A 72089-nucleotide genomic window follows, 5' to 3' on the forward strand; every position below is an offset into this window, starting at 1 on the left:
CTTAAACCATTCATCATTCCACTTGAATTCATCTTAAGAATAAATTAATATTTTTTATCAAGAGAGTCAAGACAATATCACTGCCACCCTTGTGGCTCTGATACCATTTAGAGAAAGACGAATTCCACAATACCGAAACAATCCGCTTCTCAATTAGTGTGACAACGCCACACTAGCTCAATACTCACAAGCAAATAGAAAAAAGAAGAAGAACCAAGATGAAATGGAGGAAAAACTTCATTAAAAAAAAACATGGAGTACACAAAGGCATTACAATCTCAACAATCAAGATTAACCTTAACACATATGACCCAATGTTCCTACCACAAACCTATTTTTTAAATAGAGGTTTTTACAACTATATTTCCTACAATAACTAAACACTTACAACTATAACTACTAATATACAACAATAACTACTAACCATTTAGTAGTTTCATAATTTCTTATTACACAAACTTACACGTACAATCTCACTACATCACTCATAACAAAATAAAATAAAAACTATTATGGTTTCTAAAAAATACACTTTAACAAATTTAACATTGCCTACCATTGCCCTTGGGCTATGGTGACCCAATTCAAGCCTCACTCGGGCCATATTTTGTGGCCTAATCCTAGTTTTCCAGTGAAGGGTTGGCTAGGCCAAGCCAAGCCTCCTAGCCCATTGCCAGCCCAACACGAGTCACGAGTCTAACCAATTGGATTGTCTTATCCATACCAGGATAAAGCACAAAGCATCTAACTCTCTTAAAAATCAGTGTCATTCAACCTAGCATCCTTCGCGTCTGTCATAAAGAAGCAAATGTGCATTTATTGGATAATGGGCAGTGTACAGTAGAAACCAGTTGTTACAAGTGCTGTTCATTTTTTTTTCTTCTTTTCCTCGACTAACAATCTTGTTTCCGTTTATCGGAAATTGATTTTAAAGTATATACTTTTATTCAGTTGTTCAAAAAATCCAAAACTGGTACTCAACATGTGGAAAAAGAAACACAAGTTTTATCGATCACATGTGTGAGTTCCTGTCGTGGTTACCTTTTTCACAAAAATTGTCTACAAAAGCGAATTTTGTCGAACATCTATCTTACGTATTGACTACTGTATTGACATTATTTGGATTGCCTTCTGTCGATAGCCAAAAGTTTGTTGTTAAACGTGCCGTATATTTGTTTCCTTGGGTAATTTTCAAGCTTGGGCTAGTTTTTGGAGCTCAATTTTTTGGAGATGTGATGTCTAGAACATAATGATAGAGCCGAATGGCAGACCATGATCGTGTAGCTGACTCTAAAAAATTAGAAAAAGGCTATGATGATGACAATAACGAAGGTCTAGAACCTAGCGACCAAACTAAATATCAAATGAATAAATCTTTATCTTTAAAGTGCCTCAATAATGTCCCAAGATTAGTAAGAAATTGTCCAATTTGCGGAGAGCGAGATCGATGTGTTGGGGGAGCTCAAACTCCTTTTTTTTTTTAATTAAAATAATAATAGGGTGGTATTTAGGCTGCTCCTGAAAATCTAGATAAAAGAAATCCTCCCATGTAGCTCTCTTTCCCGAGTGAGAATAATTGATCATTAGGACTGGACGATTTTTGCTTTATTTAGCATGCATGAGCCATATTGGACTTTCATGAATCCCCAGGTATGGAGACTCGATCTACAAGTATGTGGAGATGTAACAATCAACATCATCATTATTTTAGTTTTTTTTTCAATTAATTGGGTTTGGCTACAAAAATCATGGTTTACTCAAAAATAAATAAATAAATGTCGCATGTTCATGTATGCCCCAACGGAACTAATTTCGACTAAGAAATAATTAAATAAAAAATATTGTATATAGCAAGAATTACCTTTCATGCACAAAACACGAAGTTGGATGTAAAAATAGACAGCTAGAACATATCGTTCCTCGGCATAATGACCGAGGAAAGCTTTTTGGTCTTTAAGCATTGGTAATGGTACTTCCCCAATCTCTTAAATTCACAAGCTTTATTATACCAGATGTAAATGGTGTTATCGTATACTTTCTCGAAATAAAAAGCATATTATTTTGTGCACACATATTGGTTTTCTTTATGCTTGACGCCTATCGGAGATGACAACACCTGGGTAATGATCATATATGTTTTTCTAACTGCAAATCCAAGGGAAGTATACGCACACCACATGTATGAAACGTTGCAGAAAACATTTGTATAGCCATGTTGCTTAGATATGATATGAATGTTTATACAGGCACCGTACGTACGGAGCATCACATCAAACATTTGTTTGAGAGCTTGTTACTCTAGCTTAGAAATTTAGAACGACAAAACATGTCTATATATTCATTAGTTTATGAAAATATATGTAGTGAAACAATTTGTTTTTGATACAAGAAGGTTACAATTATTATCGACACGTAGGTTTGAATTTGGGTGATTGAGGATATATCTTTGTTTAAAAACAAAGTTCAAAATGCACAGAGTGTTGAGACACACTTTCATCTATTCGAATTTTATATCCAATACCTAAAAGCAATTGTGACCTCATTGTATCCAAAATAAATGGTTTCATAATATACAATCATTTATTTTATAATTGATAGTGAATCGACAACATCCTCGTACTTATATCCAACACTTCGGGTGGGAGACACAATGTGACATTGTTAAACCCAAATGAAGCACTGATCTTTTATCTCCAAAATCAAATGAAGCCTTGATCTTCAATGTGAATTATAAATTGAAGATTTTACCTTATACTATTGACATAAATATGACGTACTACACATTATGCACCGTGGATGCATGTACGATACTTACGACACGTTCGATAACAAAGACTTTCAGCTTTAGAAGTCTGAAATTCCAAATTAGTGTGACAATTAAAGTATTACAAAAAATTGGCTCTAAAAGATTTCGGGTTCTATGAAACGAAATTAGGAACCTCCAACATCAAATGGAAGTTTGCTCATCCGTCTTTTTTAGTACATTTGTCTCTCGCATGTCCCCTATTATCTTCCATCTCTCTCTCATTCTGCAATCCTAGCCTCTCCCTTTTCTCACCGTTTGTCATCGCCACCGCCATCACCCTCTCATCTCTCTACTCACCATTGATTTCCTCTCTCTCCATCTCCTGCATGAATATTGCCATTCTCTCTTGACCTCATTCTTCTCTCTTTTCAAGCTCTCTCCCGGCAACGGAAGCCGCTACATTATCTTTTATCTCTCCCCACCATCGCCCTCTCTTCCCTCATCCCAAACCAAATACGCCGACTCTCTATTATCGAGCGTTGTCCTCTCTATCTATGAAGCTGTAAATCTTGATCTTTATGAAGCTTTATCAGATTAGTGAAGCTGTACATCCTGATATTTATGAAGTTTTATTAGATCAATGTAAAGTACGATATATGCATTCAGGAAATTTCAACTTCCAAACATTTCTCACGCAAGCATTTTAGAACTTTCAAATACCAAAATCTGAACTTTAGGTTGGGCACTGATTTTATGCAACGGTTGCACAGCAATATAATGCAACAACCTTCAAAAACCATATTTAGGTACTTTGTTTGATTCAAATTTTAAAATATACACTCTTTTCATTCTAATGAACAATCACAAAAAAGAAAAAATTAAAAAACGCAACTTCGAATGTATGTTTTTAGCCCAATTAACATAGATCGTCTATTTTGATAAGATGCTTAGATCGATGCCTTAGAAAGATTTTTTTATTTCTAAATTTTTTAAATGGCTTTATTATCATTAGATGAATAATATTAAAAAAAAATGTAATGATTTAAATTTGTAAAAGCTAAGATCTTGAAATTCACTAAATGAATGGTCTAAATTCGTTGTTAGAGGGATCTCATTTCGACCAAATCTAGAGTTCAAATCAAACTTTTTTTTTGGGATTGATTATTGAGATGAAGAGAGTATGTGTACAAAATTTTGAGTCACACAAATACCACAAACATGGTTTTCTGAAAGTGTGGTTGAATTTTACCAGGTAGATATCCGGTCTTAGTTTTGAACGATGGACGATGGAGATTAGCATTATCAGAAGAATGCCCATAGTTAAAAACTATGATTATCCACCATCATTCATACGGAACTGGCGGTGGATTTCCCCATGTATCATACACTATAAACCTGCGGAATATGGTACACTCCCCCATAGACCATAGTAGAACATACTCAACATGACTCTTTCGTCATTCAGAAAAAGCTGCGGCCTCGTATAGATATTTAAAGTAAAAGTTTGGGCCTTTTCGGTCATTTTTCCAGTACTAAATATCTACTTGCGAGACAGAACTCTAGGGTTTTTACTTCTTCACCCAAAAACCAGAGGTCCCGAGTTGTGTTGCAGAGAAGCCATGGTGAGCGGCATGGTTTATCTCTCCTCAAAACGTCCTAACTATCTCTCTAGCTCGACATAGTTCTCTTTCTCTCTATATCATTTTCCCTACTCGTGACCTTTTCTGCAACTCTTATATTTCAATCCTCCATTAATATTGCTCCATGCTTCTATGTTACACTAGGTATTTGAATTTTACCAGGTATTTATTTCGATATTTTTGTTGGATTTCTTAGGCTTCAGAGAAGAAGCTCACAAACCCAATGAGGGAGATCAAGGTCCAGAAGTTGGTACTGAACATTTCTGTTGGAGAGAGCGGAGATAGACTCACCAGGGCCGCTAAAGTAATCTCACTTTTCTGTACTTTATTTCTTTTGTTCTCTAGTAAATATTATGAGCTGTACTTTCGTAGTTTAGTATTTTATATGGATCTTGTAGTGTTCGGAAACTCAAATTTCATTGACATTGTTTGGTAAATAAACAAAAAAAAAAAGAAGTGTGCATTTATTCATTGAATCACTATTTGCTTGTAAATTATTCTGTAATATGGATCTGTTATTTATTGGCAATATGGGTTGACGAGAATTTTTGAAAATGATCATGGTCTTGATTTATATCTTTTGGAGTAGTGATTTGTTTCTTGTGCATGATAAAGTCTAGAAAAATGATAAATCATAGAAAATAGTTTGACAACAGAAAAAAAGATCGGGCTATTCTTCTTTGCATTGATTATGTTTTAAATGTGTCTTATATGATTTCACAATTGACATTTTCTAACATGTTGTATAAGATTGACATCTTTGTCTTGACTAGCAATTTTATTTCAGTTTGTTTTACCCATTTCCCCCCCAAAATAAAGGTTTTTTTTTCCTTATATGCTTTTTAACCAATCACTGTGTTTTTAGTATGTGCATGAAGTGTCTCGTTATATTGTGCATGAGGTGGGTGTTGTAACATTGTCTGAAATCAAGGTTGAAATGCAAAAGGATTATATAGTCATTTTAATATGGTAATTTTATGGTTTCAATCATTGGCCACAGTTATATCGGAAGCTCTATTTTAACTGCTCTGTTGAGTTGTTTTGTTTCATTAAGTTTTCAATCTTCAATAATTTAGTTGTTTTGCTCTCTTCTGCTATATGGGTTCTTGTTAGCATGGAATTTTCATTTCTAAGAACATATTCTCTCCTTTGGTGGGCTGCATGAGCTTAAGATCCTAGCAATAAATTAGATTAAGAGGTGGTTTATATGCTAGTAATATCAGTTCAATGCTTTTACCATTTATTTACAATGCAGAGTTTTTCAGATAGAAATTAATTGTTTACTGGATTGTATGACCTCATTTAGCTCATGTACTGCAAACTTCATCTTCACTGAAGCTGGCCTCATATGAGGCTGATGATCTTATTATATAAAGGAATGGGGAGACACAATGAGGGCCTATTGTTTGAGCACATCTGGATTTTTGCAGGAGAAAGAATCCCAATGGTTGACAAGTTGTGGTGCCTCGTCATTAGCCCCTTCTTTGTCATGATTTGATTGGTTTTTTCTCACTATTTTGATTGAACTATGAGAGAAGAACATCTTCATGGGAATTTATTGAACTGTGCTCTGATCCTTTTAACAATTTTTAGTTCTGGTCCATTTTGTCATGAAAATGAATCTCTTTTGGATAAGAGAATATGCTTTTTTTCAATCTATGTAAAATATAGGGCATAAAAAGGACTATGTTTCTCTAGAAAGCAACCCCTTTTATATAGTTTGGCAGGGGGGGACTATGCTCAATAACCATGTGAACCATGGAACTTAAAAAAAAAAGTGATGTAAACCACCAATTAAATAGACAGAATAGTTTCTACATGTCCTTACACTGCTTTATTTCCTTTCCTAAGGGTGTGGCCCTAGAAAGAATCAGAAAATGGGGGAAATGAAGGGTTTTCTCTTAAAACGGGCGTGGGACCCCAATTCCTTGATTCCTCGTAGTGATGGGACATGTTTGCTAGAGAGAAAATGTGGCGTGTGAGGCCCAATGGATAAAAAAAATGTAAGGGGAGTGTAGTAGTTAATAGAGCGGTTCTCTTGAGCCCAAAATTGCCCGCTCTTGACAATATCGTGGTGGGGTCTGCCAGCAAACCACTTTAGAGACTGGAGATAGCCTTTGTTGTTAAGATCTTATTCTTTGGTAACCCCAATTCCTTGATTCGTCGTAGTGGGGCATGGGACATGTTTGCTAGAGAGAAAATGTGGCGTGTGAGGCCCAATGGATAAAAAAAATGTAAGAGGAGTGTAGTAGTTAATAGAGCGGTTCTCTTGAGCCCAAAATTGCCCGCTCTTGACAATATCGTGGTGGGGTCTGCCAGCAAACCACTTTAGAGACTGGAGATAGCCTTTGTTGTTAAGATCTTATTCTTTGGTAACAGATTTTGTTGGGGCCTTGTTTTGCGTGGTGCAATGTATCACCTAGGTGGTCAACGATAATCTTCTTCTTTCTAGAATTCCCTTGGGAAAGGATTCATAGATTCCAAAGCAATCACCCTTCCTACCGATCTACCATTGGATTTTTGGGTGGGGAGGGGTGAGGCACAGATTGTCCAAGTAGATTGGTCACCCAATTTAAAAATGATACTTATAAAATAGGGAAAATATCCTCTTATCCCCTATTTTCAACTTCTATATCTCATGAGATCCAAGAATTGAAAATATTATTTGTAAGCAAAATGTCTCAATCTTTTCCATCTTACAACCCCTTAAACTCATTTGACCATGTATTATTGACCTCAACAACTTATGAAATGACTCCCGTCCCTCAAAACCTAACCTCCATCTGACCCGTTAACCTACGCCCTCTCTCTCTCTCTCTCTCTCTCTAAACCCGTTAACCTACATCCTCCATTTATCTCTCTATCGGATAACCAATTTAATGGCTCAATCCCAAAAGAAATCGGCAAACTAAGACAAATTTTTGGGACTTTAAATCTCTCCTACAGTAGATTTTCAGGTAGAATCCCTGAAACTTTAGGAAATCTCCCCATTTTTGTTGGGCTGGATCTGACCCACAATGACCTGAGTGGCTGAATTCCGCCTTTGGAAACTTGGTAAACCAAGGACCAACTACTTTTTCCGGGAACCGTAAATAAGCCATGTGAAGTTTTAGAGGTCGCGATTTTGGTCGGAAATTTGGTGCTGATTTTGGCTGGAAATTTCAGAGTTCCCTTTAAATAAGCCAGAAAAGGTGACACCAAAGCGAAGGCAAGGCCCAATGGTGCTGATTTTGGCCGGAAATTTAGCTGGAGCCATTGCTCTCGTCATCTTGGCAGCGTTTTTTTGCCGTAAAAGTAGAGGGGGTTGCTGGAAAAGTGAGAAGGGGGGAGAAAGCGGGGGCTAAGGGTTATGGATGAAGGGGTTGTGTATGGTTTGGAGAGGGAAAACGGGGGTTTGTGTATAGAGTGGTGGTGGCGGGACGGGGTGACGCTCGCGGTTCGAGAGTGGCGGATGGTGGTGGCTAAGTTTAGAGAGAGTGAGGGAGAGACTAAGTGCTCGCGGTTCAAAGAGTGGCGGATGGTGGTGCTAAGTTTAGAGAGAGGGAGAGATTGAGTTTAGAGAGAGAGGGCATAGGTTAGAAGTTAGGTTTTGAGGGAAGGGAGTCATTTCATAAATTGTTGAGGTCAATAATACATGGTCAAATGGGTTTAGGGGGTTGTAAGATAGAAAAGATGGAGACTTTTTGCTTACAAGTAATATTTTCAATTCTTGGGTCTCATGAGATATATAAGTTAAAAATAGGGGATAAGGGGATATTTTCCTTATAAAATAAACCTTGTCAATTTTTGGCTCATAATTTTAGGTTCCTTTTTCTTTTTCTCCTTAGTCTCTAGATGGGTGAGGTCAGTCTTCTCCGTCTTTGTTTGAACAAGCCAGGTGCCTGCCTTGTCCTTTGTCTGGCTCGCCCACTTATGCGCTAGCCCACCCTCTTTATCTCTCCTTCATGTTCTTTTTTCTCAGGGAACCTTCCTCAACCTTGTTTTCTCTATCTCTTTAAGGATTTTTCCATTATCTTTATTATTACCGACATTTTTCCTTGCTTCTTTATGCTCCGGGAGCCATTTATCTCCCATGTTTTGTCTTGAAAAATGACTGTCGCCAGCCTCAACTCATTCATTTGGTGCACTTATTTACATCTCTCATTCAGAAGGATTTATACCAGATGCTCATAAACTGCATGGAGAAGAAATTACTATTCCTTTATCTCTCGGCCCTATATTTTCCAAGGTCCAAATTCTCCATTTCTACACACAACTATCGCTCCACCTTTCTATCCTTCTCTACTCCTTACGCACTGCTCATCTATGCTCATCTCTGAATTTTCTTCGCCATTTATTTATTCGTATCTCATAAGAAACCATTGCAAGTTGTCTTTAATTCTAATGTCCTGCAACTCAAAGTTTGATTTGTAAAATGGGGTGCCTTTCATTTCTTCTTTCCCTATTTAGACATGGAGGGACCTGTATTATCATTCTCTTATATATCCCATGATTTTATGTCCTATGGTTTCTCGAACAAAACAATTTATGGTAAGGAGATAGATAAAGCCCTTGCATTTGTGGTGGATCTTCTAAGGTTATGGATCTTCTAGGGTTATGAGGTTATGTTCGAAGAGAATTGGGTGATAGAGGGAGAAGAGGTGCCCCATCAGAATATCTAGATTTTCCATTCTTATCAAGGTCCCAAGTTTTTTTTTTTTTTTAAAGGAAAATGATTGAGTTATTAGGGTACTAGGCTGCTTGGTTGCCCATCTTGGCCCCTCCCATCTAATGGGTGGGATGGGTCTGGATAGCGCTTAACCCTACTTATGGCGTGCATTGGATCCTTTCTCAATTGCATTTCTCTTTCTGATTTTTCCAATTTTCGGTATCTTGACCTCTCTATAGTTGTTCCATGTATTCTGTCATTTATAGTTTTTTGTTATTTGGTTGTATGATCTTCTACTATTTGATGGCAAAGGGTTAGAGAGCAAGAAAGTAAGAGATGGGTTGCGCCTTTTTGACCTATGGGAGAAATTGGGGGAGAGTTGAGGAATTGGAACAAACAACAATAGATAAACTAAATAAGAGAGAGCAATTAAGAGAGAGCGCATGTGGGAGTAAGAGAATATGAAAGATTCCTTGGAGGGGGTAGGAACAATTGACATGCTTGCTGTTTTCAATCCATCCTTCTTTCTCAGTTTCCTCCTCCATCCTCCATGGCGCCTTGTTTTTCATTTTTTCTTTCATTCTCTTGCGCACTCTCTCTTCAAATGCAACTCTTACTCTCTATGGGCAAAAATACTTTCACCCCTCTATATTTCTTCTCTCCAAATGAGTTTTCCTCAGTAGCACAAAGTCACATATCAAATGACAAAAAAGACTACGAAGAGAAAGATTGTTCAAATCTATGGTTGGAAATGTCTTGGAGCAACTTCGCTTGAGTTGTGAAGGGGCATTTTGAATGCATTCAAAATTTTTGAAGTGTGGGTCTGAGGATTCTAACATGAGCAATGGTGATTAGCATATATGCACACTAACCAATAAGGATCCACCTCTCTAGTTGTATGCTATTTTTTAAAATGTATAATAGATATGATGTTCCATACATATATGCATAACACTTGATTTATCTATCTTTGTCTCTCTATTTGGATGCTCAATCAATATTACACATCGCTAGCTCTCTCTTTCTTTTTTTCTAATCCACAAAGCTCTCTAAACGCCCCCAACAAACAAACAAAAAAAAAAAACTATAAGAACTTGGCTCTCTTTCTCTTTACACAAAGTGAACCCTACTAGTAAGTCACTTTCTACACGAAGCCATTTTTGCTATCCCCTCCCCCCAACCAAAAAAAAAAACCCCACCCACCCGCAAGTCTAACCCATAAATCGGCCATTCCAGGCTTGTGTTTGGTACTTTGCATCTATAGAGAAACAACTGATGGATAGAAATACTTGGTTTTCTTCTAGGTGTGGTAGTGAGATTGGGTTTTATGTGTGAGAGAGAGAGAGAGAGAGAGAGAGAGAGAGAGAGAGAGAGAGAGTATAACTCATATATGTATGGAATATTATATGTATTACGTAATTTACAAGTAAAAACAATATGCAACTAACATGGGGGGGGGGGGGGGAGGGGACTTAATAGTTAGTGTGTATGCATGCTAGTGACCATTACTCATGTTCGAATTACATCTAACCCAATTTTAAAATGCCAAAAAAAACTGTCTCACTAGGTTGTGCAATAGTGCTGGACTTGGTCCACTTATCTATCATTGGGGCTGGGACTTTAGGGTCATGTTTTGGGCCCTCGACAACAAGGGATTGGTAATTTGGAAGCAGAGGATTATCCTTGGTCACCCAGGCAGGTTTTCTTAGGTGGTAAAATGCGTCATGCCACCAAGGGATGATATTTAAAGTCCTACTACTGTTGCTGTCTTTTGAATTGTCTTCAGTGGACCCTGGTGGCATGTTTGTTGATGGGGGCATTTATGGGTATGAGAAAAGTGTTCTTTTAAATTACAATCTTCCCCTAAAGTCTGGGTTCTTGTGAGGCCCATGCTGTATATTCTATCTCTAGAAGATGGTGTTCGCACTCCCTTTTCTGTCCCTTAGGAGCCCACTTTCCGTCTTGAGAAGATGGGGGCAACACCCCACTTTTTCGCTTTGCGGTGTCATGCTTTGTCCCCACATTCTTTCCAGACAATTAGGTGTCCCTGCCCCAAAAGAAAGAGTTCCTTTTCTCTCCTCAATTCTATTGCTTTGTGGGGTCCTTGTGCCTTTTAAGAAGAGAGTGGGTCGCCTTCTGAGGCCATGTGTGGATCATTCCCCTCCTAGTTGGGATGTCCTTATAACTATGAAGCATTTTCATCCTATGATCCTTAAAGGGCTACATAATGGGGGATACTTCTTTGTAAGCATAGAGCATTCTCCTTCTATCAACCTTATGAGACATTATAAATGAGGTGCATTCTTTAGGCCTATCCCCTACAAGTGAAGAGAGGGAATTATGTACATTGTCTTGATAAGGGCTATTTCTTATGGATCCATCAAAATCATGAGAGTGAAAATGGTCACTTCACAATAATAAGAAGACGAAAGGTATAGTGTCCACATCATGTAGACACTTGAAGAGTACTTAGGAACCCTTTCAAAGATCCAAGTGAATCTTGGCCAATCCTAGGGCCTGAGATTAATGTGGTTTTTTATTTTCATTTATGAATTCAATTCATGTGAAAGTAATCGGGTATGTCCATACATGCATATTTGTAAGGCGCACTCAATAAAGGAAAAACATGGAAGTAATTCAAATAAGAAATTGATCGAAATACCCGTGAAACATTTAGGGGTACCCTTGACAAATTTTTAATTGATGTATTTTACTTCATTGCTTATTGGGTCCATGCTATAAAGATGTAGGAATGCCTTAATTTTTACGTACAAATAATTTGTAAAAAATAAAAAAGCAAAACAAATTTTTGGCCCTCGGACCCGTTCAATCTGAGCCGTCAAGTGGTGCTTGTGCACTCATAAACGCTATACCATCTCTAAAATAAATGATCGATAAGGAAACACCAAATCTCAAAAAAGGGCACATTGACAACCAAGGGGTGCCCATCCACCTGTGAGTGGCCACTTAACTACTGGGAGCCTGTTGTCTATTCCCCTTCTTTAAAATGGGGGTCTCACCCTTATTCGAGGTTAATTTTTGATAAGTGCGTGGAGTACATATCAGAGAGAGAAAGGAAGGAGAAGAGAGACGTCGTGAGAGAGGAGTGTTAGAGGGGGGGAGGAGCTTTAACTTTAAAGCTCCATTGAAAGAAAAGATCGAGTTGAAGCTTTGCAAGTTCACTGATTTCAAGGGGTGGCGATATACGTGAAGCGCTTTCGATCTCGGCAAGAGAAGCTTGCTTGGAAAAAGTGGTGCCCTGGGACTCCCGACAGGACGTGAGGAATACTATATGAGGGATTTGTTATCAATAAGATGACTGTATGCAGATAGTAAAGTTGTTGTTTCTTGTGAATCTTTCCAACCCATGGAGATTGTCACCAAGGGTGGCAATGGGCCTGGAAAGGACCTATCTGGACCTGGCCAATGGGGCAATGGCCTAGGCCCGGGTCAGCCCGACCTTGTTTTTTTGTTGGGCCAGGTGAAAGGGCTTGTACCAGGCCCGGCCTGGTCGTCCTGCCCTTGGGACAAAATTTGTGGACCAGGCGATATTCAGGTAGGGATGGGCTGGGCTGGCCCTTCTCGTCTATCTATTTCTCGCTGCTCTTCTTTTTCTACCTCTTTTCCATCTTATCTTTTTTGCACCTTTCCGTTGTCTCTTTTGGTTTCTAGTCCTTAGAAAAGCCTCTTCAATAGAGCTGGCTATTGATGGTTTTCCCTCACATGGAGATATAATTGATGGTTGAATCCTCTGATCCAGCTGGAAACAGTTCTGCAGCAGTACAACTTCACTGCCCTATATAACAGAAGATGCTCCTTTTCGTGGAACAAATTAGTTTTAATTTCTTAGTTGTTCTGCAGAATCTGCTCTTGGACCTGGGATAAAAAATTTATCGCAAGCAAAAAATAATGGTGAAAACAACATAAAAATTGACTATTACTTGCAAAAACTGATTGAGGTCTAGATGTCCTTTTTTCATGTTGTGAGATTGTGAGTTCCACTAGTGAATTGCAATCCTTAAAACTTAAAGAATGCATGCCCCATTTCTATGAGTCTCTTCCAAAGTGATTTAATTTTACAGCCTGGATATGGTTTGCCAAAATGGGTTTTGATTCTCTGAGTATTGATTGTATTGGCTTTGATCAGGCTGTCTCTCAAGTTTAAGTTTTAAATATTTCATTTCAGGCTTGTTGAGAATATAATTAATTCAGAGGTGCAAATACTTTCATGAATTAGTTTGGTTTTCTTTCAGATATTAAAAGAGTAAAAAAGGGAAATTTCTGAGATTACCTAAGACAAAGTTCTAACAAAATGGATGATTTTTTTTCTATAAAAATGTAAGAATCTATTCATTTTAAGTACATTATTAATCACTTATTTATGGGCATTTGCTAGAGGAAAAAGTTTATATAAGGTGCCAACCTTGTACTGTAGAAAGTAAGTACACCTAAAAAACCCACCGGAAAAAGCTGTTCTGACTCTTGAAACCCTTCGATTGATCATCTTGACCTCGATTCATGAATATGAAAAAAAAGGATTTATTGTCCTCAAATTGCTCATCTTCTAATATATTATCTGGACCGTCCATTTTCTAGATTTTTAAGTGTTTATAGATATGTTTGATCCTCACCATTTTTGGATCTTTATATTTCACAACTAGGGAATTTTCATGCCATCGCAAGGCTTTCCAGCACCAAAACTGCATCTTTCAGTATTGTCTTGTGCTGCGCCTGACTTCAATACTATAATGTTGGCACCTTATGCAAACCTCACCCTTTACACATTTATTATCAAACAGTAAAAGTCATTTACCAAACCTTGTTGCAAGAGCCTATTTTGGTGAGCATGATTGTATCATTACCATTGGCAAATATTCAGTGACATGCTTTTGTATTCTATAGACTGATTTTTGTTTATTTAGCTGGTTCTAAGAAGAAAAATGGTTTATTGTAATCCGCTGCGTATATTATTATGTCAATTTATTAAATAGTAAAGCTGAGTTCCAACATCAAAAGACTTCAAACCCTAAAGTTTGATGATGCATTTTGGAGTTGAAATGGCTTCAAAAGTTGAGTTTTGTTGCTAGATTCAGGCAGGAGGATTTGACTAATTTAATGATTTGAAGATGGCATAAAGACTTATATCAGAAAGTATTAGAAGTATTATGCTAAGTCGCCTTGACAACACCTACACTTTGTGAAAATGCATGTCGATAGCAAGTTAAATATTATGGATTTTCGACTTGAGAATACCATGGATAGGGGTAGCCACTGGAAGTTTCCAAGAATTGATAGTTTCTTCCTTTGGGTCCCCTACTGGATTTGACCTTCGTGTTAATTTATTGTGGTAAAAATAAGAGGACCAGACTTGCATTCATGAAATCTATAATGTCAAAGTTTTCGAAAGTGCATCTCTGGTGCTGCACTTGTCCATACCTTAATTAATTCTGTGCGCATCCCCCACTATACTTTGCTCTTTTATGAGGAGAAATACTGATCATGGTTCAAGGTTTTGCAGTCGGTCATTTGGATAGGATGCGAGTAGTCATTGTTTTTTCTTATCTAAAGAATTCTTTATCATCTAAAGAATTACTGAATACTGATTGAACACAATGACATGCATAGGAATATGAGAGGTATTGGTCTTTTTTTTTTGGGCTTCTTCTGGTTAGTTAACATGATTCAAGGCTCTCCTTTTTGTCTAAATCTCAGATTATCATTGTAAGATGTTGTCATCTTTGTTTAGCATTGCGATTGTTTAACTGTGCCAGATTAAATTCTATTTTTGATAGGTCTTGGAACAGTTGAGTGGGCAGACTCCAGTGTTCTCGAAGGGTACGCTTTGCTATTTAAGTCGAAGTTGTAGCCAATGCTTTTTTGGTTGGAAAGAATTTTGTATGATTTGATCTTTTTCGTGTTGCAGCAAGGTACACTGTTAGATCTTTCGGGATCAGGCGTAATGAGAAGATTGCTTGCTATGTCACTGTTAGGGGCGAGAAAGCCATGCAGCTTTTGGAGAGCGGGTTGAAAGTGAAGGAGTATGAATTGTTGAGGAGGAATTTCAGTGACACTGGCTGCTTTGGCTTTGGTATCCAAGAGCATATCGATCTTGGAATCAAGTAATATTTTCTTTCCTATCGGCTTTTGGTGATCCCTTCCCTTTCCTTGTTTATGTACAACTTTTCTTTTTATTGCTTGGAAATGAATTGATCAGTCTCTACCAAGTATATGGAATCACACCTCTATTCCTCTCTTCCCTTTGAAACAATTTATATCATGGGGCTTTGCATCCATGGAAACTGTATGGTCAAAGAGGTATTTTCCTCAGATTGTGGAAGCCTATATGCTTCAAATTCTGGAAAATCCTAGAGTTTTTTTACTGAAAAGTGGCTGTGATTTTTTACGAAGTCCCGACCAGCCTGTTTGGTGTTAAATCTCTGATGGTTTCAGTAACTTCCAACTTTGTTATGATAGTTGTATTCACTTTTCTTAGTCATCCTATTCATACATCCGACCTTTTATATTTTTCCTGTTCCCTGGGTTCAGTTCTCTTCCAAAACTTGGCTGGAATTCACCTAAAATTTGCGTTATTTTTTGAGTTGAAATGAACTTCCCCTTGGTGCAATGCCGTCTAAAGCGGCATGCTACGTTTCAGAACTACAAGAGTGAAAAGCACAAAGAACTATTGGGGATCTATTGAGCTTTGTGAGGATGAGGTGTCCTCTGCTTTTTCAGTGATTGATAGTTAATCGATTAAATGGTTTTTTGGACAGGTATGACCCATCTACTGGCATCTATGGTATGGACTTTTACGTGGTCCTAGAAAGGCCCGGTTATCGTGTGGGCCGTCGCCGTAGGTGCAAGTCGCGAGTTGGCATACAACACAGGGTCACAAAGGACGATGCCATGAAATGGTTCCAAGTCAAGTATGAGGGTGTTATCCTGAACAAGTCCCAAAATATTGGTGCTTCCTAGGCGTTTTGCAGCAACAATCTTCCTTTTTGTAGCAACATTCTCTTCCTTATTGTTAAGATTTGTTTCTGTAATTCGAGTTCAGTTTACTGTTCTTTGCGGATTGTGATTACAACCCTTTTTTTTTTTGTTTTTCTTTGACAAGGTTTTTTTGAGCCGTGGTGGAGAACTATGTGATATGATGAATGCTAGTTTGATTTGCTTTGGTCTCTCTGTCTCTCTCTCTTGCACACTTGCGAGCGCGCGCACACATGCAGATGTGCATTCTAGACTATTAAATTTATGTTTTATAATTGCTTGTATTTACTTTTGGAAAAGGTTTTTATGTTCCCCTACAACATAGAAATTCAATGTTCTCCCTACCATCAGAGTGGCTCAATGGTTGATCTTAGATCCGATGTTTGAAAGTATTTTATTTTTAGTTTTTTTAATACAATTTTTTTGAATATGAAATCTGGCAAGTGCCAGCACTTATAAAAAATATTAACAATAAAATTTTGATAAAAAATGATGATCAAAATACCCTTTGAAACTTTTAGGGGTATTTTGTTTATATTATTGAAAATATTTGTTTTATATTTTTTCTGTTAGTGGAGTTTAATATAGGAATGGACATCCAAAATTTGGTGTGAAAACAATTTATAGAAAAAAATTAAAAATAAAATAGTGTAGAGATGTGATGGGGCAATTTTAACCTTTCATTAAAAAAAATAGACAGTTGGATAAAGGGGATGTAGAACTCCTATGTTGTAGGGAAATATGGAAAGAATATAGAAAGCTTTCCCTTCATAGAACTTGTAGGGGAAATATGTAAAGCTTTCCCTTTGTCCATAGTAACTAGATGCCCTGCGAATCTCTTTTATGTAGTTTTTAAAGTTGTGTATTCCTCGCCTGGACTTGGGTGAGTAAAAAATCAGGCCTACAATTCCTTTTTTTCTCATTAAGAAAAGGAAAAAGTTTATATGAGGATGCAACCTTATAATATAGAACTACGGATGCATCTAAAAAATTCATCGGAAAAAGTAGTTTTAATGTTGAAAAACCTTTTGATTGATCATCTCGACATCGAGATGTATGATCATGAAAAATAAAAAAATTTTAAGGTTTAGAAATAGTGTATTTGACAACATATTATTTACCCCGTCCATTTTCAAGATTTTCATATGTTTATAGATTTATTTAATTTTAACCATTTTTTGAAATTTAAAATTTTATAATTAGATATAAAAAAAGATTTTGAGATAATCTTAAGAACATTTTTACGTCAAAATTATATACCATAATAAAATTTGAAGGTGTCCTTTACCTCTACAGCTATGGATGCATCCATATGCCAATTTGAAGGTGCCCTTTACCTCTACAGCTATGGATGCATCCGTATGCCAACTGCACCCTTGAGAAAATGCAAAAAATACTTTTAAGCTTTTTATTTTTTTACAAAACCCCTTTGGATCGAATGTTGAATCTCATTTATAACCAAGCGTCAAGTAATTGATACAAGACACATCGATTTTACATGCACATAATTGATACTTCATCAAGGTGTTTACTGATGCAATTACTCATTAACTTTTGAGTATAAATTGACACTGTTTATAGAAGTCATTTTTTTAACAAAGTCATACTGGCCATCATGTTGCACAAGCGTTCTTGTTCCAATTCGTTGGTGTTGTTTACCACTCAAAGGTATGGTAATATTTATTATGTCTTTTACAGTAAACAATTTGTGCTCGAATGTATGTAATAATATGGATCCAGTTTCTATGCGGTCAAGGCTACATTTTGGACTTAATTTTTAAGTACATGTAATCTCTAACATGGAGATCATGAATATGAAAAAATAAGTAAATTTTTAAAACTAAAAATAATAATTTTAATAAGAAAATATTCGGACTGTTAGTTTTCATTGGTCTTTAGGTAGAGCACTTACTTGCATCCATCTTTAAGATGAATGTTTTACACTTTTTGGACTTCATATGCTATCATTCGGTTCAGCCCGTATGAAACAATTTTCCTAATTATATTTTATAGACTATAAATGTATACTAATAGACTATTTATTTTTGATGCAAGGTCACAATTATTTATGGAAAAATATACAATAAGATCATTTATTTTTAACACATGATGGTCACAATCAATCTTAACTATTAGATGTGAAATTAGATGGTTGCATTTATTTCAGTGACTAAGGTCAAACTTCAAAAGAATTTTTCTCGAATTTTGACACTCGAGATATTAGATTTCACATCAAATGGTTGTGACTGTGACCTCTTTATTTCAAAGGTAAATACTTTTATTTTATAAAATCTTTTTATATGTATAGTTATTTACGTGAAATCTAACATATTGAAGTGCATCACAACTTTCGAGAAATTTATGTTGGACTTTGTGCTCAACGAGTGATATATCTCCAACCAAGTGATTTCACATCCAAAGGTCAATAACATTTGTGACCTTCTTATATCAAAAACTAATGGTCTTATCATATATATTTCTTAAATTACAAGGGCGCAATTTAAATAATGTTGTAATATTACTTATGGAAATAAAATTGTAACATTCTAAATCATTTATTTTATTTTAATAGTGTAGATTTGATAAGTTTTTTAAAACGATATAAAAAAATAGGAAAAATTACATACATAGCCGTTATATTTTACGTTATTACGGATGTACCAAATAGTTTTTGTTATTACATGTATGTTTGTTTTTTATCTTTTATAAGGCAATTTTTTTAAAAAGATAAATTTACCTTTTTTCGCATGTTGAACATTTGAAAATTACATACATACCCTTTTCCGATGTTGAACATCCAAAAATCACATATATACCCTTTTTTAAAACTTTTTCGGATGTTGAACATTAGAAAATAGGCCAAAAGTTCATATTCCCATTTTTGGGTGTTGAGCATCCGAAAATATGACATTTTTGGATGTTTAACGTCCGAAAATGGCTTTGAATGCTGGACATCCGAAAATATCATTGTGAAATGTGAAAAATAGGAATGTAAACACTTTCGGGCTATTTTTGGATATTGAACATCCGAAAAACCCTTCAATTCGGATGTTCAACACCAAAAAATGGGAATGTGAAGATTACACTTTCGGCCTATTTTCGGATGTTCAACATCCGAAAAGAGTTAAAATCATCTTTTTAAAAAAATTAAGTTATAAATGGTAAAAAACGGACATACATATAATAATGAAAAACTATTTGGTACATCCATAATAACGTAAAGTATAACGGATATGTATATAATTTTCTCAAAAAAATAACACATTTTCAAAGAAAATATAATATTTTATACTATCCAAATTAACTAAAAAGTACATATTATTACAACTTTTCTTCTAGAAATAAAGTTACTTATATATTTCAAGTTATAAACTTATTTGCTATATAAACATATCGGATAAGCACTAACTTTTCAGTCCCACATATTAGACACCAAAATTGTGAACATATATGAAATACTATATTGCGGAAATATATACAATACGATTATTCTTTTTAGTACGTAGAAATCACAGCCATTATCAGTCCTCAGATGCGAAAAGGGGTTTGCTGAGGATTTGCCATTGTACATAATATTCAGAAGTATAATTATTTAAACTGTACGAGATTTTAAGCTGTCATATTTACCAGAAGCTACCCAAAAGTATAATTATTTGAAGTTTTAAACTATATGAGATTTTAAGCTGTCATATTTACAGGTAGCAGTTAAAAATTGTGACCTGGCTATGCTATACAATCCCAAATGTTGTCGAACTTTCCACATTTGACACGTTTATACCATGGACATTTTCCGGCTTACAAGTGTCTTTTCCGGCATGTTCTAACGTCCCGAATTTGACCTTTTTATCTTTCTTGTTCTGCTTTCTGAAACATCCCATGACCTCTCTCTCTCTTACATGAAAGTTCTCTCTCTCTAGTAAAGCAAAGCAGGGAAGTCGTTTGGTTGGAGACGCGAAAGGAAATGGGACAAGGAGAAGAATACAAGACTAGGCCCCATGCCTCACAAATCCAGATTCTGGTTACTCCTAACCTCTGTCGTTTTGTGTGTGTGTGTGAGAGAGAGAGAGAGAGAGAGAGAGAGAGATTATTGAACTTTTTTGTGTGTTTGTATAGGAAAGAGGAGAGATATTCTTCTTTTACAGGCCCAAGGTAAACAAGGAAGAGGCACACAGCGTGGACGACGTGCAGAGGTTATATGTGGTTTTGAGGCCAGAATCAGCAGAGAGAAATGTCGAAGAGAAACAAGCCTCTCATTCCGGCAAAGAAGGGGCCAAGAAAATTAAACGTGAAAGAAGAGGCTCAACTTCAACTGGAGGTGGACATGGCAGTGAGGTTAGCACTAATACCTCTTTTTTTTCCAAAGGAAAAATTCTCTAGTCTGATTTTGAAAAACCTTCCAATTTAAAAATAAGCTCGATGTGCGCTGTTTGAGAACTTAAATTTTATGGAAAGATGACTTTCGAACAGCGAGGTTTTTGATATCGGAATTACATCTCACCAAAAATTGAATTTAGGAGGGTCTTAATTCAATCAAACGAGAGGCACCTTATTCAAACCACACCATAATCGCTTGCCCGGTTCAAAATGACTATGAACCCCGTTTTGTTGAAGTTAGGGTAGGTGGGCATCGGGTCGGGCGAGGTCAACCTCGGCTTAAGGACAGTACAGGTCGCTGTAAGTTAGCCATATTTGGTCCTAATGGATGAAAAAACCAGAAATGAAAAGGAAACGCCCGCCGCATGAAATTGACTTTGGCCCATCGTGAAGTCACAATTAACTTTTACCTGTTCGACGGCTACGGGTTTCTATAATTGGGCCCCAAAAAAAAGAGAGAAAAAAAAGAAAAAAAGAAAAAAATTTGAAAGCTGTGTCACCCTCGAGCTGTCAGATTTCAATTGGTGTAGGTGATCCTTAAGGTTGACGGCCTTGGTGTAGCATACAATCCTATTTCTTATTTTGGAATTTTGTATCTGCATTTCTAGTTTAATTGTGGGGATCCAATATTAAAAAAGTTATTTTGAATTTTATTTTATTTATAGGACTTTTTTATTTTTTGGTTTGGGAACTTATATTGGTGACTTCTGGTTGTATTATTGAACTTTCTTGGAATTTAGTTGGGTTGCTTGCGGTTGTATTATTTTGGTGATTCCATACTAAAAATGTGATATTTTCTTTGTGTAAAGAAAGTGAATATCGAGCAGCAACCATTGTTCCGATTCATTGTTCTGGGTCGGAAAAGACTTCCGGATCCTAGGAAGGTGGGCCGGGGCCAGCCTAATTGGGGATTTGTAGAGATGGTGACCACAAACTTGAAGATGTTAAGAATGCTCTAAGTGGAGGTACTATAACGGTTATAAGCACGCTCCTATTTCACTCCTCTCTCTATAGAGAGGAGGAGAGGTTTTTTGTTTTTTGTTTTTTGAAGATGAGAGGAGAGGTTTTTTGTTTTTTGTTTTTTGAAGATGAGAGACGTCTCTCTTTCGGAGAGAGAGGTCTCTCTGAAAAAACATGCATATATGCGTACATGCCGAATCAAATGCATCTCTCTCGTAGACACGACTGCCTGCCCACACAAAGAATCATGCAAGTATGCACGCATTCCGTGTTTCTCCACATCCACATCCACATGAAGTACACACACATTGTCCATGAACAACCTTTTTTTATTTGTATTGCAAAGAGGAACATGAGACAGCAACGAGGGGGCGGCGCCACAAACCCGCAGCACGAGCCGTTGGTGAAGGCATATACCGCATAGTCTGGCACAAATCGAAGAACAAGGTCCACACCCACTTGATATACAAGCTCGAGATGCCTTCTCAAAGTGACAAACGCGAGGCTGAAGAGTCACTCAACATAGCGAGTGAGGCTTCATTTGTGATCCAAATAAAGAACCCAGAGCAGCCATCACCACCATCAGTCGGACTGCAGAGTGAGAGGAAACCCATGTTCCCTGCACACCTCCAAGAAAACTTCGGTAATCGGCGCTACGCACCGGCAGACCCACCCGACTTCCTCAACTATGAACGATGTGAATTTCTCTTAATTGGGGCTTCTGATGACATAGAAGAAGAGCTTGGTCTAGAGCTTAAGCCTGAGGTTCCACAAAATACTGCTTTTTCTGATATCATAAAGATGTTTGGTGACAGTGTGTCTGTTAAGCCCCTTTTGGAAGGCACTTGGGCTTGATGAATCCGTGATGTCTATCCCCAGGAAAACGAAAAACCATAGTTTTGTAATTATAGTCATGTGTGTAGGTAGTTGTTTAGTCAGGTGTGCAGCCGGGTTTATAGGAGTGCATGGTGTCTTTTGGGGTGCTTGTGAGAATGGGCTTACTTAAGGCTTCGTGTTTTTTTTGGAAGTGAAAAGGCCATTTTTGTACCTCTACTCTTGAGTTATGACTTATGTAGCCATGGCTATGGCTTAGTTATACTTTTTGACTTCCCTTGGGTTGAGATTGAAAGGCCACTTTTAATCTAGTCCTTATCTTATTCAACATATATTTTATTTGAAATTGAAAATTTTCTCACCCATTTCAAAGTCTCTTATAATGTTTACTTTTATTGATAAATATTTGGGGATATGAGAAAAAATTTGCTCAGGACGCACTTCATTTATATATAATTATTTATTTTCTGAAGTGCTCTCTCTTTTTTCGAAGCAGAATAGGAACGTTGGACTCTCAACTTTCCTTATAAAAAGGATGTTGGGAGACTTCATGCATGAAAAAACACGGATTTCTAAGCTTTCTGATAACGTGATCTTTCTTCAAGTGTTCTTGAATTTGTTCCAGGCTTTACATCACTAACCCCGTGGCAATCTCTCTAGGACCCGTGTTTTTTTTTTTATTATCATCTTATTTGTGACCCATTCACTAGCTTAGATTAATATAAATATTGAAATCTTCTCTTTTGTAATCCATGTGAATTCAATTTGAGCTCTATGTGCGCCTCAAATTTTGGAAAATCCTGGTGCCTTTGTTGGAAAATTGGCTGTGATTTTGTACGAGGTCTCTACCCGCTGTTTTTTGTCTTAATCTCTTATGAATAACTTCCGACTTTGTTTGATACTCGAGACATCGATTTTACAGACGATTGATATTTGATCGAGGTGTTTACAGGTGTCAATGCTCGTTACCTTTGACCTTTCTGAGTTTGCCACTCAGTGTGTGTGTCAATACTTATTGGGTGTGGTCAAAGTAAAACGCAGATAAATGTGGTTTCAATATTGTATATATTTGTCATAGTTTTAAAATGTATTTTTGTTTTTAATTATAAAATTTAAAGAAAAAAAAATAATATAGATCGAGCGGATCAATGAAAATTTGAAAATCTTGAAAATTAAGGATTCAAAAGTACATTACAAGATGTACTATTATGTAAACATGAAATTTATTTGTTTTTTTTTATGTCCATGTATCTTGATGTGATGTGTAGATGATCAATTTGAGGATATTTGGGCATTTAATTGATATTTTCTAGTGAAATTTTGGAGGTGGGTGCTTTGGTTTTATATAATTTTTTTTTTGGTATTTATCATGTTTTTTAAAATGTTATTCAAAATATAAATCAGGAAATACAATTTGTAAGTAATTATATTTAATAGACTATAAATGTATGTGCAATGTATGTGAAATTGAGTGCATCGCAATTTTTGAGAACTTTATGTTGGGACTTTGTTCTCAACTAGTGATGTATCACCAACCAAAGTGATCTAAGGTCAATTATATTCGTGACCTTGTATAAAAAATAAAATTTTACTATATACATTTCTTTTCCTGGTATAAAAAATAAAATTTTACTATATACATTTCTTAAAAGGCAAAGGATTATATAAGGTTGTAAGGTTGTTTTAATGTTGAAAAATATTTTAATTGATCGACATCGAGATGTATGCATATGAAAAAAAAAAAGATTTTGAATATAAAAAATAACACATCTTGCAACGCATTATCTATATCCATTATGAAGATTTTTGTATGTTTATAGATCTATTTGATTTTAACTATTTTTAAAGTTTAAAATTATATAATTGGAAACAAATATATATTATATGATAATCTTAAGAAATTTTTACATCAAAATTATATATGATAAAATTTGGAGGTACGCTTTAATTGGATTGTTTAAGCTTGCAACTTTATAGAAACCACACCGTTTCTTAAATTATAAGGGTTTTTTACATTATAAAGGTGCAGTTTAAATAACATTGTAATTTTACTTGTAGAAATAAAATTGCAACATTTTAAATAATCTATTTTACCTGAACGGTTTAGAATTGACATACTTTTTAAGACTACATATAAAAGTGATTTTCTAAAACAATGTGAAATTTTATACTATCTAAATTACATTATTAAATTAGAGTTAAAGGGTGGACACATGTAGTAAAAGTAACATGGGTCTTCAGAGAAACATAGGGTAAATACCGTAAAATTAGAAAAACTTATAATAATCTGTATGGGGTACTTTTCTATGCTTTAAACCATGTTTTTAGGATAGTCTTATGTACAGATACACCCATATATTTGATAGTGAGGGAGATTTTTGGGAAGGGAGAGAGGAAAGAGGTGTGGATAGAGTCTACATTAGAGGAGATTTTTGAGGAGTCTCTCTCACAATAGAAAGACAAATATTTGTGCAGTGGCATGAAGATAGATGCTCCCATATTGAAAGAGATGTTATACTAAGTTTCTAAAAATATTGAAAAGCAATGTATTAAAAACTAGAAAGGACTTCATGCAAAATTCCACAAATAAATGCCATGTAAAAATATTTACTCAAAATAGTAACCGATACCGCTCCATGTAAAAATATTTACGTTGAATTAGTAAATGCATAGAAGCTTTTACCTAACATTTTATAATGTTAAAAGGAAAAGAAAGTGTGGTTTGTATAAGGTTGCAACTTTAAATAATCTAATTAAGAGGCACCTCCAAATTTTATCATACACATAATTTTGGTGTTCAAAAATCTTAGGAATGCTTGAAAATCTATTTTCATTTCTAAATAGAAAATCTTAAACTTAAAAAATGGCTCAAATCAAGTAGATCTATAAACACTTGAAAATTTTGAAAATAGACGGTCTAGATAATTTGTTGTAGAGAAAAATGTAATATCTCATCATTTATGATAAAAAATAATAAAAAATCATGGGCGACCCACTGGGTGATAAAAGAAAATAAAAAAAATTCTTAGGAGGCCTAATATGTAAGATATGGATGCTAACATCTATGCAAGATGATCTTATTAAGGTAATACTTAAAAATTAGGGTATTTAAAAATTATGACAAACAAGTTGCTAGCGGCAAATAAAGAAATACAGGCAAATAAAGAAACACAGGAAAGGGGATAGGTCATGGCGGTAACATTACCACGTTGTTTTCAATTCTGCTGCTGCTATCACTCACTAACACATTAAAAAAAAGTTAATTCCATAACCTATATGAAAAAAATAAGTAAGGGTCTGTATTCCTTATTGAATTACCAAAAAAAAATAAAAAATAAAAAATAAAAAATAAAAAAATAAAAAAATAAAAAAAAATAAAAAAATAATGCAATATAAAAGACTCACCATCAATTTATTTGCGTGCAAAACAACTCCTTTAAAATGGAGGGTGATAATGTGAACCATGTAAACAAATTGCTCAATACAGCTAAGGACATAGCCAATGTTGGGAATGAACTTCTTAAGTATATGTAAAGAAGTTTTTAAGTATATGTAAATTTTTATCATTTTAAACAATCTTTTACTTTTATGGAGGATGGTAATCATAGCGTTCAGGTTAAATGCAAAATTTCTTGGTCAAGGAGACCTATCCATGTAATGAGCCTTAGAGAAAGAACATATGAATAAAGATAAAAAAAAGGTGAGTTTATGCTTGCTTAAGGTCTTAAATTTAAGCGATCCAAATTTAACAACAAAAAATTTAAGAAAAAACTAAAGGAACCAAGCTTTACAACTAAGAGACTAAATGAGCACCGCTACAATACTTCACATGTGGCAGCCATGGCACATTAAAAGCTATTTGTCCACAAAAATAGAAGCCGTAAAATGTTAAAGTATTGTAGACAAGGGAACAAAAGAGGCGTTTGTGTAGTCTTAGAATGCTTACTTGTAGACCATGATATGAAATGATGATAGGCTATTGGGTTGCAAATAATCATATTACAAGCTCCAAGAGTCTTTTGAAGACTTAAAAAAAATTCATTCATAGGCTATTGGGGTGCAAATAATCATATTACAAGCTCCAAGAGTCTTTTGAAGACCTAAAAAAAATTCAAAGCTGGGAGAAGCGCATCTACATGGGAGCAATACGCACCTCTATATATTAAGCACAAGAACATATAGATTGCATATGGGATAGACGCATTATGCTGATTGATGTATACTTTGTCCGCCGTATTTGGAGAAATGATGTATTTGTCTCGGTGATCTGGATAAGAAATTACGAATTTAAAGCAATAGATGAGACTATTATTTTGGACTTTGAGATGGACTAGGGTCTCAAACATATCCTTAATCTCTTACGGTCCATTATTGTTTAGATCCGTAATTTTGCAGCTCAAATGGTAGTGCAAATCAGGTGTGCGCAAAGAAAAATCGAAATCCAAAAGACAAAATTTAAAATAGTTTTTTCTTGAGCTTTATATTTTTTTTGTTTCTTCCACATATATGATCGTAGTACTACCCAGTACTCAAGATTAATTTATGATCGTAGCATTCAAGATTATTGACCTGTTAAATTTTCATATCCAAATTACAACTGTTTCAAAAGAAGAATATAAATCACTGCACTTTTTATTTCTTTGTCTTATCAAAAGGATTTACACCTTTCCACATATCAAATAAGTCTGAAAATAAATAAATAAGGGAACCTCAACATGAAACAGAGACAATGGGAGATGCAAATGCAAAGAATTCACGGGCAACAAACTCTACTACTTCCTTATAATTTGTGATCGGACTCGGCCGAGTTTCAGAGTACTGGTTCAGGCCTCCAGAGGTCGAAACACTACGGTGGAGTGGTTCGCAATGTGGAGGCTGAATTGGCCCCCCTTCTCGCTAACATCCACCTTCTCGGCTCCGGGAGGTGGAAGCAACTCAAATTCACTCACTAGCCTTCCAACAACCAGACCAAGAATTGGCAAAGCCAGTATGATTCCAGGACAACTTCTTCTGCCCATTCCAAAAGGCAAAAACCTGAAGTCCACTTTGCCCCCCACCAATGCCTCAGTCTTCTTCTCTTCCTCTAAGAACCTCTCGGGCCTGAATTCTTGGGGATTTTGCCACCAAGCTGGATTATTGGCTAGCCACCAAGCATTAACCACCACCTTGCTCTCTTTTGGGACTGTGTACCCTCCAAGTTTTGCTTCCTCAAGGTTCATGTGGGGGACCAAGAGGGGGATTGGGGTATGGAGCCTGAGGCTCTCTTTTACCACAGCTTGCAAGTAAGGGAGGTTGTCGAGATCGGACTCGGTGACGGGTTTTCCGGCAAGGACAGTCGAGAGCTCGTGGCGGAGCTTGGCTTGGACCCGGGGGTGGTTCACGAGCTCGGCCAGCGCCCACTCCATGGACCACAGGGTGGTCTCAATGGCTGCAAAGAGGAACAAATAGTTAGCCATGAGTGAGAGAGGGATTCTTCTTCATTGAAAAAGACCACTAGGATTAAACAGAGAGAGAGAGAGAGAGAGAGAGAGAGAGAGATTTGTCGTGCTCACCGGCCACATTGATGTTCTCCACAATGTAAAGAACATTGTCACTAGTGATTTCCCCTTTCCTCTCAGCTTCAATTATGTGGTCGATAGCGCACTTTATCTGATGCCTTTCACCATTCTTAGCCATTACTTTCCTGCACACACACAAACAAATGTTGAATGAATATAATTTTTTTAAAAAGGAAGAATATGGAAATTTACCTAAAAGTTGAATAATTTAATATTTGTCCTGGGTGTAATGTGATAAATTTCAAAGCCCACTTTGATGTGTCGAGCGACGATTGGAAATTGGAAATTGGAAATTGATCAAAATGTACCTAAAAGATGCCCTATTCAGCATTTGTCAATATCTTTTCATTTAGTTTCAAAATACAATCAAAATTGACATGATCACAAGTTGGAATATTTGAAAACGAGTAAATTGTTGAGTAGTTGATGAGTTTGGCGTATTTTGATAAAACCTTCCCTAAACTTTAATCAAAAGAATGATGAGCTATTTGAAATTAGATTAAAAAACAGGTTCAAAATAGTTCAAATCTGAAGTATAGACTAATAAATTTCTCAAGAAAACAACAAAATAAAGAAAGCTGATGAATAAATAGGAAGGACACACTCAAATTGAGATCCCACAAAGGCTCATCCCCATGTAAATAAAAATAAGGCCACATTTAAAACTGACCGCCTTTTGGATATTACTTTCAAAATTAGCAACATGTTAAACACTTACATCCAAAAGGTTAGAATAAGTTCAAAAGGTTTTTTTTTTTTTTTTCAATTTCATATACCATTTATTATAATGAAACTAATGATGGCTTACCTTCTATTTTCAACAAAGTAATTGTTGAAAAACGCCAGCCTCTTGCTCTGCAAATCTTTGCACCTGTTGAGATAACTCCTAAGGAATGGCCTAAGCAAGGGGATGAAATCTCCATAATTGTAATCAAAGCTCTGTGCCAAACGGCTCCTCTCAGCATTGAACTTTGTGGCTTGCAAAAACAAAGGATCATCCATGGCCTCAAACCTATAATCAAACATCATCCTATACATAATGTTATACAACATCAATTGCAACCTCTTTCTAATCACTATCCCTTCCTCTCTCACCCTAGAATCCTTTTCCAAATCTCTTGCTACCAAATCAATCTCATTCTCCCACTCTTCCTTGTGGTTTTGAACCACTTTGGCTGTGAAGAAAGGCAAGGTCATTATACGACGCATCTTTCTCCAGTGGTCACCATAGACTGTGAAAACCATGTCCTGGCCTTTGCCAGTGAAGATGTCGAAGACCACGTTCCTCGGCCGGGACCCGAACTCGACGCCTTGTGTGTGCAAGACATGGGTCGCGAGCTGGGGGTCGGAGACCACTACGAGGTTCCGACAGCCGAGCTTTAGGAGGAGGACGTTGCCGTACTTTTGGGCCAAGGACGCAAGGAAGCGGTGGTTGAGGTCGTCCCCGACTTGGAGCCAGTTGCCGAAGAGGGGGAGGGCGAGCGGGCCGGGTGGAAGGTTGGAGTCCCTAGCGCTGGACTTGAAGATAGAGAAGAGGAGTAGAGAGAGGGAGAGTGCAATTGAGAGGTTCAGAGGTAGGAATTGGGACAAGAGGAGGAAGATGAGGGGAATGAAGAATGTGGGCTTCATTCTGAGAGGAAGAGGGCTTCAAGGATTGTGGGTTGAGGGGGAATCCAAGTATGTTTTGAGGGCTTTGTGTAGTAGAGGTGGTTTATATAGGAGAGAAAGAGAGGAGGGGTAGTTGGGTTGTGCATCCTGGAAAGATGGTTTTAGTGAAATCTGGGTGCTGGGAAACAGGATTTGGTGGGGTTTCCTCAGCCTAAAGGACAAGGTTGGTGGACCTCTGACTTTGTCCACCTTATTTGACCCAACAACTTCCATCCTTTTATTTCAAAGCTTATATCCCAAATTTCTTCTAAAGTTTAATCAGCCAAATCTATATGCCAAAAGAGGATGTGCTCCCCTGGAGCAGTTCCGACATTCACTGTTTTTGGGTAGAACTTGAAGGACCTCAAATTTTGGAGACTAGGGGTGGCAATCAGGTAGGTACGACCCGCCGACCTGAACCATATCAGGGTCCATGTTTTGGACTTGGTGGGTCGGGTCTGGGTCTAAACGACTTGGGACAAACCCAAATTGGGTATGGGTCCTTCTTGGACCCTATCAGGTTGAATTGGGTTAGACCTGACCTAGTATAAAATATATACATTATCTAAAATAAATTTTTTTTTTTTTTTCAATTGCTATACTTGGATCCTGGTCCAAACGGTATGGACCCAACCCGGCTCTTGGTCCAAGTCACTTGTGCCTAGGTCGGGCTTGACCTGAACCTAACCTGACCCATAGTCACCACTAATGTGGACATAACTTCTTTTAGCAACTAACTTTAAAAAAAAAAAAAAAAAAGAGAAAAAGGAAGACAATCATGTGTGCCAAACCATCCAATTTTTTAAGTGTGAGAGTTAATAGATTGATGGACCAAAATAGCATAACGTGATTCATATAATAGTTAAGATAAAGCACTCGTGATGACGATGGAACTCAAAATCCAATTTTTTATTATTGGTATTTTGAAAACATACTCATCAGTAACTCTAAGATGGATTCCAAGATTTCAAAATGAGAAAAGCTTCTCATATTTGTGCATGAGGAAGTAACCATATAATATACACACACACCACCTCACTATCGAAAAGTAAAGTCAATGTTGGCGACCTTTTAAAGATAAAAATTTAGCTCTACTGGGTGCTACTAGGTGAGAGTGGATAGGATGTAGTCATATTTTTTCAAAGAACCTTTAGTAGATTGAGAATATTTCAGATTTTGTGATATTTCATGAGATAAACTTTTGAGAGTTTGGTGAGAAGTAACTACAATTTGAATTTTAACAATATTTAATAATGTCACTCACAATTACCACGAGATGAAAGTCCAAGCCCTAATGGGATTCAACTGAATCTTATACTAATATGAACTCACATTATTTAATTGAACATCATTTGAGTTTGATTTAGCCCACACCTTTTTTTGTCTCGATTCTCTTACGCCCCCTTTATTCTAATGATTCCATTTTTTTCTCAGTAAAGATGCACCTCAAAAATCTATTTAAAAAAGTTGTTTTAATATTGAAAAACTCTCTAATTGATCATTTTGACATCGAGATAGATGAATATGAAAAAAAAATTATTTTGAGTCTAAAAAATAATGCATCTTACAACACATTATTTAAACCGTCCACTTTTGAGATTTTCATATGTTTATAGATCTACTTGATTTAAACCATTTTTTTAGTTTAAAATTTTATAATTAAATATAAAAATAGATTTTCATATAATCTTAAGAATTTATTACACCAAAAATACATATTATGATACAATTTAGAGGTGCGCCGTATGAGTCAGCAACGGCAACTTGTTCAGATCAATTCCTGCACGTAAAGCAATGTTCGAAAGTCAGGAGAGAAGATAAAGGGCCAAGAATTATAGCCAAAAAGATATTAGGCTCCGGAGGGAGTATACGGCCTTCACTTCCATTGGTAAAACCTCTTCTATGATTAATTTTAAGACGTTAATTTTGGGAATGTAATCTTTTCAACCTATATATTAACCTCAATAAATTATTTTTTTCCCAATTACCCTATCTATATACTTGAAATTTTTTTTTTTGCCTTGAGCCTGAATACAGCATCTAATATTTAGATGGTGGGATTAGGGTTAAAAAACTCAACATTCAAATTTTTTATTTTAATAACAATCATCTAATTATGCTTAGGTGGTTAAATACCTCCCAAGTAGATCTTCTAACTAAGGGAGTAGATATACACTATATTCTTGTGGGAGCATATTATATGCTATTACAGTAATATTATCTATCTAACCGTCGAACAAAACTCCTATGAATATTTTTTTAGATCCGATATTAAGGGGATGTTTAGCGATTTGCTTCAATGAAAGAAAATTAACTGGTAGTCCCTATGTAGCTAAAAAAAATGACGTCCGAAGATTGCAATGAACCATCTAATTTGAGGGGTCAAAAACTCAAGTTCCAAATTTTTTTCCCTTAAAAATCATTGTTTAGTGGTATTTAGATCACATCATTATCATCGAAGCCTTATTCTAATTAATTGGAGTTGGCTATATGAATTTTGTTCTTACGTTTTTTTTCTATCAAGGGCCATACCTTAAGTAAGGTAAAAAAATCCCATATTTTTTCTTACTACTTCTATCCAAGTTCTTTTAAGAATTCCTTTTGACATTTTAGAGTTTTCTATTTGAACCAAATCGTACCTCCTAATATATGCTTAATTAGGTATACGTTATACATGGCTAGCTCACCTAAATCTATTTTCCTTCATCTTATCGTCTATTAAAGCCATACCTCGGTTCCCTCTTCAATCTGAATTCTAAGCTTTCTTGTCTTGTCTCTCGTCCATTTCAACATCCTCATCTAAGCTATGTTCATGCTATGGATATGTTGTTTCTTGGCCACCAACATTCTGCCTTATAAAGCATAGCCGGTATTAGATCCATCCTATAGAATTTTCGCTTCACTCTCAATGGAAACGGTGATCACATAAAACTTCAATGCACATCTCCATTTTTCCTACGAAACTCTAATTTTATAGGCAGCATCTTACTTAATTTCTATGTTCTCCTGGATTATTGATCCTAAATATATAAAATAATCTATTTTAAGTATTTCATGATTGTCAATATCTTTTAGGTATTTGAAATATCACTTGGTATTCAGTGATATTTAGAAATGAAGGGAATGTTACTTTTGATACAAGGCGATTACAATCATCATTGGCAATTAGATTTCATATCGGGTGGTTAAAATTTGTCATTATTTAAGTACAAAGTCCAAAATAAAATTTCTCAAAAGTTATGACATATTTTCTTCTATTGGATTTCACATCATTGTGACCTCCTTATACCAAATATAGATGGTTACATAGTATACAATCCCTTATATGAATACTAAGTTTTTGAAGCAATGAAATCCTATTGATTAGCTGTTTTACCCGAGGGTGTTATTATACATTGTGCTCTTGAGGGAGCATGCTATTCACGCTCATCACAATTTGTAGGTCTATCCTCTGAACTCCCACAATTTTTAATTACAGGTCTTAAAAGTGGCTAATATTGTATTCTTCAAAGATCATCAAATCTGCACCGTTTCATTGCTCCTAGGCGAAATCAGACAGACAATGGCATTAGATTAACCTGTGAGACCACCGTTTGTTTCCCTATCTCAATTATGTACATGATAAATGTGCTTCAACTATCAAAATTCTAATCATTTTGGACAGACTAAATGGCTCTGGTTTGCAATTTAAACTGATAAACAGACCAAATGGCTCTGGTTTGCAATTTGAACCGGTATAAATTTGGTTGGGTGGAAAATTTTCAAAGTAATAATCCAAACGCATGTAAAATAGGAGCAAATTTTCTTCCTTGCATGTGAAAAGGAGAGAGAGATGGGCTATACCAGAATCAACAACTTACACACACACATGATCTATATCAGAATCAACAACTTAGTTAGAGAGCGAGAGAGAGAGCCAATATCTAGAGAAAGAGAGAGCCAATATCTAGAAAGAGAGAGAGGATTTGTCTCCGAATCGACAACTTAGAGACAGGGATGGTCAATATCTTGAGAGAGAGAGAGAATATATCAGAATCAACAACTTTCACACTGTTAAAAATTAAAGGCAGGTACCCATTGAAAGAAATGCTCAACAAAAAGAAAATGGATTATATATAATAGAAGAGCACACTTCGGATACGTCACAATCTTTTAGTATACAACAACTTAAAAATATATCCCAATATTCGATAAATTTATTTTGGACATCTTGTCCGGTAAATAACATATGGGAAAGCTGTCTATATCTTGTCTGGTAAATAACATATGGGAAAGCTGTCAATATTCCTCTTAGTCCATTTTTTAATAGAGGGTTAAGATTGCCCCAATCACAACGTCACGTCTCTACACTATTTTATTTTTAATTTTTTTTCTATAAACTATTTTGACTCCAAATTTTGAACGTCCATTCTTCTATTAAACTCGCACTAACAAAAAATAAAAAAAAAAATATTTTCAATTAAATAAAATTACCAAAATACCCCCAAAAATTTCAAAAGGTATTTTGATCATTATTTTTTATCGAAAATTTATTGTTAATATTTTTTTATAAATGCGCCCCAATGAGAAGATGACACATACCAAATTTCATATTCAGAAAAATTGGATTAAAAAAAATTAAAAATAAAATACTTTTGAGACATTGGATCTAAGATCATACTGTGAGTGACTCTCTTGATAAAAATGGGACGGTTGGATGGTAAAAGAAAGATAGAACTTCTATGTTGTAGGGAAAACATAAAAAGCTTTCCCATGACACATTTCTAATCACCTTCCAACCATTCATTTTATGCATACAATAGTGATGCCATCTCTGGTTTTAATTATGAAGAAAACAGAAACTGTGCCAGAAAACTGATGTCCTCTAGTTTTAGGTGAAAGAAAGTAGGAAAAGAAAAATCAGAACAATCCTAATGATAAATAATTGAAAAGCTCAAACTGAATATATTTAATCCAGAAAAAAGATCACTCCAGTTTTTTGAGTGAACATTGGCAAAAGAGAACTTGTTTAACCAACTAAAAAAATGCAGACAAATATAAATGATTAGTGGTACCCAAAACTAATATTTTCTTCAATTTTTAAGTCAAAAAATTCAAGACGAAAAATTCAGATCTTGAAAAATAGATAAGAATCATTTTCTCCAAAAAAATAGCCACTTTTCTCAAATGTGGAGTATAAAATTTGTGAAACCATAAAACCTAGAAAAACAAGTGAGGCATTTTCTACATAAAAAAGGTCACTTTTCTCAAATCCAGATTGAAATGTTCTGGAATTGCAAGTGCTCAAAGACCCCATGAAAGAAGAAACCACCACTTTTTGAATGTAATTCCAGCTTTATCCCACTCTGAATATATTCATACATAAATATTTTTTATTGGATTTTCTACAAGTAATCATAAAATAATGGTTTTTTATGGACTTGCACGTCTAATTTCAACGGGTTTCTTAAAAGGTAGGCAAAATTCACAAATTACTTCCTTAATAAGTAATTTTTCTTTGAAATGTTAGAGCAAGCCATATTTGTTCCCTCAAAAAAAAAAGGACTTTAAAATTCAAACCATGTTTCTAGCCAAGCCTGAACAAGAAAAAGCCTGAACCTCAATAGAGGTAGAAACTTAAGAGAAACGTCTGAGAATATTGCGCATATGTCCCCTAAATATTTTTGTTAAAAAATCCCCCTTAAAATTTTCAGAATCTAACTTTATGGAAATTTTGAATTTTGTAAATTCAAAACTTTCGAAGCTTCTTCTAGGCACACAAAATTCTGGAAATATTGGATTATTTAAAGTTCAATCTTCGAAATCGATTTTACAAACCTGTCTTACTAAATTTCGGATATCATAGAACCGAAATATGGGTAATTTGGTTAAAAAAAGGGTACACATAAAATAACGGCAAAATTTTGGATAATTACTATAAAAAAAAACAGTAAATTGGGGGTATACACGTAAATTTCTCAAGCTTCGATAACAATAGACAGAAAGCATGACCATTATCGAATGTGATGGTTGGCGCAGAAACAATATGGTACACAACAAGGTGAAAAAAATACAACTGTAGAATTAACAAATCCCAATATATGAGAACTCAGAATTTTCAACGAAAGATAACTGTTAAATTCCACCAATATCAGATTTAAGATTGCAGAACCTCTTTTCTTTTTGTGCAGAAGACTATTGGAACCTTCTGAATCAGCAACCAACTGTTCTGCAACATACTAAGATATGACAATAATTCACCCAAAAAAAAAGGGGTAACACTATTATTGGATATCATAAATCATGACAAATTCAGCTCACCATACCTGGGATTGATTGAGATCGAACTTGATAAAGTACAAGAACCTCCAGACCACCGTTAGAGATACTCTTACAATTTTCTTCATTCTCCTTGAGTATTAACTAGTAATAAAAAGTAACAAACCCTACAACCATACCACATTCTCTCCAAAAGGAAGATTTCTCAGGACAATCTTCATTTTTGTAGACAAGCAACACACCAGAGTCAACAACCTCCTTTGCCTGAAGTCCTTTGCCTTCCAATATTTCAAACCAATGTCGACCTTACAAAGAAGCCAATCTCTAGCACTTTGCCTTGCTCCACCATGTATCAGATCAGCACTTTGCCTTGTTCCACCATGTATCAGATCCAAGAAACCATGTCTTTCTCTTTTTCAGCTAAGTATCTGGATTAGCTACTTCAATTATTTGAAAGGGGGCAGGGTCCGCAGTCCCAAATTCCCAACTTGATTAAGGTGAACCTCCTCGAACTTCGCCAAAAATGATCTCTCCCCATTGCACATTCTTACCCATTCTTCCGCTCAGTCCCCCTAAAGATTCTCTCTTCAAGAGTCTCCAGAGGATGTAATAAAAGTAAGTGGTCCCCAGCCTCCTAAGGCCATCGCCAAGTTGATAAGAGGATGACAAGTACTAGCAGCAATCAAGGATACCTGTGTAGTTTACATTTACATTATATCTTCGTTCAGTACATTGAATCAAGCACAACCATCAGATGAGAGATGTGAAAATGGCAAAATTTCAAGGTAACTGAAAACGTACAAGAAGTACAAAAGACGCATATAAATGTTCAATCCATAAGCATTAAGGTTCACCACATTCAGGCCAAGCATGGGACATGTTAAGCAAATTAAAGTTACGTTGAACCTTCAGATTTCCAAACAATTCCAAAATTTTCTTTTCATAAGATCCAAACAATTCCAACCTCAATTCAATCTCCAGAGGGGAAAATTGGAAATATACTGCTATTACAAAAAGAGGAAAAAATAGAATACAATGTATACCTTGCCACAAAATTAAGCACGCCTTTTACTTAGACGCCATGAGTTAGGCTCGTGGTATCTATCATAAAGGGGCTCAATACGTTCTTGACGCTTGCGCTTGCTCATCTTTGTAGGATCAGCAACTTTGAAAAATCTAGGAGCAAGCTCAACTAGCCATTTCGGGTCAACAACAGTAACTTCCCTCATGTATTCCTTTGTCGTCATGACAAGCTCATTGTAGATGACCGAATCAGGCTGCCTCTGAAATAGCGCACTGCTTGGATGAATGTAAACTGGTTGGTTCTCAACCAAGGTCCTGTAGCCCTCTTGAGGATCTTTTCGGGCAGCATGGAAAAAAAACCCCGCACAAATTGCCTTTCTTATCTTGGTGAAATTTTTTCCAGCACTTACAACATCCAATTTATACCTGTGCAAGACATTGTTCACAGATCAGCAGCAGGAAAGTGAAAAGGATTTGGCATCCAAAAGATGAAAAAAGGAAATAGACAAATAAAAAGAAATTAATGAGTAAGAAGAGTCAGTCACTTGATACTTCAAAAAAAAGGAAGTAAAAGATGCATTTTCTAAAAAATGGAATATTGCTTATCAGTTGCACTTGAGACATGGCAAGGATTTTAAGCAGGAAAATACAAATACTGCTGGCAAATTCAACAAAGCCCCATCATGTCACATGTGAAATAGAAAGAAAAAAGTCCTACAAAGGGTAACAGAAAGGTTAAACAAAACGAAATCAATGTATAAGGTTCATCCATCTCCATAGAGAAGATCCAATGGAACAGTAACAAAAGCAGAAAACTAGATAAATGATCACAATTCACAAAAGCACTGAAGTGGCTCCAAAAGAGAAAATCATTAAATCATCTTATTCTATACCTATAATTACTATAAATATCACCGCCACGTTCATGAAACTATAATTTATTAAGACAAAATCTAACAAAAAGCAATTAAATTCCTAGCTATTCATAACGGGCAATTTGAAAATAGACTTGTACCTGTCCATGATGGTTAGGAGCTGCTTCCTGACATCCTGTGCCCTTCTCAATGAACGAGATTGAACAAAGTTTTCAAAGCACCATGGTCCGGAGAAGTTGTTGGCCTTCCATGCCTCATAAACAGCCAACAAGGTTAAGTGATCACCTTCTGGCTGGAAAAATTTTGCCCTCTTTTGGTCAGCCTGGGCTTGTTTCTCCCTTGGTCTGTAAAATATGTTTTGTGTTTGAAGCATAGCTATCATGGTCAGTATCTCATCGCTACAACCAAGATCCACACTAGCAAGAAGCATCTTTGAATGAGGTGGATCCAGAGGAAACTCAGCCATCTTCCTCCCCAATTTGGTCAAGAGCCCTTCTTCATCCAAAGCTCCCAAACTGTAGAGTTGTTCCATTGCAGAAACCAAGGCTTGAGTTGGAGGGGGATCCATAAAATCAAAAGAAAGCAAATCATTGATCCCCATTGCCTTCATATTAAGCGTAATTAACCCGAGGTTAATTCTCTGGATTTCAGGCACCGTAGTGGGCAACATCTCATTCCTGTACGCACTCTCAGTGTACAATCGATAACATTTGCCAGGCCCTGTACGACCTGCACGACCTGCTCTTTGCTTAGCTGATGCCTGTGAAATAGGAGTTATGACAAGGGAATCCAACCCCAACTTTGGATTATACACATTTTGCTTAGCAAACCCAGGATCCACAACATAATATACCCCATCAATAGTAAGAGAAGCCTCAGCAATGTTAGTAGCCACAACCACCTTCCTTTTTCCAGGAGGAGCTGGATCAAAAATCCTTGATTGCATTTCACTGGGGAGAGCACTATAAACTGGTAAAATGATAAGCTCGGGCACATGTTTACCAAGTCCCTTCACTCTTTCATATAGAATTTGACAAGCAGTATCAATTTCCTCTTGACCTGTTAGAAAGAGAAGAATGTCACCTTCTGGTTCGGTCAAGTGTATCTGCATGACCGTGATCAGAGCTGCATCCAAATAATCACTTTCGGGTTGTTTTGTATAGAGAATCTCCACTGGAAAAGTTCTCCCAGGAATAGTGAAGATATTACAGTTAAAGAAGTACCCTGAGAACTTCTCGGCATCTAATGTAGCCGAGGTTACAATGAGTCGAAGGTCGCTTCTACGCTTAATAAGTTGCTTCAATAGCCCAAATAGCACATCAGTGTGTATGGTTCTCTCATGAGCTTCATCAAGCATAATAACCGAGTACTGAGACAGTTTCTCATCTACCAAAATCTCTCTTAAAAGCATACCATCAGTCATGTACTTTATAACAGTTTCAGGCCCGGTGCAATCCTCAAACCGAATTGCATAACCCACTTCCTCACCACACCTACACCCAAATTCTTCAGCAACTCTTTTGGCCACTGACATGGCTGCCACTCTACGAGGTTGGGTGCACCCAATTTTACCCCGGGTTGTGTATCCAGCCTCAGCTAAATATTGTGTAACTTGAGTAGTTTTGCCCGATCCAGTTTCCCCAATAACAACCAATACCTGGTTGTCATTCACTGCTTGGATCAATTCCTTTTTGAGTTTAAAGATGGGGAGACTCTGCCTTTGTTCTTGGATTGAGAGCTTTGACCGTTGCCCAAAAGTGGGTGCTTTTCCAAAAGCATCCTTCTTCCATTCAGGCATATCGTACGCTGAGAGACCCACTCCTCTAAGCTCCTGTGCCAAGTGCCTCTCTCCAGTCTCGGGCATTGGATCTTCCCAGGGACGGTTAAGATCTTTCGGGATTGAATCCAGCATGGTTCTCTGTTGTTGCTCCCGAAGCTCGCGCCTTTCTTTAGCAAGGGCAGATTGGGTCATTGCAGCCCTTTGTAAAGAACCATCTGGATTTTTAACTATCTTAACTGGAGAAACATCGACAGAGTATCGAGTTTGGCCTTGCAAAAATGGTGGTTCATCTTCATTGAGCTCAATTTCAAGCTCCTCCTCAGCTCCCTCATCTTGGTAAAGAATTCCATCCCCATCATCATCATACATTGGGTAGTCTCTTACATCCAAGACCCCCGAAGCTATCAATTGTTTGGCTTCCCATCTCTCGGGTGAACTCATTCGCTTTAGTGGCCTTCTAGAAGGCATGGTGCTATCCTCATCAATAATGGTTATCCCTGATAACCCGGTTCTCGTACCTTGGGGTCGATCCGAATTCATGGGGTTTGCCCTATATGCATCATCCTCTGAGCTTTTCTTCATGGGAAGAAGGTCTTGGCCAGTTTTTTGATCTACATCTCTCATCGACAAGCTCAGCTTCTGACCAGACACCGATATCACCTTTACAAACACTTCTTGGTCTCTTTTCACTACGTCTTTTGCATTAACAACCCTTTTATTAGCAATTTGAGAAACATGAACTAGTCCCTCTTTACCCTGAAAATCATTTAATTGAATGAAACAACCAGTGTCCATCACTCTAGAGACTCTTCCTGAGTAAACACCAAACAATTCAGGCTCCTTTGATTGGGCTTTTCTGTTGTGATGTTTCCCATCTTCCCTATCTGAATGTTCATCCCTGTTATCATAACGTTTGTTGCTTCTCCGATCATGGTGGTTGCTCCTCCTTCTGTGGTCATCCCTATCCCTGTCTCTGTCTTCATAAGAATCCCTTCTAGAATCATCTCGATCCCTGCCACTTTCGTCACGGGAACCCCTGACCCTATAATCAACTCGATCACTGCCATTCTCATCACGACAGCCCCTAACCCTAGAAGCATCTCTGTCGTGCTCTCTCCTCCTGTCCCTGCCGCTTCCATTATTACCAGAAGACTTATCTCTAAACTCCTTTCGATCAGTTTCCTTCTCTCGATCTCTGCCATTCTCCCGTGAAACCCTAGCCATATAATTCTCTCGTTCAATTTCTCTCTCTAAATTTTTCACCCTCTCCTTATTATCTGCAAGAGAAAGCCCAGGAAAAGTCGATTGCCGGTCCTCTTTTGGGGTTTCCTTGCGCTTGTAAGGAAGAATAGCATGGATAATAGTGAGAAGCGTTTGAACAAAATAATCGGGCATCTCTGCCCCATTCTCTTTGAGTTTTTTGTCGAATTCTTCAACATTTGCACTGTTTTTACCCAAGTCGATTATGAATTCGGCCAAAAGCTTGTCTCCCAGTCCTATATGGGACTCTAATTCAGAGCACACTTTCGACACCAAGGACAAATACTCAAGTTTCTTGAGTCCATCAAGTTCCATTACAGAAAAAAAAAACTATAAAATTAGAGAGATAGAGAGGAGAGGATGAGTAATAGAATACCTAAAATCTGCTCCGCAGTGATTTGGATGGGTCTTGTTTCTCCTTGTGGGTCTCGGAAGCTTGACCTCAGTTCCGCCTTTGGTGAGGAAACCAATTCAGAGACAATTTGAACTCAACACAGAGAGGAAAACAAAACCCTAATACGTGTAACCCGTCACAGAGATGGACAAGTATATCGATCATCATATACAAAAGCTGCAGTTTGTATAGGGCCTAGGCTCTAAACAATCAAGTTAGAGCCTACCTTCAAATAGCGCGAAAAATGTGGTTTTAATATTGAAAATTTTTGAGATAGCCTTAAAATATATTTTTAAAATAAGTGTAGATCAACATATCTATGCTAACTTAAAAATCTTGAAAAATGGCGATTAAAAAATACATCTCAAAATACACTATTTCCAAAACTTGTAATCTATGTTTTTCTCATGTTCATGCATCTTGATGTCGCGATCAATTTAAAGATATTTAGGTATCAAAACAACCTTTTCTGGAGAAATTTTTGAGATAGAGTCGAATTTGATTGTTTAGAGCCTCGGCTCAATATAAACTTTTCCCCATACAATCAAATTAGAGACTACCTTCAAATAGTATTGAAAATGTGGTTTCAATGCAGGAAATCTTTGTTATAGCCTTAAAATATAGAGAAAAGTTTATATAGAGCCTAGGCTCTAAACAATCAATTAGAGCCTACTTCAAAACATTCATTAGAATAGGTCGTTTTGATGCCCAAATATCATCAAATTAATAATCTCGACATCAAGATGCACGAACATGAGAAAAAAATGAATTTCAAGTTTTGGAAATAGAGCATCTTGTAATACATTTTTCGACAGTCAATTTTTAAGATTTTCAAGTTTTCATATATCTGATTGATCTACACTATTTTTTAAGCTTTAAATTTTATAACTACAAATGAAAATATAATTAAGGCTATCACAAAACTTTCCGATATTGAAACCATATTTCTCTACACTATTTGAAGGTAGACTCAAATTTGATTGTTTAGAGGCTCGGCTCTATACAAACCACACCCTAAAATATATATTATATTTATTTATAAAGTTTAAAGCTTAAAAAATAATGTAGATTGGCATATCTATGAACACTTGAAAATATTTAAAATTGATGGTCTAAAAATGTGTTACAAAATACATTATTTCTAAAACTAAAAATAATTTAAAGATATTTGAGCATCAAAACAACCTCTTCCGATAAAAGTTTCGAGATAGGCTCAAATTTGATTGTTTAGAGCCTCTGCTCTGCTGTATGTAAACTATTCCCAACTAAAAACCCTAATACTGCTCTCTACCTCCCTCGAGATGGAAAGCCAATGCTCTCTCCTATCTCTCAGTAAAGGTATATATTCCAATTTTATCTTTATTAATTTGATCTTTTTTATTACTCTATCCACGTCAACTCTCTCCTTCTCATGGTTTAGAGGTATTTCTCTCTCTTCTATGCTCTCTCTCTTTTTCAATATTTTAAAATCCACCAGACTCTCTCTCTAAATATGTAAGATCTCTCTTATATAGTATATTTCTTAATTTTTAGGATCTATTCAATAGCATTTTTTCAAATTTAGGGAGATATTTCCTTAATATTTATTTCGAGTGATAATCTCTCTTTAATATTCTCTCTTAAAATTTCAGAAGTTTCTAAAAAATAAACTCACTCTTTCTCTCATCCCATGTAACCCTCTCCCCCCCTCATATTTAGGAGCCTCATTCTCTTCTCTCTCTTCTCTAGAGTCGATATATTAAAATTTAGGGACATATCATTTTTAGGGGATGTCACGTTTAAAAAGCATGTACCCCATAATATGACTCAGATCAAAATTTGGTGGTTAAAATTTTAATTTTATTTTTGTTAATTTTAGTTTTAAGGTTTGAGTAGACTCTTTATTTTATTTATTAGAATTAATTATTAAAAAATGACTTTTAGGTTTAGTTGATAACTTTATTTTATTATAGTCAAATTTTAAAAATAGGATGAGTATGGTTTTTTTTGGTTTAGTTTGATAAGTTCATTAATTTTAGAGTCCATCTTTAATTTGAAATAATCTCTTTGTTTTAGAAATAATTTTCTTAGAAAAAAGTTTACTCTTTTGAATTGGTAATACGTATTTAGGATTGTTTCTTTCGATAACATTTAGAGTGGAGTTACCTATTAAAGATAGGAGTGTTTATTTAGATAACGTTTTGCACTAGGAGTTACGTTTTCTAATAGGACTTGGAGTTACATTATTTGTTTAGAGTGGAGTTACCTATTAGAGATAGGAGTGTTTATTTAGATAACGTTTTGCACTAGGAGTTACGTTTTCTAATAGGACTTGGAGTTACATTATTTGTTTTGGTTGCATGGAGGGCTTGCATCCTAACATTAAGAAGCGTACACCATTATTAGATAAGGAACCCTTATTAGATAAGGAAGAGAATATAGTTTTTAGAAAGTTTTGGAAAGGACCCTCATATATAAAGGGTGAAGTTTGTTTAGAGCCGAGGCTCTAAACAATCAAATTACAGCCTACTTTCAAATAGTGTCGGGAAATGTGGTTTTAACACTCAAAATCTTTTTGCTAACCTTAAATTATATTTTCATCTTTATTTATGAAGTTTAAACTTACAGATCTATGAAGACTTGAAAATCTTGAAAATTAGCGGTCCAATAAGGCATTATAAAATACACTATTCCCAAAACTTGAAATCCATTTTCGTCTCACGTCTATGTATAAAAAGGTTACTCGTGCAATGTAAAGGGAGGGAATAAAAGGGTTACTCGTGCATTGTAAAGGGAGGGAATTTTGTTAATGAAAAAAATAGTTAATCTTTCATATGGTAGAGAAAGAGAGTTTTTTGTGGGTGTTGTTTCTTCTCTTATGTTTATGGGCTATGTAAAAATACTTGTATCCGCATGTCACAATCTTTCTATATATAAGGTCTCTTCTTATTCTTTTTGACACCTGTCCACCCAATAACTTTGACTTGATAATGTAGTATCCTAAGTATAGTATATATTAGACTAGCATTCCGTGCATTGTATGGAAATTTTAAAAAATTATGGAGTACAATAAATAATAAAAATAAATTAATATTGTAGAGTGTGAATAACAATCCTACATAATTTTGAATATATAAAAATTAGTAATTAAAATATATAATTTAAAGAAAACAATAAAAGACAAAATTTAAATAAAATAACAAGTTATCTATCGGAAAGGGAAACTTACTTACAAAATTCATTATGAATTATTTTTATATTAAGCTAAAATTTATGATCACATATTATAGTTATTCAAAGTCTCAAAAAATATAGTTCATTTTTAAATAAAATATTATATACAAAATGATATAATAATATTAGAAATTACAAATTTCTAACTACAAAACCTTAAAAAGTAGGTACGCATTTTAAGACAAAATAATTATTACTTAAAAATTCTATTAAACTCAATTTAAAAATTCAGAATAACTCATAATAAAAAAATTAATAATAAGGTATCTGAGAAAATACTAACATTTGAAAGCACAAAGGTAGCATGTCTCGTGGTCCACTTCAATCAACACTATACATCATCCAAAATAAATGAAATTAGTTTTAATTTTAAAGATAATAAATTATTCAGAGATGCACTGTTTTTTTGGTAAATAAATACACATTTTTAAATTGAGAGATATATGAGAGAGAAAGGGCAAAGAGATAGGAGATGAAAGGGATTTAAGAAGATGATGATAGTAAGATATTTTAATGGCCCAAAGCCTTTTCGTTATGACTTTGCATGGTTGGAAGGGGAAGGAGTGTTTGATATGATAAATACGACATGGACTAATGCTATTGTCTTGGATTCTTTTGGGTTCAGCATTCATAAAAAACTTTTGAGTGGGAAGCATATATGATCCGATAGAAAAAAGAAACTCACTTTTGCCTGCAAAATAAAATTAGGGATACTTTAATGTGTTTGACAGGAGTAGAAGATGTGGTACAAAATGGAGGAGTACTAACGACTGCTTTACAGGAAAAAAAGAGGACGCTTATGTCGATTTTACATGGCTTTTTGTGTTTAGAAGAAATACATTAGAGGCAGGGATCGACGGTTAGATGGTTGAAAGATGGTGATTTGAATATCAAGTTTTTTCATGCCATTGCGAATGCTCGGCATCGTCAGAATGATGTGTCAAGTATTTATTTTGAAGGGGTGGAGGATAATTAGAGTGATGAATGGGAGATAAAGTTTGTGAAGCATTTTCAAAAAGTCTTTGCAAAGGACTTACATATAAAACCAAATTTTAATGATTTAGGTTTTAAAGTGCCACCAAGGTCGATTGCTTTGTCTTTGGAAGGAATGGCATCAGAGGAGGAAATTAAAAGGGCTGTTTTTGCTTTGTTAGGAGATAAAGCCCCAATTCCTGATGGATTTCTGTGGTTTTGTTTCAAAAATTTTGGGATCTCACAAAACTAGATTTGGTGTTTATGCTTAATGAGTTTGTTTCAAAAGGAGTAGTGAATAAAACCATAAACTCAACCTATATTGCTTTGATTCCAAAAAAGCAGGCTATAACAGGAATGTCGAATATTAGACCTATCAGTCTTCTGACTTGTCTGTATAAAATTTTAGCAAAGTTATTGGCTGATAGACTCACGGGAGTCCTTAATTTGATCATTTCAGGAACACAATCGGCCCTCATTAAAGGGAGAATTATCACATATGGAGTCTTAATTGCACAAGAATATGTTCATTCGAGAAAGTTGGAAAGAAAGTCACGAGCATTGCTTAAATTAGATATGGAAAAGGCTTACGACCGGGTCAATTGGGATGTTTTGCTGGAGGCATTGAGATGTATGGTATTTTGGGGGAAAATGGAGAAGGTGGATAAAATGGTGCATTTCTTCGGCGCATTTTCAGTGATGGTTAATGGAAACCCGAAAGGCTTTTTTAAGGTCTCAAGGGGATTGAGGCAAGGAGACCTGCTTTCTCCATTCTTGTTTACAATTGTTGCTGAAGTTATGAGTTTGATGATAAGGAATGTAGAAGAGAGGGGAAGATTTTATAGATTTAAGGTATCTGAAACATCTCCTTTGACAATGACTCATCTGCAATATGCAGCTGATACTTCGATGTTTTGTGATGCAGAGGTGGATCAGATAATTAATATCAGAAGGTTTCTGTACTATTGTGAAGTGGTGCTCGGCTTCAAAGTCAATTTTGAGAAAACATCCTTGGTGGGGGTAGAGTGTTCAGATGTAATGCTAAAGCGATTGGCTTTTCACTTGGGATGTAGAGTAGAGAAGTTTCCACTTAGTTGTCTTGGCATGCCAATCTTGGATGACAAAAAGCCCAAGTCGTTGTGGGATCCGGTTTTAAAAAGAGTAAACACAAAACTAGACTCGTGGAAAGTCAAGCATTTATCCATTGGGGGGAGAGCAATTCTAATTCAGTCATCAATGACGAATTTACCGGTAGACAAAATGTCTTATTTAGTAATGTCAAGTTCAGTGTCCAAAAAGATTGAATAGATTATGAATAACTTTTTATGGGGTTCGGGAGATTTTGGCAATAAATATCATTTGGTAAGTTGGAAGAGGATTTACACAGCAAAAAGAGAAGGTGGTTTAGGAATTAGAAAACTCAAATATGTGAATTAGGCTTTGCTTTCAAAGTGGTAGTGGAGATTAATGACCCATGATGGGATGTTTTGGAAAGATATATTATTAGCCAAATATGGAGTGGAGCAGCATAATCTTTGGATAGGCAGGGAGGGAAGGGATGTTCTTAAATCACCGATATGGAAATGAATTCTTCAAAACATGTTTTTTATGATTGGTGGTTGTAAGTGGACTTTGGGTCATGGGAGAAAGATATCTTTTTGGCATAGTAAGTGGGTGGGAGATTGTTGCTTGAAATCGACATATCCGCTGGTTTTTGGAGCGACAAATCAGTAAGATATCATGGCATCTCAGACCTTTGATTGGGATGCAAATGTCTGGTCTTTAAACTGTAGGTACAACAGAATTTCGGACTCAGTGATTGATCAATATACTCCACATAGAGAGAGGGCAAACGAGTTAGTTTGGGAGGCTGAGAAGGTCGGTATTTTGTCAGTTAAATTAGCGTACAGTCTATTGCTTCATGATAAATTCGTTGAAGTAGGCCATTATTGAATAGAATATGGTGTTGGAAGGTCCCTTTCAAAATTCAAATTTTCTTATGGATTTTGCTCCAAGGAAAGTTGCTTACTGTGAATAAGATCATAAAAAGGGGTAGGATTATTACGAATTTTTGCATTATGTGTAAGGAAAATGATGAGAATGGAGATCATCTTTTCCTTCATTGTCCTTTCTCTTTTCACATCTGGATATGGATTTTTCAAAAAATTGGACATATGATGGTGGTACCGAGTGGTCATATGAATATTTTGGGTAGCATGGAGTTGGATTCTTTACCAATGGTGGGCAAGATGATTTGGGAGATGGTAAGAGTTGTGGCTCTTTGGGAGATCTGGATGGAGCGCAATAGGAGGACATTTGATAACAAAGCTCTGGAGGTGGAATTGGTTAAAAGGGTTCTCTATGACAAAGGAAGGGTTTGGAGTGGCCAAAGCAGATGTGAGACTTTTAATGAGAGATGTACCTTTTCAACTTTAAAAGATGAGGGATGTGCCTGAGATGAGAGATGAGGGAGTTTTAATAAGAGATGCACATTTTCAAATATTGAGAGAGAAAAGAGTTAGTAATTCAAAAATATAAAATTTAAGCAAAGCGATAGAAAATGTTTGTGAGTGTTGGGTTTATATGGCTTTTAAAGGCCTTATGAGTGTATATTGAAATACTTTCATTATAGTGAAACATAAACTCAGTGGGAGTGTGGTCTTTTGCAGACCATACTAAACAAAATATGTTTGCTTATACCGGACGATGCTTATTGATCTAGGCCAGACGGTTAGAAAACCCAAGGTACCTGGGCATAAAGAATTAACCGATGAGGGTTTTGGGTTAGCTCTTGATGAGGTCGGAGCTTATGCTTAGATGAGAGAGCTGAGGAACTGTGTGACCCTTATGTGTGATGGTAGGCCTACTGAGACGAGGGCCAAAACCTCTCTTTATTTTTTTGGAATTTTTTTTAAATTTTTAGGAATTTTCTAAGGGTTTTTTCTATTTTTGGTATTTTTTGGTAATTTTCCTAATTTCGAGAATTTTTAAGTTTCTTTTGTCTCTTTTTTGTCTCTCCTTTTGGGTTTTGGGAGATGGGGTATTTATAAGATTCGATTGGTGATTTTTCCTAAATTGTTTGGAGATTTTTCAAAAAACTTTCGATTTATCTTGAAGTTTTAGCCTTGTTTAATTAAAGAAAACGTGTTTACTGCATCATCAGCCCGCGTATGGGCCTGTCGGGGCCCGTTACAACTCACAGTTGGGTCTCACAAGGACTAAATTATCATTTATTATATCGTTTTATCTGTAGGTCTGATTCAGGGAATTCATGGACCGTTGGAAAGCTCTTGGGCTCTCTACTTCAAATTGGGATAGGATTTAGGTAGTTTTGGGGTAATTAAATTGGGTTTACTAGGATAATGTGGTCCTAAGGGTTCAGAAAACTATAGAATTTACCAGATTTAAAATGAGGTGTCTACAGTTACCCTTTTTTGGCACTCCCTATTCTTCGAGGGACAGGTGAGTGGCAAAGAAGTAGACACTTTGGTGCTCCATGTATTTCGAGGAGCAGGTAAACATCAAAAATAAAACATATATTTTAAATTTCTTCCTGAGGTCATGCGGTTTACGGGCACACCAACTATCCCTCCAAGTCATTGCGCTCACCGAGCTCACCCACCTAGGGCATATTTCCTCATAGGGTTTTCGATGTGAGATATGTCAGTGAGTCACAAAAGCTTGAAACTCGAGTTAGATTTTCTAGTCATGTCACTTAACTTCAGGGGGTTTTGTAGTTTGAATTTTAACCCTGGCATTTCTTTGATCTCCTTAGGGTTTCCTAAGGCTGTCTATAGGAAAAAGCTTATATAGAAAAAGACTTGTTTGACACAATCCGAAGTAAGAAACGAGGCAGCAACGCGATAATCATCATATACGGGTGTCTAAGCTCCTTCATTTTTTTAAGACTTTTTTTAGAATTTTTGAAAGTAGGGGGAGATTTGAAATAGAACCCGGAGCAAGGACAGGTTACAATTTTAACAAAGAAATTAAAGTTTTTTTTTGGAAAACACAAGACATACAGTGAAAATTTTGAAAAGAGAAAGATATTCGAAAACAAGGTTGGTTAGCAGTTTTAACTCCTTCAACAATAGAGCCCTCTAAGCAGTTTAGCGTCATGCAGTGATGGACCATACACCCTACCCTTTTACATCAATACGGGGATCGACAGAATCCATCGAACAGGGTGGTTGTGCCCTGGATACACCCATCCTGTTTGTGTCGTACGAGGATAGATGGTACCTGCCTCAGCTCCTTTAGGTTGCACGAGTTTGACGTTTTTCCATCGAACATGGTGGTTATGCCCTGGATACACCCGACCTTTAACGTCACACGGGGATAGATGGTACCTGTGTCGGCTATTTTACGTCGCACAAGTTTGATGTTTTTCTATTAAAATAGGGTGATTGTACCTTGGATACACCTGACCTTTCACGTCATACGGGGCTAGACGATACCTGTCTCGGCTCTTTTACGTCGCACGAGTTTGATGTTTTTCCATTGAACAGGGTGCTTGTACCCTGGATACAGCCGACCTTTCATGTTATACGTGGTTGGACGGTCCCTATCTCGGCTCTTTTACATCGCACGAGTTAACGTTTTTCCATTGAACAGGGTGGTATTGTTGTGGATACACCCGACCTTTCACGTCATACGGGGCTAGACGGTCCCTGTCTCGGTTCTTTTACGTCGCACGAGTTTGACATTTTTCCTGTCTCAGCTCTTTAACGTCACACAAGTTTAATGTTTTTCATGTCTCAGCTTTTTAGCGTCGCACGAGTTTGACGTTATTTTTTTTTTTGTCTCGACTCTTTTATGTCGCACGAGTTTGATGTATATCATGTCTCGACTCTTTAACGTCGTATGAGTTTGCCGCTTATTTGTCTCGGCTCTTTTACGTCACACGAGTTTGACGTTTATCCTTTCTCGACTCTTTAACGGCGCACGAGTTTGAAGCTTATCATTATAGACACCCTATTTTAAATCTGGTAAATTATATAGTTTTCTGAACCCTTAGGACCACATTATCCTAGTAGACCCAATTTAATTGCCTTCAAACTACTCAAATCGTATCTCAATTTGAAATAGAGCCCAAGAGCTTTCCAACTGTTTAAGAATCGTCTGAATCATATCTATGGATAAAAATATATAACAATTGACAATTTAGTCCATGTGAGACCTAACTGCTGGGCCGCGGGCCGGGCTGTAACGGGCCCGACATGCCCAGATGAGGGCTGATGATGCAGTAAACACGTTTTCTTTAATTAGATAAAGTTAAAACTTCAAGAAATATCCAAACAATTGGCAAAAACACTCCAAAACATTTAGAAAAAATCACCAATTGAATCTTATAAATACCCCCTCTCACTAAACCCAAAAGGAGAGAGAAAAATAGACCAAAAAACCATAGAAATTCCTGAAATTAGGAAAATTATCGAAAATACCGAAAATAAGAAAAACCCTTAGAAAATTCTTAAAAATTTAGAAAAACTCCAAACAAATCTCAAAAAATTAGAGAAAATCTCAGAATTCATATTCAACTCCTGGAGATCACAAAACCCTTAGAAAACTAAGGAAACTCTCCTCTAGACCCCGAGAAAGATCGACAGCTTTAAAAAAGTCTCTAGATTGAAAACCCCAGAGAAAATATAAACCCTAGCCTCCTGAAGTCCTAATCCCCAAGACTGAGAAAACCAATACTTATGGTACAAAAACCCTAGATCAAAACTATAATTAGGGCACAACAACCCTAGATCTAACCCATTACACTAAAGATCTATTGGTCAACATCCAAATCAAAGAGGCAAAGATGATCGATTCTGATATGGGCGAGTCCTCGAAGGCTCGAGAATCTCGGGCCATCCGGCCCCATTTGGTTGTATTTCTTCCTCTCTCTTTCTTCTTCTTTTACTGTTTTGCTTCTTTTATTTATTTTTGATCTGTTAACTTGTCTTAAAAATCGTATTTTAATGCTCTGGATCATGCTGGCTCTGCCACAGATCTGATAATAGATCAGCTCGTTTTTGGGTAAATCTAGCCTCATATTTGAATTCGATCTGTCCCACTGTCTCTACCACTTTATTTACACATTTTCAATTAGTTTAAGGTGTTAAAATTCGAGAGATCTTCATCGGAAGATCTGTCATATTTTCATCGTAAACAATTTGGCGCCCACCGTGGGGTTATTTCGAGCTTGATCCAAGCTTCAAAATACGATTTTTATTTACTATTTTTTATTGTTTTCAGTCGCAAAAGGTCCTAAAAGTCGGCTGTGACTAGAATCCAGGGTTCATTGCTCCAAAACCCTGCTTTTTTTGGGCGACACTCCCAGTGTTGCCCAAATTCAAAGGTCTCAGAAACCTCTGGAACTTCATGGATCAGTTCTAAGGACTCTTTTTGTGGTTGCAAAAAAAAAAAAAGATTAAAATAACATTTTTAAAAATACAAAAAAAATAATTTTTAGTTCAATCTAGGCTTTTTTATTTTATTTTATTTTAATTTATTTCATCATAAATAGTTTTATTTTCTGCTTCTTCCAAGTTTAAAGTAGTCTTGTTTTATCAATATTAACAAGATAAAAATATAAAAAAGTTTAATGTTTTGGCCGACACCAGCCGTGTCTCCCACCCGGCAAGGGCGACACCACTAATGCCGCCTGGGTGACACCACCTGTGTCACCCAACTGCAAGTGTCCCAGAAAAATTATGGGATCTCACAAGACCATTACAAGGACTTTTTGCTCCCTGTTGACCAATTTTTGACCTAATATAATTTTTTTAAAATATAAAAAAATATTTGGTTTCAGATAGATCTGTTCTATTTCTGCCATTTTGATTTTATTTTAGTTTGTTAATTTTGACTGAAATCATATTTTCCTTGCTTTCACCATGCTTAGTTTAACTGTGTTTCATCAAAATTAAAAAGATTAAAAAAAACATTAGGGTTGCTTACCCCTCCAAACCTAGACCCACTCTTAGTCCGAGCTGAGACTCGTGCACCATCTAGTCTAGATCTTAGTCTAGGTACTAGCATAGGTCTAAGCTTAAGAGTTGCCTCTAGAGCTAGACTAGAGATCTGTGTGGCCCGAAAAACCGGCTCCGCCCGAAAAACCTTGAATAGTCAAAGAGTCCAACCAGGCGTCGTCCTATAGGGGATTTTAAGTAACCAAAGTAGAAGTCGAGTGAGTGATGAAATTCATGCAACATCTAAAGCCAATTCCTGTAACTTGAACCCAGATAACTCTGAGGTGCAGCGATCTCAAAACCAAGACCCACCTAGTTTTAGGGGATCTAACCCAACCTCGAGCCACCATAGTAAGCTCATGATGTCCTGAACACTATACGAAACAGAGGTGTCAACTCAAACTAACCCTTACGTGAGATAGGCGTCCATGCTGCCCTAAAAAATCAAGTTGACCTAGTTACATTGTTCATACCCCAGCTTACGAGTCGATCCCAAACCAAGTTAGTGGTATAGATCAACCCTTAATACAATCGAGTCAGCCGAGTCTTCAATCGGTCCCCCTCTAGTTCATCTGATCCAACAAACTGTGCAATTTCTGCAACCGAAGGCAACACCTATGGGTCAATACGCCCCTCAAACACAAATGTATCAAACCGCCCCGATGATTGCGGCTCATCAATCTCAGGCCCATGATAACCAACATTTACCCCAACTTTCAACTTATCAGTTTACACTTGGGAACCCACCAACTGGTGGGCCTACTGTCACGCCAAATACCCAACAAGAAGGTACTTTAAAAGCGATGCAGGATATGCTTGTAAGAATGGGCATGCATGAATTCTTTCCCCAAATGGCTATGTTCAAGAGACCCTTGGAGGCATGGAGGACCTTCCCCTGGGATTTGTTGTCCCGAAATTTGGAAACAAGTTTAATGAGAAGAGCTATCTAGATGCTAAAGTCCATGTGTATCTCCTCTCCGTTCGAGCTTTGCGAGGCAGACCTAACCAACTGAAGGCCTTCTTTTCACAAACATTGACCGGTGATGCCTTGAACTGGCATCGGAGAACAATGTCCGCTCCACCACACATCACTCCAAACGAAATGTTCAATCTATTCGTCTCTCACTACCGAGGGTCGACACCAAGACCTCTCTCCCTGGGCGAACTTAGTGCAACAAAACAAAACCCAAGAGAATCCTTCGAGGATTTCATCGGTCGATTACACGAGGTGGCAATGCGAGTCATAGAATGTCCACTTACAAACCCAACCAAGATCTCCATAGTCTTAAAGAATGCTGCTCCCAAGTACATGACCTTCTTCAGCCAATCTCTTATCTCTTACTCTTTCGACTCTATGATCGAGTAGGTGGCGTGACATGAAGGGCCAGACCGACACCCCTTAGCATCAAACCCGACAACAAGTTGATAACAGCTCTCCAAAATAAAAATAAAAACAAGGGGAATGCTTCCGGTCAGGTTAATGAGGTCGTCGTTAACAGATCGGCCCAAAGTTCAGCTGCTCAATGCAACAATCAGAATCAAAACCGAAAAGGTCAGCCTAGAGCCAACGCTCAAAATAATAACCAAAGACGAGAGGATAATTTCACCCATCTCAAAAACCCATTAGAAAAAGTGTTGGAATTACTCTTGGCTAAGAATATAGTTTATCTCACACCACCATCTGAACCACCGTTTCAAGCCATGGATAAGAGCAGGTGGTGCAAATGGCATCAAAACCATGCTCATGATACTCAAAACTGCATATATTTGAAATGGGTGATTCAAGGGTTAATCAATAGGGGGCATCTTTGTCACACCTAGAAATCAACCTGTCAAAATAGGTATCTTCACAAATCCTCTCCCTAAAAATATGGTCACAACTACCGAAAAGTCAGGAGCTCATGACAACTCGAAAGAGAACGTTGTTATTCACATGATTGTGTGTGGAGACGAAGAAGAGGATCCCAGTCAGTTCATATTAGCTTGTGATCATCACTTTCAAGAACCCCAAAAAGATCTTTTGAGCCTCGTAAGAGGAAGCCCTTCATCTCCAAACCTCAATAACCTTCCTAAATGAGACCGATATGACGAACATGACACACTAGAGATTGATATCGTCAGGACTAATGAAAATGCGTCATATTCCAAACAAGGAGCCAACACCCCAAAGTTTCTGTCACACCCAGCAAATTTACAGTACTGTTATTCCTGAGATGTAACGGACAAAACATATATACATCTATTGATAGGACAAATTTACAGTGGCGAGGTCTTACATAGTAAATAAAGAAAGCTAGCACAACAACAGTATCTTCCAAGGTTGATCTTGACTAGCACTCAAAATGAATCCATAGTTATCCTGAAAAATGTTTACCATAGTTTGATGAGTTTGGCTACTCAGTAAGTGATCATCATAATCCTAAAAATAATCATGATTGAAAGATATCAATATTTTCCAAAATGAGATCTATTAACAGAAATGCATCAACAGTTTCACTTTCAATAATTGCATAATTAAGTATAATCCGAGTAATTGAAATGCTTATAACACTTTTAACGGAAGTACATAATTCAAAGGATTTCACAAAATACCCTACTGACGTCCCAAGTAGGTCACCTATAGACCCCATCAGCGTCCTGATGGGTCCACTTAATCCCTATCGGCGTCCCAGATAGGTCCACTTAATCCCTGCAGGTCCACTTATACCTCACCGGCGTATCGGATGAGTCCACTTAAACCCTACCGGCGTCCCAGATAGGTCCACTTATACCTCACCGGCGAACCGGATGAGTCCACTTGCATACTTAAATTATTTCTAAATCTCTTTAAACATTCGAAAGCAGCAATATCATGTACTCAACATATCACTGAAACCATTAATATGAATTTCACTTAAACCATTAATAACAGTCACTCTCTATAACATTTCAAAAATAACCAATCAAATATTTTGGGCTCAAATTTAGAAAGGTAGCAGTTTGTAAAGGCATTCTAGCATAATTGCCAATTTAATATGTATAGAAAAACTCTTATAAAAATTCAAGAATACGGAATTATCACAATTTATGGAATATCAATTCACAAATAAACATTTCACAACAATACTATAATCAATTGCAAAAATGTCAATTTTAAATAATAAGGCAGTCATTTGCACATGAATTTTACAATGTCTAAATATTCAAAATAGTAGAAAGAAATATCACAATTTTACTAAAAGCAGAAATATCACATTTATTTCTAACAATAGACAAGAAAAATAAATAAATTTATTTTTCTAATTTACAGCATTCAAAATTTCTAACATAGATAAAATATCACAATTTTTATTAAAAAGATTATTTTTCAAGATAATGAGGTCACGTGCGCATAAAATTTATCGCGCCTAAAATTCATGATAATAAGCAGAAATAATTATTTCATTTTATTTTTAAAAAGAATGGATTATTTTTCGAGACAATGAGGTCACTTACACATAAAACTGATAAAATAAAGATCCTAGAAGGAAATATCACTATTTATTAAAAATAGACTATTTTTCAGAAAGACGATGTCACTTACACACAAAACTGATAAAATAAAGATCCTAGACGGAAATATCACTATTTATTAAAAATAGACTATTTTTCAGAAAGACGATGTCACATACACACAAAACTGATAAAATAAAGATCCTAGACGGAAATATCACTATTTATTAAAAATAGACTATTTTTCAGAAAGACGATGTCACTTACACACAAAACTGATAAAATAAAGTTCCTAGATGGAAATATCACTATTTATTAAAAATAGACTATTTTTCAGAAAGACGATGTCACTTACACACAAAACTGATAAAATAAAGATCCTAGACGGAAATATCACTATTTATTAAAAATAGACTATTTTTCAGAAAGACGATGTCACTTACACACAAAACTGATAAAATAAAGATCCTAGACGGAAATATCACTATTTATTAAAAATAGACTATTTTTCAGAAAGACGATGTCACTTACACACAAAACTGATAAAATAAAGATCCTAGACGGAAATATCACTATTTATTAAAAATAGACTATTTTTCAGAAAGACGATGTCACTTACACACAAAACTGATAAAATAAAGATCCTAGACGGAAATATCACTATTTATTAAAAATAGACTATTTTTCAGAAAGACGATGTCACTTACACACAAAACTGATAAAATAAAGATCCTAGACGGAAATATCACTATTTATTAAAAATAGACTATTTTTCAGAAAGACGATGTCACTTACACACAAAACTGATAAAATAAAGATCCTAGACGGAAATATCACTATTTATTAAAAATAGACTATTTTTCAGAAAGACGATGTCACTTACACACAAAACTGATAAAATAAAGATCCTAGACGGAAATATCACTATTTATTAAAAATAGACTATTTTTCAGAAAGACGATGTCACTTACACACAAAACTGATAAAATAAAGATCCTAGACGGAAATATCACTATTTATTAAAAATAGACTATTTTTCAGAAAGACGATGTCACTTACACACAAAACTGATAAAATAAAGATCCTAGACGGAAATATCACTATTTATTAAAAATAGACTATTTTTCAGAAAGACGATGTCACTTACACACAAAACTGATAAAATAAAGATCCTAGACGAAAATATCATTATTTATTAAAAATAGACTATTTTTCAGAAAGACGATGTCACTTACACACAAAACTGATAAAATAAAGATCCTAAACGGAAATATCACTATTTATTAAAAATAGACTATTTTTCAAAAAGACGATGTCACTTACACACAAAACTGATAAAATAAAGATCCTAGACGGAAATATCACTATTTATTAAAAATAGACTATTTTTCAGAAAGACGATGTCACTTACACACAAAACTGATAAAATAAAGATCCTAGATGGAAATATCACTATTTATTAAAAATAGACTATTTTTCAGAAAGACGATGTCACTTACACACAAAATTGATAAAATAAAGATCCTAGAACGAAATATCACTATTTATTAAAAATAGACTATTTTTCAGAAAGACGATGTCACTTACACACAAAACTGATAAAATAAAGATCCTAGACGGAAATATCACTATTTATTAAAAATAGACTATTTTTCAGAAAGACGATGTCACTTACACACAAAACTGATAAAATAAAGATCTTAGACGGAAATATCACTATTTATTAAAAATAGACTATTTTTCAGAAAGACGATGTCACTTACCCACAATTATTTGAGAGGGAGCTTCCGATAAAAAATTTCGGTTCGACAGAGAAGTTCACTGTGTTTCGACCAGAGAGAGAGATCTCAAAATTTTGTTTTAGGGTGGGAGTGCTCACATCCCCTATTTAAATTCTTATAACATATTATTATATTGTTTTCTTACGCTCTACCTCATACCTGAAGTGTCGCGTTAAAAGCAGACTTTTATCGTACGAAAACCACGTCCGCTAAAGGACGCTGCCAGCTGCAAGAAGCAGGAGGCAAAAGCGGGCAAAGGAAAAAAGTAAAGGCAAAGCAAAAGTTAATCCAAAGCAAAAGTTTTTGAAAACAGTGATGGTCCCCAAGGACCATCATACTTAAATAGAACATCACCTATTTATAAGCATATTTTCTCCTTTTTTTTTTTTTTTTTTGAAATTTTAGGATTGTTACATTCTTCCCTCCTTAAAGAATTTAGTCCTCTAAATTTGTGTACCTGATTACTGAAAAAGATAGGGGTATTTTTCTCTGATTTCGTTTTCTCGTTCTCAAGTCGACTCTTCTCTTGAATGGTACTGCCTTAATACACGGACTAAAGGAATCTCCTTGTTACGCAACACTTGCACCCTTCTATCCAGTATCAAAATTGGCTGCTCAATGAAGGATAGGTCCTTCCTGATCGGTAAAGGTTCATATTTTAATATATGGGACGGGTCGGACTGATATTTTCGTAGTGAAGATACATGAAAGATATTATGGACATTTGCCAATTCGGGTGGTAAGGCAAGTCTATAAGCGACACCTCCGATTCTTCCCAGGATTTGAAATGGTCCGATGTAACGTGGGCTCAACTTTCCTTTCTTACCGAATCTCATAATGCCCTTTATTGGTGAGATTTTTAGGAAAACTCGATCACCTTCCTCAAATTCAAGATCTCTCCTTCGGTTATCGGCATAACTCTTTTGCTGACACTGAGCTGTCCTGAGCCTTTCACGAATTAATGCTATTTTATCTGTAGTTATCTGGACAATTTCTGGCCCCAAAAGCTTTCTTTCACCAACCTCGTCCCAACATATGGGTGACCTGTATTTTCTTCCATACAGGGCTTCATATGGTGCCATTTGAATACTGGCTTGGAAGCTATTATTATAAGCAAACTCAGTCAGGGGTAAATGGTCATCCCAGCTTCCTGTAAGGTCAATAACACAGGCCCTCAGCATATCTTCCAAGGTTTGGATGGTCCTCTCCGATTGTCCATCAGTTTGGGGGTGAAAGGCAGTACTAAAGGCGAGTCTCGTCCCCATGGTTGACTGTAGTCTAGCCCAAAATTTAGAAGTAAACCGAGTATCCCTGTCCGATACAATACTGACAGGAACTCCATGCAACCGCACTATGTCCTTAATGTACAGCTGAGCCAGTCGATCCAAAGTGTACGTCGTGCGAATCGGTAGAAAGTGGGCAGCTTTGGTTAACCGGTCCACAATGACCCAAATGCTATCATGTCCTGAATTTGTTCTAGGCAAGCCAGAGACAAAATCCATAGAGATGTGCTCCCATTTCCATTCTGGCACCGGTAAAGGCTGCAACAACCCAGCGGGCCTTTGATGTTCAGCTTTTACTTGCTGGCATGTTAGGCATGTAGACACAAATAGTGCTACCTCTTTTTTCATATTATTCCACCAAAAGGTTTTCTTCAGGTCCTGATACATTTTAATACTTCCGGGATGTATCGTATAACGAGAATGATGTGCTTCTTCTAAGATAGCTTTCTTTACACTCTCATCATTCGGGACACAAACCCGACCTTTGAATCTTAGCAAATCCTCACTACATATAGAGAATTCATCTCTCTTTCCTTGCTTCACCTCTTCTATAATTGTTATAAGCTGATGGTCTTTCGTTTGTGCCAATCGAATCTGTTGGATTAATTGGGGTTCCGCCTTAATGTTGGCAATCATACTTACCACACCATTAATGGACGGAGTTGGATGCCAATCCACTATTTCTTCTAACAATCGCATTTCTTGGATCATTAGATGAGCCCAGACTCCCGTAGATTTTCTACTTAGAGCGTCGGCCACAACGTTAGCTTTTCCTGAATGATAATGGATTGTACAATCATAATCTTTTAAGAAATCCATCCATCTTATCTGCCGCATATTTAAATCTTTCTGAGAGAAAAGGTATTTCAAACTCTTATGATCCGTGTATATTACGAATTGCTCACCATATAGATAATGCCTCCATATTTTCAAAGCGAATGCTATTGCAGCTAGCTCCAAATCATGAATTGGATATTTTTTCTCATATTCTTTCAACTGTCTGGATGCATATGCCACTACTTTCCCATATTGCATTAATACACAGCCCAAACCTTTATGTGAAGCATCACTATAAATCACAAATCCCCCACTCCCCTCAGGAATAGTTAAAATAGGTGCTGAAGTTAATCGAACTTTTAGTTCTTGAAAACTCTCCTCACATTCACTTGTCCACTCAAATTTGACATTTTTCTGTGTCAATCGAGTCAATGGGATTGCGATTCCAGAAAATCCTTCTACAAATTTTCTGTAATATCCTGCCAATCCCAAAAAGCTTCGAACTTCAGTCACATTACTTGGTTGTTTCCAATTAACAACGGCTTCAACTTTTGAAGGATCAACTGATAGACCTTCTTTTGATATGACATGTCCTAAAAATGTCACTTGTTCAAGCCAAAATTCACATTTACTAAGTTTGGCATACAATTTATTTTCTCTTAATATTTGCAATACCATTCTTACATGCTGCTCATATTCCTTCTGATTCTTGGAATAAATTAAAATATCATCGATGAATACCACAATAAATTTATCCAAAAAAGGCCTAAAGATTCGATTCATCAAATCCATAAATGCAGCCGGTGCATTAGTTAATCCAAAAGGCATAACTAAAAATTCATAATGGCCATACCTTGTTCTGAAAGCTGTCTTGAGTATATCTTCACCTTTAATCTTAAGCTGATGGTATCCAGATCTAAGGTCAATTTTTTAAAACGCTTGTGATCCTTGTAATTGATCAAATAAATCATCAATTCTAGGTAATGGATACTTATTTTTCACTGTCACTTGGTTCAACTGTCTATAATCAATACACAATCTCATAGTCCCATCTCTCTTTTTGACAAACAGTACTGGAGCACCCCAAGGTGACACACTGGGCCTGATAAAACCTTTATCTAATAATTCTTTCAATTGTTGTTTCAGTTCTTTAAGTTCTGCAGGAGCCATTCTGTAAGGTGCCTTAGAAATTGGTGCTACCCCTGGCAATAATTCAATGGAGAATTCAATTTCCCTGTCAGGCGGTAATCCTGGCAATTCTTCAGGAAAAACGTCGGGAAATTCTCGGATAACCGGAGTGGTATCCAAATTTATTTCTTCCTTCCTATCTTCTTTGATATAGGCAAGAAAGCCTTGACACCCTTTTCGAAGGAGGCGATTAGCTCGAATACAAGAGATTAAATATGATGGGGAGTCTTCTTTGACACCATTGAAGTAAAATACTGGTTGATTCGGAATACTAAAGGTAACAATTTTCTTATAACAATCAATACTTGCATGGTATGCAGAGAGCCAATCCATGCCTAAGATTACATCAAAATCTTGAATTTCCAGGAGTATTAAATCAACCAACAGTTCCTTTTCTTCTATCTTTATTACACATGATTTGTACATTATATTGGTGTTAATTGAATCTCCCATCGGTGTGGCTACCTCTAGAATGTATTCTAATTGTTCTGGTTCTACCTTTAAGTGGCATGCGAAGTGTTGTGACACAAATGAATGAGTAGATCCAGGATCAATCAAAACATGAGCTACTTTTTGGAAGATAGTAAGAGTACCTTGGATCACTGATTTTGAGGCCTGAGCGTCTTGCTTGGTAATCGCAAATACTCTTCCCTTCATCTGAGGCTTCGGAGCTATCTCTCCCTGCTTTGGATGCTGTTGTGTCTGTAAGCTAGGACATTGTTTAATCTGGTGTCCCAATTTTCCACATTTAAAACAGGCTCCGGTATTTCAATAATAAGGGCTTGATCCATGATTTTTTCCACATTTTCTACATGGTTCTATTGGGTTTTGAAATGGCGAGGGCCTTGGCTTCTTGTTTGGCCTTTCAAACTGTTGTCGATTAGATGATGTAGGTCTAACATGACTGTTCTGATTTTTCGTCTTTTGGTAATCTTCAAAATCTTTTTCGACAATTTGGGCACGATCCACTATTTCAGCATAAGTTCTTAATTTCAAGACTGATATTCTGCTTCTAATAGCTGGCCTGAGACCCCTTTCAAATTTCTTCACCTTTCTTGCCTCATTATTAATCATATGCGGTGTAAACCTGGCCAATTCAGTAAACTTGGCCTCGTACTGTGCTACTGTCTTATTTCCTTGGATTAATTCTAGAAATTCCATTTCTTTTTGGTCTCGAATAAAATCTGGAAAATATTTTTCATTAAATGCCTCTAGAAGTACTTCCCAAGTCAAGGTTTTATTTTCTTTTACCAATACTCCTTTTGCCATTCGCCACTAGTGTTGTGCCTCACCTTCTAACATAAAAACTGCCAAGGCCACCTTCCTATCATCAGGACATTCCATAACCTCGAATATTTTTTCCAGTTGCATAATCCATCCCTCGGCTTCCAGTGGGTTTACAGCACCCTTAAAAGAAAGTGGGTTTAATTTCTTAAATTGTTCGATATTGCTCCCACCATTTCCTGTAACTGACTGCCTGGGTGGATTGTTGTTTTCCATCTGATGTTGCATTAAAGCAACCATATTTTCCAAGGCTTTGTGAATTCCTTCCATATTGGCTTCAGCTATTCTGGATCTTGACTTTATCCCGGTCTGTACACACAATAAATGTGATTTTTAAGTATATTCTTTTTAAATTTCCTAAGGATCTTAAACCTATTGCTCTGATACCATAATTGTCACACCCAGAGAATTTACAGTACTGTTATTCTTGAGATGTGACGGACAAAACATATATACATCTATTGATAGGACAAATTTACAGTGGCGAGGTCTTACATAGTAAATAAAGAAAGCTAGCACAACAACAGTATCTTCCAAGGTTGATCTTGACTAGCACTCAAAATGAATCCGTAGTTATCCTGAAAAATGTTTACCATAGTTTGATGAGTTTGGCTACTCAGTAAGTGATCATCATAATCCTAAAAATAATCATGATTGAAAGATATCAATATTTTCCAAAATGAGATCTATTAACAGAAATGCATCAACAGTTTCACTTTCAATAATTGCATAATTAAGTATAATCCGAGTAATTGAAATGCTTATAACACTTTTAACGGCAGTACATAATTCAAAGGATTTCACAAAATACCCTACTGGCATCCCAAGTAGGTCACCTATATACCCCATCAGCGTCCTGATGGGTCCACTTAATCCCTATCGGCGTCCCAGATAGGTCCACTTAATCCCTGCAGGTCCACTTATACCTCGCCGGCGTACCGGATGAGTCCACTTAAACCGTACCGGCGTCCCAGATAGGTCCACTTATACCTCACCGGCGAACCGGATGAGTCCACTTGCATACTTAAATTATTTCTAAATCTCTTTAAACATTCGAAAGCAGCAATATCATGTACTCAACATATCACTGAAACCATTAATATGAATTTCACTTAAACCATTAATAACAGTCACTCTCTATAACATTTCAAAAATAACCAATCAAATATTTTGGGCTCAAATTTAGAAAGGTAGCAGTTTGTAAAGGCATTCTAGCATAATTGCCAATTTAATATGTATAGAAAAACTCTTATAAAAATTCAAGAATACGAAATTATCACAATTTATGGAATATCAATTCACAAATAAATATTTCACAACAATACTATAATCAATTGCAAAAATGTCAATTTTTAAATAATAAGGCAGTCATTTGCACATGAATTTTACAATGTCTAAATATTCAAAACAGTAGAAAGAAATATCACAATTTTACTAAAAGCAGAAATATCACATTTATTTCTAATAATAGACAAGAAAAATAAATAAATTTATTTTTCTAATTTACAGCATTCAAAATTTCTAACATAGATAAAATATCACAATTTTTATTAAAAAGATTATTTTTCAAGATAATGAGGTCACGTGCGCATAAAATTTATCGCACCTAAAATTCATGATAATAAGCAAAAATAATTATTTCATTTTATTTTTAAAAAGAATGGATTATTTTTCGAGACAATGAGGTCACTTACACATAAAACTGATAAAATAAAGATCCTAGAAGGAAATATCACTATTTATTAAAAATAGACTATTTTTCAGAAAGACGATGTCACTTACACACAAAACTGATAAAATAAAGATCCTAGACGGAAATATCACTATTTATTAAAAATAGACTATTTTTCAGAAAGACGATGTCACTTACACACAAAACTGATAAAATAAAGATCCTAGACGGAAATATCACTATTTATTAAAAATAGACTATTTTTCAGAAAGACGATGTCACTTACACACAAAACTGATAAAATAAAGATCTTAGACGGAAATATCACTATTTATTAAAAATAGACTATTTTTCAGAAAGACGATGTCACTTACACACAAAACTGATAAAATAAAGATCCTAGACGGAAATATCACTATTTATTAAAAATAGACTATTTTTCAGAAAGACGATGTCACTTACACACAAAACTGATAAAATAAAGATCCTAGACGGAAATATCACTATTTATTAAAAATAGACTATTTTTCAGAAAGACGACGTCACTTACACACAAAACTGATAAAATAAAGATCCTAGACGGAAATATCACTATTTATTAAAAATAGACTATTTTTCAGAAAGACGATGTCACTTACACACAAAACTGATAAAATAAAGATCCTAGACGGAAATATCACTATTTATTAAAAATAGACTATTTTTCAGAAAGACGATGTCACTTACACACAAAACTGATAAAATAAAGATCCTAGACGGAAATATCACTATTTATTAAAAATAGACTATTTTTCAAAAAGACGATGTCACTTACACACAAAACTGATAAAATAAAGATCCTATACGGAAATATCACTATTTATTAAAAATAGACTATTTTTCAGAAAGACGATGTCACTTACACACAAAACTGATAAAATAAAGATCCTAGACGGAAATATCACTATTTATTAAAAATAGACTATTTTTCAGAAAGACGATGTCACTTACCCACAATTATTTGAGAGGGAGCTTCCGATAAAAAATTTCGGTTCGACAGAGAAGTTCACTGTGTTTCGACCAAAGAGAGAGATCTCAAAATTTTGTTTTAGGGTGGGAGTGATCACATCCCCTATTTAAATTCTTATAACGTATTATTATATTGTTTTCTTACGCTCTACCTCATACCTGAGGTGTCGCGTTAAAAGCAGACTTTTATCGTAGGAAAACCACGTCCGCTAAAGGACGCTGCCAGCTGCAAGCAGCAGGAGGCAAAAGCGTGCAAAGGAAAAAAGTAAAGGCAAAGCAAAAGTTAATCCAAAGCAAAAGTTTTTGAAAACAGTGATGGTCCCCAAGGACCATCATACTCAAATAGAACATCACCTATTTGTAAGCATATTTTCTGCTTTTTTTTTTTTTTTTTTTTTTGAAATTTTAGGATTGTTACAGTTTCCCATTACTCTTGCTAGGGTTGACCCTATCGAGCTTCAGGCTAGCGAGGTCGACTCCTTAACCCAAAGAGGCCAAGTGTTCAAACATATTCAATTGATAGCCGATACGCTCGATGATAGAATGGGAAATACCTCAAAAACCAAACAACCAGCGGGGTTGTAGATCACGAGCCAAACAAGGAAATTCAAGGATCTGCAACCACTTACGATCTATCAACTCATCTCGAGAAGATCTAGGCTCAAATCACCATCTTAGAGCTACTCGCCAATTCACCAGCACATAGAGCCTAGATCGAGAAGGTCCTTGTCAAGACACACATCCGGAGCAACACACAGCCGGATGAGTTGTGCGGAATGATTAACCACACCAACACTAATTGTGTTCACAGACGATGACATCCCAGCCAGCTTCAACTAATTTCACATCCAACCTCTGCACATCACCGTCTTCATGCAAGGATATGAGATACGAAGAGTGCTTATTGATAATGGGGCATCTTTAAACATATGCCCTATGAAAACAGTGGAGCAGATAAGCAAAAGCCCGGATGCCTTCGAGCCATGTCAACTAACTATCGTTGCATACGATGGAACCAAAAGACAAGTTGAAGGTATACTGCCCCTCACACTCAAGATCCGCCCTATCGTCCAAGTGATAAAGTTTTATGTCTTGGACATAAAACCTTCTTTCAACATGCTGTTAGGAAGACTGTGGCTGCATGAAAACCTCGTGGTTGCCTCTACACTCCATCAATGATTCAAATTTCCAACTAAAAATGGAGTTGCAAAGGTATGTGTTGAACCCCTTGCTTTTCTTAATCTTAGAATACATAACGGGAAGCTAGCTATTGGAGTCAAGCTCGGAGAAATCTCGCTCGCTTCCTTCGAGCAAGCCGATTGTGCCACCTTACGCCTAGAGGTCGGCGACATTGTTCCTCAAATTTTGCAAACTTCTGCATCAATGGATAACATTATCCAATGTCAACATCGATACGGTTTTGGGTCCCTCGAAGCTTGGCACATGCTCTTCTCTCAAGGCTTCCAGCCAGACGAAGGCTTGGGTAGTTAAGGGCAACGTGTAATGGAGGCAATTTTTTAATCATTCGAAGCCAAAACTGAAAACGGAGATCAAAGAGGTCACGAGTGTTCTCTCACCTTATTGTAATGCCGGATGAAGCCTTCAAGCTATCTAGGCTTTGTATCTGGAGGCATTCAAAGCCTCGACCCTCTCGATGCCCGTCCTTCAAAACAACCAAAGGTGATCCTTGAATCCCCAACGGGGAATAATTCTTCTTCCACACATCAACACACACAAGAACTTGGAATTGAATACCTATTTGCTGACCTGGATTTGAAGATGTACACAGTCGACTCTAACATAGCCAATCGTGCTCATCTACCTATACAAACCCAGGAATGAAACTGGTCAATCACTCCCCTATCTCGAGAATCGCTGTAAGCACACCAGCAACACCTTTAAGTCTCGATGCCAAAAAATGGATAGGTGCAGGGTGGCCATCTAACCACCCTACGCGTCCAGTCCCCAACATTTCTCTCATGAGTCCCATAAAGGACACCTCTTGTGTTATTTCAAAAACTGTTGAAAAATCAAAACATGATAAAACTTTATAATAATGGAAAAGAATTTTCAAAAAACGGCGTCAAATCACCTCTTACTAAGAATCCTATAGAAAACCTTCGAAGATCTTCTTTATCTTTTTTCGGTGGTTCCTTCAGGGTATAACCCATATTTCAGCATTGACAGAACATCGTGGAATCATGGTTTTGTCTTAACTAGCGCATCTGAAGCCATGAGAGACAGTTCCCCATCGTTCTCATTTTCTTGCTCTATTTCTTCTTCAATCCTTGGTGGGGAAGGATCATGTTTGTTGATGTAGAATGGCAGCGTGATGATTTCTGAAGGAATGTCAACCATTGAAGCAAGGGTCGCAAGGGTGTCGGCGAACCAATTATTTTCCCTAGTTACGTGTTGAAATGTGATTTTCTTGAAATATGGAATCATCTTTTCCACCTTTTTCTGATAGGGTTTGAGCTTTTCTTCTTTCACTTTCCAAATCCCTTGAATTTGGTTTATGACGAATAATGAGTCACCAATCACGCGTATGTGTTGGATTTTCATTCCCATGGTGTTCTCGAGCCCGGCTATCAAGACTTCATATTCAGCAACGTTATTGGTACATAGAAAATTCAATCTGATGGCTATTGTTTCCAAAAAAAAATAGGTTATGACAATGTCCTGATTTTTTTATCTCGACCAATATGTACAATATTTTGTGCAAGTTTAAAATCAGATAATTGAAATCTAAGATCTAATTTGATTGGTTTGCCTTAAAAAAAAAAAAAAACTTATTAGGAAGGGATGTGACCCTATAATTGGCGTAGATGACAACTTAGTCACCTCAAAGCTGCTTGGTATCCCCGCAAAAGACACGCTTTACTAGCAAATAAATAAGGTGATATCTTGAGGTAGGCAAATCATGAATATAATTATTTAATCGATCTTGAGGTACTCTTTTTTTTGTTGATTCTGGGCGTCTTTTATTCAAGTTTAATGAACAATAGAAGCTTAAAACAGATGAAAGTTATAAGAATATTGCAAAGAAAAGAGTCCATTTCAAATGTTTTCATTCATTTATATTTGGGAAATAAAATAAAATTGGGACATTTGCTACTTTTTAGTTTTATCTCATCTCGTGTTTGAGAAGAGAAACATCAACCTATTTCTTTAGGGCCTGTTTGGTTGTCTCGAACATGCCTCTCTAGGAAGACGGGCTATCTCCACTCCCAAAAATACGGCAAAGATGCATCTTATTTAGATATGCATTTCTTCAATGGGAGACCAATCTTTTATTGTAAAAGAGTGAAGATTCATCTTTGAGAGATTTATCTCTCGCGCAGACTCATCAACTGCGCTCCAAAACACACCACGGTGGCAGTGGCACAAAAACAATATTCAGACAACAACTTGTTAGTGCCTTCGGCCATTGGTGAAGAAGTCTCAGGTTTATCACTCTTGAATCCATTGTTCATATGAATCTACAGATTTGTCTTTTATAGACAAATTATAGATGAGAAAATTCAAAAATAAATCACAAATTCCTATATTATACTAGACTTATCATAAATAGAAGATATTATATCTACCCTTCTTAAATATACAAATTAAAATATACGCCTTCCATATTAACCTAAATAGACAATATATATTTTCCTTTCACACTCCCACTCAAACTCAATATGCTATAAAAGAGAACAGTTAGAGTTTGAATACTAATTGCATAAACGAGCCGTTGGATCTTCAGATGTATAACATGACCAATAGATGTGGTGGTTGCCATGCTCATATTGTTTGATCAACAAGCGTAGAAAGCAGCGGTGGATCAACAAGCCACAGGAACATATGGCCTCAGGAACTAAGGGCCATATCAGAATAGGCTCGATCACTCAGACAAAAATTCTAGACAAAGTATGCGATACAACTAAGATAACAGAATCACATTTGGAAGAGCCAACAAACTCGGTGTGGATTTGAGACCGATTCAGCAGCTTACAGTCTAGAACAGACATGATCGAGTTTCAGATGGTCAAAGAACAAGATCGAGTAATAGAGTAACAGACTTGATCTTACAAATAAGAAGAGACAAAGCAAAAATAAAAATCAAAATAGAGCATGATTTTTTTATTTTTGTTTGGGACTGGCTTTTCCAAATGGTTTCAGAGGGTCAATGACAATATCATATCAGAGTGGTTGGGTGAGATTTCAAAGCGATTCAGATCTCATGGTTTTTAGGGTGTTTCAGACTTATTCTTTCCTTCTTTTTTGGATGTTTCAGATTTTTTATTTTTTTTTTTCAGGACAAAATTTTAAGAGGGGTTCACTAACATATTTCAATGGGACTGGGTGAATGGTTGATTTGGTTTTCAAAGACATAAGGCTTATTCTTTAGAAGAGCATACAAACAATTTTTTCCTTTTTAACAAAAAAAATTGGTCACCACAATTTTACAAAAGTGGTCCATCACAATTTGGGTCGAGCGAGAAACAATATGTATCACCAACAATTGCAAGACCAGATGAACATAGTGGACCACCAAGAATAATGGACCACCAACTCTATTTGTCTTTTTCTATGTTTACCTTTTAGTGAGAGAAAGACTAAGAGCAGAAAAATCGATCATTCAAGAAGAAAAATCGATCATCCAAGAAGGGGGCATGAGGCAGAACAAGCCATTCTAAACAGAGCAACAAGCCCTCAAATTGGGGCCCAACGAACAGGTGGAAGCTTGAAATCCATAAAGGATATATCAAATAAAGTAGAAAAAGATGCCAAAACTAATGATTGGAGTAGGCAATGGCTAGAAAAAATGAAAACACATCGGAAAACTGGTTAGAGATGCGTACCAGAAATTGATGACAGACAGTAAATAATAATACTCAAGGATGGCGAGAGCAAGTAGGGGAAGATGGTAGTGAGAATGCGAAAAAGGATTCTCCTACTATGGTTGTTCCTAGGGTGACTATCAGGTTTGATCTTTCAGGTGGTCTACTCTCTGATGCTGGTTATCCAGTGGTGGGTTCGTTTTCTCCGCCTTCGAATGACATCTTTGGGCTTAGTGACTGGGCTTGTAGAGGTTGGGGTTTGTCCTACACCCCAACAGTTTGTATTATGGGTGATAACATGGTGGTTTTCCTTCTCCGTTCTAAAGCTGATTCGATATCGGTGTTGAAAAATCATTTTGTGAGAATTAGAGGCAAACTTTTGTCTTTGGATTCATGGAAGCCGTCATCCCATGCCTCCTATTTACCAAAAGAAAGCCAGTGGATCAGGATCTCAGGTGTGCCTCTTCATGTGTGGTTGCTGAGTACCTTTTGTAGTTTGGCTAACTTATGTGGAGAATTTTGTGACATTGATAAGGACTTCTCGGGGGGCTACGATTTACGGACAGTGAAGATTCCTATTTCGTCATTAAAGATGTAGTCATCCCTAGATGGCTGAGGTTGCAAGTAGGTCAAGAAACTTTTTCCATCCAGGTATGTGTAGAACCCAAAGGGTTCTTTGTGGGACCTCTTGGTGGTAATGCCCCACCTGCTCCTTAGGTGAATGGTGAATGTTGATGAATGGCAGAAGGTACGAAGGCGTAAACCTGGGACTCAAACCGGAATTCCCTTTCCGGCAACCAAAGTTTTTTCGGTGAAGGTTCAGTCTCGCGTTCCACAGGCTAGGAAATTAGAATTTCAAATTTTGAAATTTACAAAATGCTGGGTAGCAGTTGGATGGTTTCCGGATACATGGGGGAAACCCTCAGGTAACGTGTTAAATGTGGAAGGTCAACGATCTTCTACTGAACCCCAGGGTCTACCTACCCTTTCTGCGGGACCATAGGTGCTAATTCATGGGGAAAAAGGTAGTGAATCTCTGCAGGTGGAATTCGTGGCTACATCTTCGAAAAGGGTCATGTTGAAGGGTAATGTGGTCGCCTTCGTTCATGGGAAAGAGAGCCATCTCTTTCCAAAGCTTCTCACCGCATTCCCTGTGAAGGTGGTGGATGCAGTTGCGGTTGAACTCTGCTGGGCTTTGGTGCTGCTTCTTGTGCTCTTTCATCATCATCGTTCAACAGTGGCTTTGCAATTGGTGTTAGCAGTAGTGGGGAAGATGTATCCCTTGCTTCATAGGCATGCCGCTAAGCAAGGCAGGCTTGCTCGACATCCTTCATTTGACCCCTTGATTATCAACCTGCTAGCGTTGGTGGTGGTGGATGAGGATGTTGAGCATGGTCAATTATAAGAAGATGTTTTGGCCCCGGTGCTGTTAGAAAATGTGCCTTCTCCGGAATCGCCTTTTCAAGGTTCTAACTTCGCAGTCGTGGAGATGGAGGACTCTTTTACTCTTCTTGTCATTCCTGTCGGTTTCTGAAAAGCCTTCAAACGAACCACAGGTGGATCAAGAAGGGGTTAAGGTTGCTACGATCGTCGCTGATAGTGCAATGGACTTCGATGAGCCCATAAGTGTGGTCTTTAATCGGATTCTGCAGCATAAGAAGGCTGGAAAACCAAAGCCTCAAGATTCAGGGAAAGATTGCTAATCCCCTGGTCTGAATGAGGATAAAAAGAAGGCGAAGAAAGGAAAGTGCCCCTAGAAGGTTACGAGGTCTTCAGTGAGGTTGCAAGCTCGTGGCCCTCAGACTGCTACAGCAGGTGTCATAATTCGGGATGATTGGGTTCTAGAAGATAGCTCCTCCTCGTTGTCGTTGGCTCCTAATGCTTTGGAGGAAGCATTGATGTGGGAAGAATCGTTTTTCAGTAAGAGCAGGGATGGCTCTTCCTCCTTTAAACCCTTCTAATGTTTATTCTATCATTGAATGTTTGATGTCTGGGTGACCTCAAAAGAAAAAAATACGTCATTTTTCTTGTATCTAAGTATAAGTCTTCTATCATTATCCTCTAGGAAACCAAATTGCCATGTCCTACTTTAGCGGTGGTCAGGGAAGTTTGGGGTTCTGAAGCAGTAAACTTTGCTGGGATTGACTCTATTGGGGCTTTTGGTGGTTTATGGGTGTTGTGGGACCCAACTGTTTTGCGTTCTTTTTATCTTGTTAAGAAAGATAATTTCATGGTGGTTGGTTATGTTGGGCCGAACTCTGACTTTCAATGGGGTCTGATGAAATATCCGACTTCATCTTTAATTTTGTCTATCCTGTTTGCTTGGGGGGTGATTTTAATTTAATTAGATGGCCTGATGAGAGTACTCATAGAAGATCTATTACGGCACCTACGCACCTTTTTAACAGTTTTATTGAGTCCCATGCTCTTTTAAATCTGCCTATTTCTGGGGCGACTTTTACTTGGACCAATGGTAGTACTTCGAATATGTCAATATAAAAAATTGATAGATTCTTGGTCTCTGGGGAATGGTTTGAGTTTTTTCCTTTGGCCTCTGTCAAAGCTTTACCAAGATTATCCTCTGATCACACCCCCATCTTGCTTAGCAGTAAAACAGTATCTGGGGGTCATAGGCCTTTTATGTTTGAAATGGGTTGGTTGCATGAGA

General features: G+C 36.4%; 4 protein-coding genes across 4 annotated transcripts; 2 read left to right on the forward strand and 2 right to left on the reverse strand.

Annotated features, from left to right (window-relative positions):
* Nucleotides 1-4306: 4306 nt before the first annotated feature.
* LOC18440764 (large ribosomal subunit protein uL5) lies at nt 4307-16215 on the forward strand. The gene is made up of 5 exons (XM_006850902.4): nt 4307-4368; nt 4583-4690; nt 14827-14869; nt 14958-15153; nt 15808-16215. Exons 1-5 carry the CDS (start codon nt 4366-4368, stop codon nt 16007-16009), a joined length of 552 nt encoding a protein of 183 aa, XP_006850965.1. The 5' UTR covers nt 4307-4365; the 3' UTR covers nt 16010-16215.
* Nucleotides 16216-19896: 3681 nt separating this feature from the next.
* Nucleotides 19897-22297, forward strand: LOC18440763 (uncharacterized). Its single transcript, XM_011627468.3, is given in 5 exon segments — nt 19897-20042; nt 20138-20356; nt 21208-21331; nt 21334-21363; nt 21705-22297. Coding segments are annotated over 5 exon segments (939 nt in total). The 5' UTR covers nt 19897-19985; the 3' UTR covers nt 22214-22297.
* A 4495-nt stretch (nt 22298-26792) lies between these two features.
* Nucleotides 26793-29436, reverse strand: LOC18440762 (taxane 2'-alpha-hydroxylase). Its single transcript, XM_006850900.4, has 3 exons — nt 28559-29436; nt 27745-27875; nt 26793-27620 (listed from the first exon to the last, which is right to left on the reverse strand). The coding sequence occupies exons 1-3, from the start codon at nt 29377-29379 to the stop codon at nt 27016-27018; spliced, it is 1557 nt and encodes a 518-aa protein (XP_006850963.1). The 5' UTR covers nt 29380-29436; the 3' UTR covers nt 26793-27015.
* Nucleotides 29437-35491: 6055 nt separating this feature from the next.
* Nucleotides 35492-41211, reverse strand: LOC18440761 (ATP-dependent RNA helicase). Its single transcript, XM_006850899.4, has 3 exons — nt 37694-41211; nt 36699-37104; nt 35492-36347 (listed from the first exon to the last, which is right to left on the reverse strand). Exons 1-2 carry the CDS (start codon nt 40906-40908, stop codon nt 36711-36713), a joined length of 3609 nt encoding a protein of 1202 aa, XP_006850962.1. The 5' UTR covers nt 40909-41211; the 3' UTR covers nt 35492-36347; nt 36699-36710.
* Nucleotides 41212-72089: the final 30878 nt, after the last annotated feature.

Source organism: Amborella trichopoda, chromosome 1, assembly GCF_054954075.1.
Source record: "Amborella trichopoda isolate Santa Cruz 75 chromosome 1, AtrichopodaSantaCruz75HAP2 v2.0, whole genome shotgun sequence".
Lineage (NCBI taxonomy): Eukaryota > Viridiplantae > Streptophyta > Magnoliopsida > Amborellales > Amborellaceae > Amborella > Amborella trichopoda.

What these genes read in the sequence shown, in the direction of transcription:
- LOC18440764 (XM_006850902.4), top strand. An exon ending in GACTCACCAGGGCCGCTAAA is followed by an intron (nt 4,691 to 14,826) that starts GTAATCTCACTT and finishes TATTTTTGATAG; the next exon opens with GTCTTGGAACAGTTGAGTGG. An exon ending in GACTCCAGTGTTCTCGAAGG is followed by an intron (nt 14,870 to 14,957) that starts GTACGCTTTGCT and finishes TTCGTGTTGCAG; the next exon opens with CAAGGTACACTGTTAGATCT.
- LOC18440762 (XM_006850900.4), bottom strand. Translation starts at nt 29,379, where the DNA reads ATGAAGCCCACATTCTTCATTCCCCTCATCTTCCTCCTCTTGTCCCAA. An exon ending in TACTTTGTTGAAAATAGAAG is followed by an intron (nt 27,876 to 28,558) that starts GTAAGCCATCAT and finishes GTGTGTGTGCAG; the next exon opens with GAAAGTAATGGCTAAGAATG. An exon ending in GGAGAACATCAATGTGGCCG is followed by an intron (nt 27,621 to 27,744) that starts GTGAGCACGACA and finishes TCCTCTTTGCAG; the next exon opens with CCATTGAGACCACCCTGTGG.
- LOC18440761 (XM_006850899.4), bottom strand. Translation starts at nt 40,908, where the DNA reads ATGGAACTTGATGGACTCAAGAAACTTGAGTATTTGTCCTTGGTGTCG. An exon ending in CTCCTAACCATCATGGACAG is followed by an intron (nt 37,105 to 37,693) that starts GTACAAGTCTAT and finishes TGTCTTGCACAG; the next exon opens with GTATAAATTGGATGTTGTAA.